A 72089-nucleotide genomic window follows, 5' to 3' on the forward strand; every position below is an offset into this window, starting at 1 on the left:
GACCCGGAAGTTGCACATGTGCAGGAGCACCACACGCGTGCAGAATTTCTGGCCGGCCCTGACCTAGCAAGTGTGGTGTCTGGCGGTGACACCACACATTTTGTCGGAGTTAAGTGAATTTGAATGTGGGCTAATAGCTGGTACTCTTATTGCGGGCGCTTCCGCAACTAAGGTAACCGAAATGTTTTCAAGAGGCACCATATCGAAAATTATACCGCATACACGGTAAGCGGAAAAAAATCATCCACCTTGTCACAACGCTTGCGAATCTGTCTTGAGCGATCGTGAAAAAGAAGAGGACGACAGCTGCAATAGTTAATGCAAAAAATTACTATCACACTCGCGAGCCCCGTCAGCACCAAAACAAAACGAAGGGAGCCCCACAAGCTGGGAACTGCACGTCGTGCTAGAATTCCAAAACTACACTCCAGTGATGAAAATGCCTGTAACAGGCAAACGTAGTGACGAAGCCACCAGTAATATGGAGCAATGGAAGAAAGTCGTTAGGACGAATGAGTCTTCAGAATGAGATTTTCACTCTGCAGCGCAGTGTGCGCTGATATGAAACTTCCTGACAGATTAAAACTGTGTGACGGACCGAGACTCGAACTCGGGACCTTTGCCTTTCGCGGGCAAGTGCTCTACCAACTGAGCTACCCAAGCACGACTCTCGCCCCGTCCTCACAGCTTTACTTCTGTCAGTACCTCGTCTCCTACCTTCAGAACTTAACAGAAGCTCTCCTGCGAACCTTGCAGAACTAGCACTCCTGAAAGAAAGGATCTCGGTCCGGCACACAGTTTTAATCTGCCAGGAAGTTTCATATCAGCGCACACTCCACCGCAGAGTGAAAATCTCATTCTGGAAACATCCCCCAGGCTGTGGCTAAGCCAGGTCTCCGCAATACCCTTTGTTTCAGGAGTGCTAGTTCTGCAAGTTTCGCAGGAGAGCTTCTGTTAAGTTTGGAAGGTAGGAGACGAGGTACTGACAGAAGTAAAGCTGTGAGGACGGGGCGTGAGTCGTGTTTGGGTTGCTCAGCACAGTCTGCTTTCGGCTGCGGTGGGGCGAGGACGTCCGCTGCGCCCCGCCATGTGCGACCGTGAGCGCTTGCTTGTGTTTACCTTCTCGCGGCGCGAGTTGTATTAGTTCCAAGTTCGGTGCGACTATGGCACACACATGGCACCACGATACGATCAAAATTACCTTCCAACCAGATCACGCGCGTCCTCGAGCCTATGAAATAGAACAGTTCATACGCGACGATCTACGTTTAGATCCGGCGACTGTCGTCGGAATACATTTTTCTATAACGGCGAGCGTGGTTTATGTTAAAATGACCAGTGCAGAGGTCTGCAAGACAGTGGTGTCCAAATACTCGAACTCTCTCAGATTCAAACATTCTGACGGGCATATCGGTGCAGTGACGGTGGATCATGCAGGCATGGGCCTAAGGACTGTAAGGGTTTTTGAGCTCCCCTTCGAGGTCCCAGAGGAAGTTATCAAGGCCGCCTTCCGACCGTACGGCAATGTTATCAACCACGTTGCAGAAAAGTGGCAAACTTTTTCGACGTATAAGGTCTACAATGGTGTGCGCCAAATTAAACTTGAGCTCATGAAACATGTGCCCTCCTATTTGAACATCGGTGGCTGTCGAGCAATCATCATGTACGACGGTCAGCCGCGTACCTGTTCCGGATGTGGGCAGGAAGGCCATGTTCGATCGAGCTGCTTACAACGTCGAATTACGCAGATACCAGTGGGAGACTCCGTTTCCCCGACGGGGACGACAATCCTGCCCCTCACGTACGCTCAGACGACGATGCGCACCATAGTTGAGGACGAAACGGGCGATCAGACACACCCATCGACGCCAGAAGCACCAAGGGAGGAAGAGGAAGGACACCCGATGCCAACCCATATGTCGCCCCCTCCACAGCAACAACAGCAGCAGCAGTCCCACGGACTCCAGACGCAACGTAACATCCAGAACGCGATGGACGTGGACGCGAACATTGTCCCGACCGCGGCTTTCCTAGCGGAAGGTGATACGACGCTGGATTGCCTCCCACATTCGGATACGGATGTCCACGTTCGAAAGCAACGTTCGCCTCGACGACGGAAGCGACGTCGGCGGACCCCTTCAGACGATTGCCTCCTACAGACGGCCGGTCAAGAAGGTGACATCTCCTCAGACGGCATGGATGCTGCGCCTGCTGAGAATCTAAGTGGTGTAGACGGTTCACTTGCCCATACCACGAGTGCCAAGTTACTTCTTGCACCACGGATTCAGCAGGTCGCGTCGATGGATGGCGCTCCGTCTACCTCTAACAAAGACGACGTACGTGCGGGAGATTTAGGTGCTGATCAGCTACACAGCATCGTGTTGCCGCCACTGTGGTCGGACGATGTTGAGGAACTTCCTAAAGAGGGCACGGGTGACAGCGGAGGGGGTGGCATTGGAGATGCCACTCCTATCGTAAAAGACGCATAGTTTGTAACGGATTTGGTAGGTCCGGCATCTCTTGCGGTTAGCTTTGATTTCCATGGGGTCTACCCTAGGTGAAGAGGCTAGGCAGCACACCTTTCGCCTAGCCACAATCAATATCAACGCGATAAGGGCACCACACAAACTGACAATGCTACAACGCATGCTTGATGCGGCGGACGTCGACGTGGCCCTCTTACAGGAAGTATGTGTCGCTAGTTTCCCTGACTTCTACGGATATACCGCCCACATCTCCCACGCCTCTTCTACCGATAGTGGTGTGGTTGTTCTGCTACGGGACGGTTTGGAGGCTACGGACGTACTGTACTTACCGAGTGCAAGAGCCATGGCAGTAACTGTCAACGGTGTACGACTCATCAATGTCTATGCCCCTTCAGGATCAGGGAGACGGAGAGATCGGGCCCGCTTCTTTTCGGAAGATATCACGCGTCTATTTATGGGCCGCATAGACGATATGGTGATCGGAGGAGATTTTAACTGTACATTATCTCCGTCTGATCAGCAGCCACATCACGTCCCGTGTGCGGAATTGGAAATGCTAGTGCGTGACCTCCACCTGATTGACACGTGGCGACATATCCATGGCCCAGCTCCTGGATACACCCACTATACAAGTCATTCATCAAGTCGGTTAGACAGGATTTACGTCACAAGCACCCTTTCGACGGCGACGAGAGGAGCAGAGCTCTGGCCCACTGCATTCACCGACCACACAGCCTATATTTGCACCATTGCCCTCCCAGCTGCACGTGTGTGGCGCAGTAGGCCCCACTGGAAACTGAACGTCGCCCATCTGGACGAGCCGGCATGTAAACGTGCTATCGAAGAGTCGTGGAACGCGTCCTTACAGCGTCGTGGTCGTTACCGATCGACCCTCAGTTGGTGGATTGAATGTGCGAAGCCTGCTCTTAGGCGCACCTTCATGGCTTACGGTCGAGAAGCGGCGGCATGGAGGAGGAGCACGGAAAACTTTTATTACACAGTCCTACGGGAATGTCTTGCTATGGAGCCCTCACCTGACCGGCAGATCATAGTCAATCGCGTGAAAGCGCAACTCATCTCCTTAGCACGCCATCATTTACAAGGCGCTGTTATACGGTCGCGTGCTCCAGACATGATACAATCAGAAAGGCCATCTATGCACCACGTGCTCCTAGAACGCAGGAGGCGCCGTAGGGCACTGGTAACCGACATGATAACGGACGACGGACGACACGTGGCAGAACAAACAGATATAGCAGAAGCCTTCTATGGGCATTACGCTCAACTTTATTCATCAGTGCTCTCTGATATGGCGACGGTAGAGTCCGTGTCAGCACATGTCCACGGTACAGTTCCACCAGACATGGTACCGACTTTACTGGGAGAAGTGACAGAAGAGGAAGTGCTCGACGCCATTGGAAAAGGTGCTCCCCATAAATCACCAGGAATCGATGGATTACCATTAGAGTTCTATCGAGCATTTAAACAACGTTTGGTACCGTGTTGGGTTGAAATTTGTCAGGAATTGATGTCCCCGGGTATACCGTTGCCTGCACCGTTCTTGGAAGGACTGATTATCCCCATCCATAAGCCGAAGGGACGGAATCATGTCCGCGATTACCGCCCCTTAACGTTATTGAACAGTGACTTCAAGATCTTTTCGAGGCTGCTATCAGGACGTCTTCGGGTCACACTATTGCACGTCCTGTCCAGCGATCAGATGTCCTTGGGGGGACCCAACAACATCAGAACTGCGTTATGTCGTTACAGAGATCTCATCTCCCTTGCACGGGTGAGACGTTTGCCGGCAGCCCTGGCGTCTATTGACTTTAGCCAGGCTTTTGACCGTGTGGGCCACACTTTTCTCACTGCCGTTCTACGGCGTATGGAATATCCCGACCCCTTTATCAGAGTGTTGACACGCCTTCTGCATGGGGCTACTTCTCGAGTTCTTGTTAATGGAAGACTGACGGCACCCATGCCGATCCGCCGATCAGTACGACAGGGATGTCCATTATCAACGTTGTTATTTGCATTGACCTTAGAACCTTTGTTGTGTGGTCTCCGAGACAGGCTCACTGGGATACAGTTCGGCGGCTCCATCTATCGCTGCACCGCATATGCGGATGATTTGATGATCGTCATACGAGGAGCTGACGATATGGCCGCGACGTTGGACTGGATTGCAACCTACGGTACAGCTTCTGGTAGCCAAATCAACGTTGACAAATCTGTCGCCTTGAGCATCGGGATTGGGCTACCGCAGGAACACATTGCCCCCTTACGCTTCAGTGATACTGTCCGCTGCTTGGGCTTAGATTTCATGAACGACATGCGACGCGCGACGACGCTCAATTATCGACGCCTTCTTCACCAAATTAGGGCCGGAATTGCAAATCAGCGCTTGCGATCCCTCAACATCGTTTAGCGGGCGTATTATGCCAATGTATACCTTGCGTCCCGCATACCGCATGTCGCCCAAACGCTACCCATTCCGAAACCCTTGGCTCGTAGCATTATGGCAGCGCTGGGATACTTCGTCACCGCTGGTATGTTACTGAAGATCAGATACGTATCTCTTACTCTCCCCAAGGAAAAAGGTGGTCTCGGCCTAGTCAACGTCCATGATAGGGCCATTGCCCTCTATGTTAGCTCACATTTATGTCTGCTGCGCCGTTGTCCTACGAGCCTCACGAGTCTGCTTCTGACGGCGCTACGACCTGCTTCACTAAGAGCGCCGGTGCCACTACAGGACATCCCAGCACCCCTCTTTTATATCGGACGTTTCTATTTAGAACAAAGTTATTGCAGTGTAGCGCTCACGACACCACAAATGGCCACGACTCGACGTATTTATCACGACATGATGCAACGCCGCCCCCTAAATGTGGTCGAACTAAAATATCCTGACGTACGGTGGCGCGTGGTGTGGAAGACTGTACACGATGCCATGCTTGATTCCGACGTTGTTTCCCAATGGTACGTAGTCGTTAATGGGAAGCTGGTGACGCAAGAACGTCTCTACAATATCCACATGGCAGAATCTTCTAATTGTGTGGGTTGTAACACAGTAGATTCTGACGAGCACCGCCTCAGCTGCGGAGAGGCGGAACCGGTTTGGCACCTAGTGCGGCAGATGCTGGCTTATGTCTTGCGAGTTAGGCCAGAGCATATATCTGCACGCACGTTATTGTTTCCGGATGAGACATTTTACCCCAAGACTCGAACCAACTCCGTCACCTGGATACGTGGACATGCGGTCCATTACCTCTGTTGTGACGGACACAAGAATTTCCTTGACTTCTGGCTCTATTTGCAAGAAAGACATCATGCTATTTCCGGGCATATCAGATATCGACAATGCTTCGCAAACTACCTATGGAGCGCCTTTCACAACCCCCCGTGCAGCTGGAATGTTCCAGGCAATGGCAGATGAGGTCAGAACAAACTGCAAACGAGCATATATTGAACAATCTTTATCAGTGGGCGCAGTCAGTGGGAAGCCTAACTACGACGTGGTAGCTTTCTTTTCATGTTATTTACGTTTAATATCTTCGATGGTGTCTTCATTCTATTTTAGTTTTCCAGGCTTGATTAACTATGACTGTTCCCACATTGATACCTATATAAATAATAAAAAAAAAGATTAAAAAAAAGTGGGCAGGAGACCTGCCTTTAGAATCCAAATAAATACACAAGAACAAACTAAGAACAAAATGAACAACAAATCAAATATAATAACGTATTATGCCCTTTCCTTTCTCCTTTATTATTTTTTTATATTGAAAGTTCAGAGGCATATTTAATTTTTGTTTCGTTGGCAAAATCTAAAGTGGTGGCGAACGGCCGTCCTAGTTAACTGTAGGATGAAAGTGGCGGTGGCACTATCTTTGTTTTTGTTTTTAGGCTAGATAGGTGGAAAAAAAAGAGAGAGAAAAAGAAGAAAAAAAGGAAAAAAAGGGGGTCGCGTCTAAAAAAAAAGGAAAAAGTTGGTAGAGCACTTTCCCGCGAAAGGCAAAGGTCCCGAGTTCGAGTCTCGGTCCGGCACACAGTTTTAATCTGCCAGGAAGTTTCGAATGAGTCTTGTCACAGTGTTTCCAGCTTCTGGCCAAGTGTACGTCTTTCGTAGCCCCGCCCGAAGACTGTGATGCAGACTGTTTGCTGGCAAGAGAGGGACATGGCGGTGGATCGGTGACGATTTGGGTAGCCATGTAGTGGTAATCCATGCGTCCCATGGTTACTTTGAAATGTCTCTTTTCTGCCAAGGATTATGTGAAAATTTTTACCTATCGGATTCATCCCATGGTACAATGTTTGTGACCCAATGGCGATGCTGTGTACCAGGACAACAGGGTCGCTATTCACACAGCTCGCATCGTCCAGGACTGGTTCTGTGAGCACAAGAATGAATTGTCCACTCCTCTGGCCACCACAGTTACCAGATCTCAATATTATTTTCAGTATTATAGAGCATTGAGGTCTCTCTTCGAGGGAAGGGTACACTATCGCTATCGACCTGCATCATCGTTACTTGCAAGTGCAACTATTTTAGACGAAAAATGGTGTAAGGTTCCCGTTAAAACCAAACATGGCCTGTATTTATCCTTTTCGAGAAGACTAGAAGCTTGTTTTGAATTACAGCGGTTTTCCTACACCGTATTAGTATGGTAATTTTGTTGTGCTTTTGGTGTTCCGGTATTTTTGTCCATTCCCTGTAGCGCGTCTCTGTTGTCGGTTCCGTTACCGTTCAGTTAATTACTGCCCTTATGGGTCGCTTAAAGGTGTGAGGCGTATTGCGTCCCCTCCACGAAGCGACAATGATATTCCATCAGAGGGGAGCGACATGTAGGCGGAATCGATTAGTCGCCTCGATAGGGGGCAGAGCGTAGTCACAATGCAGCGTGGCAGCAGAGCCCCCCAGAAGGCGACTCTCAGGTGAGCAAACGCTTCGGTGGCGTTAAACGAACAACCACTACGACCGAAAATTCATCTTTCCTACCTTGCTTTAGACTTGGATTTCTATTCTGATACAACTAGAACTGTTAGTAGTTTGTTTACGATGGAGCTGGCATCCGTTGTGGTACTTATCCCCTTGCAAGTTCCTGGATGCAGACGCGTATCGTGCATCGCTGTCTCATGGCTTCTACCATATGTAATATTATTTCGCATCAGTTTCATCTACACTCCGAGAATAGCGCAGCGGGAATCTATCGTGTGAGGGAAGAACAATTTGTATTTTAACCCAGTGAAATGCAAAACATGTTGCATACAACATTTAATATACAAATATACATACATTGCATTTATATTATGCAGAAGTATGTACTGAATCTTGTGTTACATGGGTTTACTTATTTCAAGGTGTGACATACAATGAAGCGCCAAAGAAACCGGTATAGACATGCGTATTCAAATACGGAGATATTTGAAGAGGCAGAACAAGGCGCTGCGGTCGGTAACGCCTGTATAAGAAAACGAGTGTCTGGCGTAGTTGTTAGATCGGTTACTGCTACTACAATAGCAGGTTATCAAGATTTAAGTGAGTTTGAACGGCGTGTTGTATTCGGCACACGAGCGATAGGACACAGCATCTCCGAGGTAGCGATGAACTGGGGATTTTTCCGCACGACCGTTTCACGAGTGTACGGTGAATATCAGGAATACGGTAAAACATCAAATCTCCGACAGCGCTGCGGCCGGAAAAAAGACCTTAGAAGAATGAGACAAACGATGACTGAAGAGACTCGTTCAAAAGACAAAAGTACAACGCTTCCTCAAATTGCTACAGATTTCAATGCTGAGTCGTCAACTAGTGTCAGCGTGCGAACCGTTCAACGAAACATCATCGATATGGGCTTTCGGAGACGAAGGGCCACTCGTGTACCCTTCATCACTGTACGACACACTGTTTTACGCCTTGCCTGGGCCAGTCAACACCGATATTGGACTGTTGAAGACTGGAAACATGTTGCCTGGTCGGGTATGGAGATTACCTCATCAATCCATGGACCCTGCATGGCAGCAGGGAACTGTTGAAGCTGGTGGAGGCTCTGTAATGGTGTGGGGCATGTATTGTTGGAGTGATATGGGACCCTTGATACGTCTAGACAGGTGACGAGTACGTAAGCATCGTGTCTGTCACCTGCATCGATTCATGTCCATTGTGCATTCCGACGAACTTGGGCAATTCCAGCAGAACAATGCGATACCCCCACACGTCCAGAATTGCTACAAAGTGGCTCCAGGAACATTCTTCTGAGCTTAACCACTTCCGCTGGCCACCAAACTCTATAGAGTACGTAAGCATCGTCCCTGTTAAAACAGTTGGTCTTGAAACATTCAATAATTTTGCTGTCTTGGTTACTGATGCTCCAGCTAATCGGGCCCCCACAATCTGCCCCCTTTGGAATTCTGTTAGGTCTTTCATTGCACGTCTACCTCGGCCTCTGAATGCAAATACGAAGTGTGCATTACTCGTAAACAACCTGCACTGATGCCTAGTCCATAGTGAACACGCACAGTCCAGCGTGACACGTGCCTTACCTGCGTTGTTGACCTTCAAACAGAACCATCCAATCACTACCACTGTTTACATTGTTCTGCCTGTCCCCTGTATATCACATAAGAGGCCTGCCAACATTTTACGAAATTATAAAATTTAAATACTGCTATTATGGTCGCTACAGGAAAAAGTTTTAGTCACTTAATTTCCATAACTCAAGTTTATTTACACGTTTAGAGTAATTTCATCTTCAGCATATCTGTAGAAAGGGTACAAAACTCAAGAGGATCCACAGATTATTTAAAAAACAAAATTGGCAAAAGTTAAAAACCTATGCTAAATGAAACACAGCGTCGTGTGTGAGTCACCAGTTCCATATTACGACTGACAAGGGGAGTCCACGGCGTTGGGATAACGTCTACCTGTTCCTGAGAAAAAGGGTTCTCAACGGTCGGACGGACTGACAGACGGACAGACAGACACCAAAGCGATCCTATAAGGGTTGCGTTTCTAGCGACTGATGTACGGAACGCTAAAAATGAGCAATTGGGTGGCCGCAACTACAGTGCGAAACTTAACCTTACCCATTAGTAGTGTGTAGTGCAAAATTTTAAGAAATAACAAAAGTGTTAATATCCTGCTGGTGTAATTATAGCGGTACATAAAGCCAATACAGTAACACACCAAAACAGGCAATGCATACTTGAGTAGAATTTCATAGGCTCTACGCATCATGAGCACACGTTGAGAATATCTATGAGGAATATGGTTAAAAAATTAGCAACGAGAAATAAAACAGGAGGGAGTGGGAAGGGGCGGGGGAAGAAAAGATAAGGGACTAGAGAACTCAAAGCATGAGGCTCAACATGTATTGACTAATAAAGAGGTCGGAACCACAGGGCAAAACGTGCCCACACTATAAGAGCGGATGTTGGATGACAACTTGGACACGAAATTAAAATTGCATTACACGTTATATTAAAGAAGGGGGAAAGTTAAAAAAGGAAACAAAGAATTCATATTAGAAGGTGGGTCAAAATAGATGACAGTATAGCAAGCAAGAAATATAGCGGAACTTAGAGAACTTACGTAACCAACAGGCCATCATCTATATTGAAAAACCATCGGCGAGACGACACTACTTGTTCGTTGACTACTTTTGAAGAGATATTAGAGCAATGAATATAAATTTCAAGCTACTCAAAGATGTCAGTTCCCATTCTTTAGACTCAATGTGTAAAATTTCTTTGTTATCATTAATCGCTATGGCCTTAAAACTGTTGAGAATTTTTTCTCCCACTACAGGAATAAAACTTTCTGCGTAGACACTAGCTTTTCGAATTTGAACGATGTTAATTTCCTTTCTAATAACGTCGTACATCAGTTTTACTGTCGCAAGCCTATTGAACATAAGTAAGAAATAACCCCACTTATGAGTGATGGGATGATTTGATTTCATATCAGTTATTATATCAGTGGTTGTTGGGTAGCAATAAATATCCGTTAACAAATTAGAGCCCTCATCGTTATTGTCAGATCAAAAAAATTACTACATTGGTCTTCCAACTCAATCGTAAACTGGATTTTAGCATACATGTTATTGAAGGCAAGTGCAAACATTATAACGTCATCTTCGTTACCCAGAGAGAGCACAAAGATGTCATCTCCACACCTACGACAAAGTGCAATATTTGTGGTCAATTCGGCGTGAGAACGAAAGAATTTATTTTCGAGATCATTAATAAAAACATCCGCTAGGACACCTGAAAGGGAGCTTCTCACAGCCAGTCCGTCTTTTTGGTAATAAATCTTGCCATAGAGAATAAAATAGTTTAATGATAGAAAAAGACGTATAAATTCCAAAAGTTTGTAAGCTTCACCAATATTAATTTCATTATTCTTATTAGAAAGGAAACTGACATTATCGTTGAAGTTGGAAAGGCTAATGGTTACGCAGTAATTTTCAACAGGCAGAATCCACTTTCTACATCGCCAATAAAAATAAAAATAAAAAACAAATTTGCTTCCTTTTCCTACTTTGACGTGGTCTGTAATAAAACAAGTTTTGCCTTCAAGAAAACCAAAGTAAAAATTGCCTTTCATACCCAAAAAACTGGAGTTATTTTTACGCCTTTGCCTTGTTGGTAGGACAGCCAAGTTAAAAAAGCCTGGAGTATTCAAAACTGACTGAGGCTGGCGTGTTAGCGTTTATGCAGGGCAGACTGGAAGGGATTTTGCCTCATCTACATCTACATCTACATCTACATCTACATCTACATCTACATGACTACTCTGCAATTCACATTTAAGTGCTTGGCAGAAGGTTCATCGAACCACAATCATACTTTCTCTCTACTATTCCACTCCCGAACAGCGCGCGGGAAAAACGAACACCTAAACCTTTCTATTCGAGCTCTGATTTTATTTTGATGATCATTCCTACCTATGTAGGTTGGGCTCAACAAAATATTTTCGCATTCGGAAGAGAAAGTTGTTGACTGAAATTTCGTAAAAGGGTCTCGCCGCGACGAAAAACGTCTTTGCTGTAATGACTTCCATCCCAACTCGTGTATCATATCTGCCACACTCTCTCCCCTATTACGTGATAATACAAAACGAGCTGCACTTTTTTGCACCCTTCTGATGTCCTCCGTCAATCCCACCTGGTAAGGATGCCACACCGTTCAGCAATATTCTAACAGAGGACGAACGAGTGTAGTGTAAGCTGTCTCTTTAGTGGACTTGTTGCATCTTCTAAGTGTCCTGCCAATGAAACGCAACCTTTGGCTCGCCTTCCCCACAATATTATCTATGTGGTCCCTCCAACTGAAGTTGTTTATCATTTTAACACCCAGGTACTTAGTTGAATTGACAGCCTTGAGAATTGTACTATTTATCGAGTAATCGAATTCCAACGGATTTCTTTTGGAACTCATGTGGATCATCTCACACTTTTAGTTATTTAGCGTCAAATGCCACCTGCCACACCATACAGCAATCTTTTCTAAATCGCTTTGCAACTCATACTGGTCTTCGGATGACCTTACTAGACGGTAAATTACAGCATCATCTGCAAACAACCTAAGAGAACTTATCAGATTGTCACCCAGGTCATTTATACAGATCAGGAACAGCAGAGGTCCCAGGACGCTTCCCTGGGGAACACCTGATATCACTTCAGTATCATGGGAAGATACTTATATAAACAACAGTGTTCTCGGTTCACTTATAAAAATGAAGGCCATATCTTTCAAGGAGAACATGAAATTTTGATATATTGAGCCTAAAGGACGGGAACTGGACATTCTTGAGGAAATTTAAATTTATATTCATCGCCCTAATAGTCCCTCAAAAGAGGTCAATAGACAAGTAGTGTCATCTCGCCAATGGTTTCTCATTGTAGTTGATATTCTCCGGGTTCCACTATGGTTTTCGCTTCTATAGTGTTTTCCGTTTAGACCCACTTTCCTATATCAAATCTTTGTTTCTTTTTTTAGCTCCCCTTCTCCTGCCCTTTTTTTAAATATAACGTGTGGTATACTTTTATTTTCATGTAGAGATTTTCATAGAAGACCCACTCTTACACCGTGCCCATGTGTTGGCCTATGGTTCTGATGTGTTTATTGTTCCGTCCATATTGCGCCTTCTGCTTCGTGTCCTCTAATAATTTTCACTCTTTGCCTTTTCTTCCCCCGCCCAGCCTCCTTCCCCTTTTTTATTTTCCATTGCTTATATGTTATCCATGTTACTCACCGATATACTACGCGTGTGTTTATGATGTGTACAGCCTATGTAATACTAGTCTAGAATGAATTTCTTGTATGTGTAACTATACTCGCTTTTTGTAATGCTACATTTATACCAACACTGGGTCATCATTCTTTTTTCTCAGACTTTGGCACCTCATACTACTGGTGTATTCCGTTAAGTTACGCATTGTATTTGCTGTCATCCAATTGCTCATTAGTTTTATCTATACTCCTATTTGACATGCTGAGCGTTTGTTTATGAAGGTCACAGCCCATGTACGTTATTATAGTCTACAGTTCCTATTTTTATGTGGTGCTGTATTGGTTCTTTGTAATGTTATATTTCTACCAACATTGTGACAATATTCCCAAATTTTGACGCTACATAATTGGTAATGTACAAGGTAAATTTCGTCACTGAAGTTACGGTCTCTCAATTTTCGTGTTTTTATTTTGGTGTATGCTAAGAAAATTTTATTTGCTTTGTTTATGTACTACAGTATTTTGCTTATTGTTATGCATTTTGTAATAAAATAACGGTGGCAATGTTTAAGTCGATTCCCTCCATTTCCCAATCAGAATTTTCGTCACACTTACTTTGTTTCAGTAGATTAATCTAAACTGGTTGCTCCATCTACAGAACTATTACATATGGTTATTTCTCTTTGTCCATGTAATACTATTCATAATTACTACGCCATCGCACCTTTATCTATTTTATTCCTGATCCTTTACCCTGGATTTGGTTTTTTATGTATTGTTACCCTCTTGATTCAGAATTTAGTAATGATGTATTTATGGTTTTTGTTGTATAATTTTGTACGTAACATTCATTATCGTTAAACATTTTTGCATGTTTATCTGGTTTGCCATATGGGTTTAGCGCCACGTTGCGCTAGTATTCGCTCCATCTGGTGTCTTTGTTACTCTGAACGTGAAGCCAAAAATCTGTCAGTTGTAATATGAAATTGGTGACTCATACACGACGCCATTGGGTGTATGGAGCACTTCACCTTCTTCGGTATGTTTATTTTAACGTACGTTATTAACTTTTGTGCAGTCATGGACTGTGAGGCTGGTTCCGGCGAAGGTTCGCGTCCTCCCTCGGGCATGGGTGTGTGTATGTTTGTCCGTAGGATACTTTAGGTTAAGTAGTGTGTAAGCTTAGGGACTGATGACCTTAGCAGTTAAGTCCCATAAGATTTCACACACATTTGAACATTTGATTTTTGAATTAACTTTTGTGAGTTTTGTTTACTATTAGCTACTTTGTCGAAATCTGACATTTTGATACTGTGGCTATGTGCAAAATGTAGGTTGAGTCTGTCAAAGAAAAGCACAACAGCCAGCCACTATTAATAACGCTGTTTATTTGAATAAATAACGCCGTACACGGTTTCGAACCGATTATCCCCTCTTGTGGTGAATTATTCTTAGGATGGTTGTGTCCGACGATAAAAAACGATGCCTGTGAACAGCCGTCTGAAGACGAACTTCTCGGTTCGAAACCGGTTACTGTGCTGTTTATTTAAATAAGTGACATTATTGATAGTGACTTGTTACTGTCTTTTTCTTCGAAAGAATCAACCTACATTATTGCTATACGTTTTAAATAAGCTGTGCTTCCTCATGGTTTTTGTTTTCTTTTTGCTGTTATCCTGCAGATAAGCTTATGCGAAACTTGTAAATAAAATTGAGTTGCTGAACATCAAGTGACAAAAATTTTTTCTAAGGCGATCATAATAGCCGTATTTAAAATTTTTGTTACATAGGTTTACATGAGTATAAAAGATAAAGACAACGATTACAGTAAATAATGTCAATCACAGTGAAGTCGAAAGATTTCGTTCCTTTGCTAGCTCCTTTTTGCTACAGACTTTCGGCATTTCTGTATCATATGGTTCACAATATTTCATAACTATGTTTTGTGAAACTGAGTATGGGACAGCGGCTCTGTTGATAAAGTTAGTTGCCGGCTGTCACCGAGCGGTTCTAAGCTCTTCAGTCCGGAACCGCGCTGCTGCTACGGTCGCAGGTTCGCGTCCTACCTCGGTCGTGGACGTGTGTGATGTCCATAGGTTAGTTACGTTTAAGTAGTTCTAAGTTTAGGGAACTGATGACCTCAGATGTAAAGTCCCATAGTGCTCAGAGCCATCTGAACCATTTGATAACGTTAGTTGCAGCGTTGATACTGCTGAATGAGGCGTAAATAGTGTGTGGCAATGAAAGTCTTGCGATGCTATGGTTGAGTAGCTGAGATTCTTGCACTGACTTTCAAGAGAGTTACTGCGGAAAAATGGCGAAAACTAGAAAGGACAGTGTTTGGATTCTGTCGAACCTGTTTGCAGTGCCAGATGAGGTGGTTATGAAACTAATGGTAACATGTAGAAGACATATTTACGGGAAATGGCAGAAAGACTATATCTAAGTTCATATTTGTAGATGAATACAGGATACGAAAATAATGAAGGCTGATTTGGAACAATAAAACGATGCAGGATGACGGCAGTGACTCAGGGGATGACACAGGAAATGAACCAACCCGGATCACACAACAGTTACTAAACACAGGGCTGTTGTCTTGATCACAGTCCAGAAAGAGACGAAATGTGTGGGGCCTCAACCCTTGGATAACGATACGTCATATTTATTGGTCTTCTTTCTGTTTCTAAACAACGTTTATAATAACAACATAAAATTTTAATCATTGCTGCAGTAGAAGGATTTATGAAAAAGAAGCATTTACGATCTATAGAGCGGAATATTGGTAGAACACAGATGTAAGTGGGAGATCAGTTCGTTATGTATCTCGGTGCACAGTGAACCATAAGGGGATGAATTGGAGAACAGAAAAAAATCTATTATTCTCACACCAAGAACGAAAGTAGTAGTACGAGAAGAACACCATAAACGCAAATTTCTAAAGATTGGCAGAGAGCACTATAGTTCCCATACAAAAGAGAAGACTTCATATGAGAGGGTTAGGATAAGCAGGGAAAGAAAGCTATAAAATGATAAAATCGAACACAAAATGAATTAGGTAGGTGATAAAAAGTGTGGAAGAAGCTGAAAGAAATCCGAACTGTTCTTTAAATCGTTTTAGACAGATGAATTTAAAGGGTAATAGAGACAAAAGTATTACAAATGTGTTTAGTAGAAGAAAAATTAGGCACATTGAAGAAATATTTGCAGAAGATGAAGAAACCGAGAATCATGTTATTTATCTACAACGATTTACATAATCACAAAGGCAAATAAAAGTATAAATAAACGCTCAAACAACTTTTACTAAAGTCATAATCCTTAAATGGTAAGCAATTTTAATAAGGATATTCTGTAAACAGTATGCAAAGCATCTGGTAACCTATAATAAGGGCCGGTTAAAAGCCCAAGCCGTCGCTTGGAGCGCAAAGCTGAGAGTGGTACCAGAGACGCCGCAGCACGTTTCTATACGTGACTTATCATAATTAGGAGCGGCCGCTTGGGGCGTCAAGCCGAGAGGGGTGCCCAAGTGCAAGATTTGTGTACAGCGTGTATCACAATTAGTAGCGAAAACTGACACGGGTGAAAGCGTATGAGGGAAAAGACGAGAGGAGGAGAGGCGTGGGAGGAGTGGGGGGGGGGGGGGGGGGGAGCAGGGAGGATCGGGGTACCGAGAGAGATAAATCGCTTGTGCAGAAAAACGCTCTCGAACCGGCCCTGCTTATAATTCACTTGCTATAAACGTGAACTAGAGTTAAAAGCTCCTCACGGAAGATTTAAAAAGATGCGGTTACTTGACTAAAATACATCAGTGGGAAAATGCTCCAGTCGGCAGAGTACAGAAAAGGTGAATATTGTTCTCTTTAAAATACCGTGGAGGAAAGTGGGGAATCTCTTGCCTTAATGCTCATTTCGCCTGCCTCACCAAAAAATTTGGCACGCAAACATATTCGCGCTCTTTTAACGCAAGACAGTCTTAATTCTTTCACTCAGTCTCTCTTTGTAATTAAGCCTTGGTATTCAGCATCTGTCTCTCATTGCCACTAGATATTTTCACGGTCTCCTGTTTCTCCCGCTGACTCACAGCGTATCCCACTGCCACTGCCTTCCTCTCGTTTACATTGTCTCTTTTTGTCTTTCTTTCCCACTGCCACTGTCTCCGCCATGCCTCGGCAGCTCAAAATTCTGGGAGGAGTCAACCTCTACTATACGTGTATGTTTAAGTTCACTGGTCTGGGAGGGTTCAGACCTGCCAAGCCTATGTATGGCCCCCACTAATCTTCATTTTTCAGTTACACAGTCTCCTCTCTTTTGCTCCCATTGCTTCTACTTCCATACACTTCTCTCTTTCTTCTACTGCCACTTTCTCTCACTAACCATCAATACATTCTCTTTATTGGTCTCACACTGTTATTGTCTTTGTCCATCTCCCTCTTTCACTGCCACTTTTTCTCTCCAATTATCACCCCCCCCCTTTCTCTCTCTCTCTCTCTCTCTCTCTCTCTCTCTCTCTCTCTCTCTCTCTCTCTCTCTCTCCCCTCTCTCACACTGTCACATTCTCCTCTCTCTTCCATCGTCACTGCCTCTCTACTACGCTCCTTCAGCACAAAAGGATGGAAATACGTTCGCATGATAAAATTTTTGGTGAGGAAGGCGGAATGAGGTTTGTGGCAGCTGGTGTCCCATTTTTCTCTAGAGTCTTTTAAAGAGGAACACATTCTCCTTTTTTGTGCTTCGCCGACAGGAGCATTTTTCCACTGGTTCCCTTCTTTCCACTACTACAGCAGGATGTGATGATTATATAAATCGAATTCTATAAGACAGTAAAGTTTTGACAGTTTGTTTATCGACACATTTATACACTTTTACACATAAAAATAAACTAAAAATAAGTAAGCATTGTACAGGATGTTTGTAAAAGAACTCCTAGAATCTGTACAAAGTGACGTGCACTATTCTAGTTTGTGGTATTTGATTAATCAACTCTCCAAGTCAGGCCCCTTACAATTGGCAGGTCGGCTTGACCTACTGTTTTTTTTTCCTCTGTTCCCTCAGTTCAGTCCATGCGTGCGTACAGTGCAGTGCAGTACAGAGCAACTCAGCAATAATGTTTACTCCCCAACAGATAGCGCAATGTGTTATTTGGCTTTTGAAAACTGAGTCAGTTATAACAGTGCAACGTAATTTTAGACATCACTATAGTGGGGAACCACCTACAGCAAAAACTATCCGTCACTGGCTTAAGTCTTTCAAGGAACCGGTAGTGTTTTAAAAGCAAAATCACCAGGTAGACTGAGAACTTCTAAAGATTTTGTTGAACAGATCCGTGTTTCGTGTGTTCGGAGCCCGAAGAAGTCATAGGCCAGATGTGGTCTACAATTAGGACTGCTTTCGCTCTCCAGGAAGGGGGATAGGCAGGGCTGGCCCAATACCTTGGTCACCACGAAGCCCAGATTTAACCTCAATGGACTTTTTGTTTTGGGGCCACCTAAAAAATGTTGTGTACAGTGAAAAGATCAGAGACATCAACCATTTACGGTAAAGAATCGTTGCGGCGGTTGGGACAGTTACACCTGGCGAGAGGTGGAATATCGTCTCGACGTGTGTAGGGAAACAAATGAATCACACGTTGACGTCTACTAACATTAAACAAAACTTGAAAGAATTCTCTTTCATGATATGTACTCAGTGATGTATTTTTTCACTAATATCCCCATTGAATTTATACTTAAATCTAGGGAGTTCTTCTTCAGGTTAACGCTAAATCGTTTCCTTTACATTTTTCCTCGAACATTTGCTCTTCGATCGCAGTTCATCGAGAATTACCAGATTACGAATTCTGCGTAAAAAGAATAAAAATGTTACTAGAAAAATTTTACAGGCTTTGAAGTCTTTTCAGTTTTACATAATTTTTGACAGTTATTTTAAGTTATTTTTAGGCATGTTAAGATCTTATGTGGCAAGTATTTTGTCACTGCAACACCACTTTGGGCATGCTTGTTAGGATTTACGTGTCCGTTATACAGAGACCGTGCTTCATACAATTTTATTGGTAAAAAAGTGCTGATTGAAAACGTGGTTTGATGACCTTAGAACCATTGCGACCGCACTAGTATCCTTGCCATGTGTTCGCTATGTCGGTTAAACTGTATCTACGCTTCAAAACGCATATTACGTTCATATTTTTCGTGCATAAGTACAGTAAATTTCAACCTCAGGATCTCGGTAACAAATAATGTGAGGTGGCCAGTAAATACAAGCTTAACACATTATTAAGTTATTTACACTACGTACATTCAATTATTGAGTTATGTATAATTTTGTATGGAGTGGGTTGTTCTGTGATGCTGCGTTATACAAAAACGATAGTAATGTTCTTGATTGTAACAAGTAACTTTGATTGATGATACAGATATCGAAACAAGTTTCAGGGACTGCCGAATGCATCATGCTAAAGACATACGGTAAAAATTTCGATGTTTTGCCGTGAATAGAATTTAGAGAGGTGGCCAGCCCCACAACTGATATTTTTGGTACCCAAAAATCATGGTTTTTCGGGTGTATCTTGACAACGGACACAGATTTTTGAAAATGGGGAAAATGGAGTAGCCTTATGTATGTCTAAAGGATGTAAAACTAAAATTTGTGCCGTTTTCTAAGGGTTAGTTATTTAGATAATTGCATACGACTTTGCAGAAACGACCAAAAACCGTTTTTGCTGTTTTCTGCATTAGTACGTTACGTTTGAACCTCTGGGTGTCTGTAACGGAAAATGATATAGAAAAAAGTTTCGAAGTTTCCCGAGAACATCATCCTAAGAACAAGTGATAAAAAGTTCAATGTTACGTGAATGGAATTTATAGAAGCGGCCATCTCTGCAACTGGTACTTTAGGTACGGTACCCAAAAGAAATGGTTTTTACGGGCTTTCTCATCAACCGCCCATGAACAAACGGTAGTCTCATAAACCGCCTGAGGCCCACCATAGACCACACCTAATGAAAAGATCCAATCAATTTACTCAGTTTGCCTGTGCTGGAGGAGGTATATAACTGTACGATACGTCTATTGTTTCGAAAGGTATAGAAATGGTCGCTAGGCCAAGAGCTCTCTAAAATACTTGGCTCTCTATCTCTGTGATGAACAGAACCCCGGATATGAACTCCTCAAAAATCGCATTTTCGAACGCGGCTTTTTGGAACATACAGGTAACGTGCAGTGTCGTTCACGAGCCGCTTGTACCAAGTACGCCTTAGACTACCTTCAGTCAATATGTAGAGATAAACAGAAAGCTGATAAAATTGCCGTTTTGCAAATTGATGAAGGAGAGAGGGAATATAGAGGGAATCTGAATTAGAGAATTTATACAAATGCGTAATAAGCTCATAATAATTATTCCATTTGCAAAGTGCGTAAATGTTGCTAATAGGTGGCTATTTCTGCGATATTAATGTGGGGGTACTAGATGCATCGGTAGTGAGGTGGCCAGTAAATACAAGCTTAACACATTATTAAGTTATTTACACTACGTACATTCAATTATTGAGTTATGTATGATTTTGTATGGTGTAGGTTCTTCTGTGGTGCTGCGTTATACAAAAACAATAATAATGTTCTTGATTGTAACAAGTAACTTTGATTGATGATACAGTTATAAAAGTCTGTGAATATTAATAATACTTAATGGCGTCATGCTATTTCGAAGTAATGTTCCTCGCTGCAGTCTTCTGTACTAACTTTCGCAAGTCTATAGACGCACTTGGTGTGTGGACGAGCCGGCCGCGGTGGCCGTGCGGTTCTAGGCGCTACAGTCCGGAACCGCGGGACTGCTACGGTCGCAGGTTCGAATCCTGCCTCGGGCATCGGTGTGTGTGATGTCCTTAAGTTAGTTAGGTTCAAGTAGTTCTAAGTTCTAGGGGACTGCTGACCACAGATGTTAAGTCCCATAGTAGCGGTCGCGCGGTTCCAGACTGTAGCGCCTAGTACCGCTCGGCATCCCCGGCCGGCCTTCGTGTTTTTAAATTATGCTCAAAAATCACGTTGTAATCAATGATGACACAGTTATTTTGGTATTGTGAATAGACAGTGCTAAAAGGTGAAATCTGACGTTGGAGGACGCTTCTTTTCGTTTAAGTTGTCCATCTCCAAGGGCTACAAAAAGATAAAGGCATACCTGTGGGCAGTGTCAGCAGACAAGCAACTTACTCTTTTAATTATAACCAACGAAAGAATAGCTAAGTTTTTAATTTATTACTCTTGCCTTAATTTACTTCAACTTTTATTCTTTAATAGAAATTGTCAACAAATATTAAGCTTTAATGCAAAATTTTTGGCATTCCTGTTCTTTGAGTACATCATGTTAAAACCCGTTTCGTAGTCAAATATATTTATTTACTTTTTAGAGGAATTTGAACACAGTTGATTTTTTGATGACCAAACTAAAAATTCTCTTTCAAAAAGTTGTAATGAACACACTACATAGCAGACAAAATAGAACATTTAGCAGGAACAATTACTTGACAATAGTTAAAATTTCAGTAATGAATTATTGTCCAATATGTTCATAGATACTCGTTCTGTGATGTGTTGATCTGTAAGTCGACTCGTTTCGTCAGAAACAATACCACTCAAATACGATACCAACCCTTAATAAGCCACAGAACTGGCATAAACCGTCCACTCTGATCCCAGGAAACTAAGGGGTCATTGTTTCTAATTAATAAAGGATAAAAAGATAATGGGTGCAGTATTGTCTCAGCAATGCTTTACCGGTTCTTGTGTTTGTCGCTCCTTTATATTTGTCGCTTTGTTATTAAAATAGCACTTATCGCTTTTCGCATTTTCTGTAATAGCCCCACATTTGAAAGCAATTGAAATTTTACGCATAATCGTTACTGGTTCAAAAAAATTATTGAAAAAACTAAAAATTTTATTACCATTGCTATGACACTGTATCTGTTTTTAAGCGGTTAAGAGTAAAAAAAATTAAAAAATCTTTTATAACCGAGACCAAACAAATATCGAAAACACTGGCTCTTCGGGACTAAAATACCGGTATCTGTTTTAACCGTTCGGTTTTTCCCATCCCTAGTAAGCCCGCTCACAGGTCATGTACTGCTTGTGGGAATACTTTTACAGTAGACTAAGCCATGCAGTAGCAGCACAGTCCCCTCTTAACCACGCGTGACCTTTTCAAGCGCGGAAAGCGGAAGGCTGTCAGCGAGGTTTCCCTGAGCGGACAGGCCGCAGAGAGCGGCTGCGGTGGGGTAGCGGAGAACCAATATCCGAGAACGCAAGCCGTCTCAAATACTTTGACGTTTATTACTGCCGTTTAGTTTACTCGAGTCTTCCTTCGTAAAATGCACTATGCAGTCAAGTAGAGCCGGGTAGGCGCTGTAGGTAACTTTCTGTGGAAAGGCAATTGCCGTTTGTATTTTGACGAAAAAAAAAAGGCCCTCAGATTTCGTTCCGCGTCAAAGGGTTAAAATTAGTGACTAAAGCATCATCACGCTGTACCGGGTCGATAATTTTCAACGAAACAAGTGAAACATCACGATCCGGGATAGAAACTTTGATAGGACTAGAGGAGAAAGTTTTTTATTTAAAGGTGCATTCTTTTGGAAAATATCTACTTTTATGACCTTCATTAACAACTATAATGAATGTTCGAAAAGGAAGGAAACTGATGATTAATACAAATTATTTCTATTCGAAAACTAAGATTCACAAAAATCTCTTAAAACTGTATTAAAAAAAGAGTTGCAAATATGTCTCTTTCCCAAACAAAGGTCGATAAAATCTTTCAAAATATTTGATTAAAACTGGATAAAACATTCTAAACGGCACACTAGTCTAGAAAGAGCAATATCTATAGTTAAGTATTTTAAATGAAAATCCAATCAATAATTATTTACAGCTGCAAGAAATAAGCCCTCGGTCAATATTTTTAGACTTAATTAACCTGGTTTCGACACTACTAGGAGTGCCTTCATCAGGATTGAAAACAATTAAAGTGGCCTATAACATAGTCACAGAGTTATAGGGTAAGACATTTTTATATAAGGAGTGTAAGTACTGATTAGCAGTAAAAGACATAAGCAGTATACACATGTCACATACAAAATAATTAACACGTCAAAACGGCTTTAGTCACAAAATATTTAAGATAGAATAAATGAAGACGACCCGCTATGGGCTGCTCATACCTGTACGGCCACAGGATGCAATGGATTGAGGTGCCCGCGTTAACAAATGCGGCCAGGTGAACATGGAATTGCAACGAGCGTACCATCTAGTAGCCGTAGGCACAATTAGGCTACTTCACATTCAACTGTAGGCAGATAAAATGTTCAGTACATAATGAAAATCAAAATGTCTGATAGCGGCAGACAACGTAACATTCTGACTGCATCAGAGCTTAGAAGCACAATATAAAACACAAAACGATATTGTGAAAATACAGAGAGGGCTGAACGACAGCTTGTAGAAAGCAATATTACATGGAATATGGCCAACAAAACCATTTAATAATTAAAATTATGAGAATGAATTAGAGGGAAAAGAACATTTCGGCAAACTCTGTAAGGAGACTCCCAGTCAAATGTGAAGCAACGGCTTTATACCGTTGAAGAAATTTTTATTACGTAGCTGCAGCTGTTTATTGAAAATGAGGCTATCATTTCTAGAAAGATGTTTAAAAATCTCTAATTCTTCTAGAATATCTAATCTACGCCCTTTCTTTTCGGTGTGCAAAATGTTGCTACCGCAAATAGCTTTAGGTGCGTGGCCTGTAATTAGAAGATGGTCGGTCAAGGACGAATTTTGGGGCTGGTGCCATTTTTTCTTAACAGTTGTTCTTTATATCTGGTTGTAAAGGCACTTCCTGTTTGTCCTATGTAGTAAAAAGAGCAGGTATCGCAGACAATTTTGTAAAAGCCAAACTTTTCTAAAGAGGAACGACTCGATTGTAAATTATGAATGAAATTTTTTTTCAAATTGTTATTGGTAGAAAAAGCAACGTTGCAGTCTTATTTACTACGAAGAAGGCGTTGGATCTGATAGGAGATCGGCCCCACGAAAGGAATAGAGAATTTTTTTTGGCTTGACTCAATAATTGAGGTGGCGAGCATAGTAACTCTTTTAGTAGTTTTCTTTTTAAGGAGGTCATCTACTATGTTAGGTTTATACTCGTTGTTAACTGCTATCGTTTTGAATAAATTGATTTCGTCGTTGAACTTTTCTTTCGAAAGTGGAATGGAAGTAGCTCGGTGAATAGAAGAGTGAAATAAGGCTTTTTTATGGGACTGTGGATGAGTGGAAGAGGCAGGTACTACCTGGTCAGTATATGTAACTTTACGAAAAATATTGAAGGAGATTTTATTTTCTTCTATGATAAGCGTCAAGTGAAGAAAGTTTAATTGGCGGGTCTCGTTTTCAAGTTCGATGGTGAAAGATATTTTCTCATAAAGATCATTGAAAAGATAAAAGATACGATCAGTGTCATCGGCGGGTCCTTTGTAGATGATTAAAATATCATCAACGTATCTGAAATAGGAAAGAATGCTTAGTGATGTAGCTGAAAAACAGTTAAAAGCTTTTCTTCTAGAGAGTTCATAAAGATATCGACAAGGATACCAGCTAAGGGATTTTCCATAGCGAGACCGTCGGATTGCTCGTACAAATGTTCATTAAATTCAAAATAGTTGGACTTGACTACGACTGTGATGAGATTCATCAAGTCAGTGATTTGCTCATCTGAAAGATCTTTTTTTGAAATGACGTAAATTTTTATCTGCGATTGTAAGCGTTTCCTGTACAGGGACATTAGTATAAATATTTTTGATATCGAAAGAAACCAACTTGGTGTCTGAACTGCATTCTAAATCTTTTATTTTTTAGATTAAGGCATGACTGTTAGGGACGGAATAATTGTTCTCGAAGACGAATGATTTTTTCAGAGTTTCAAGTAGAAATTGGGCCAAATCATGGTACACACTGTTCATACTATTAGATATCGGGCGTATCGGATGGTTAGGTTTGTGGATTTTAAATTGAGACGGACGTTTTGGAGGCTGAGGGTTCATGTTAATGAGAATTTTGTTCTGAAAAGGTTTGATTAGGAAATTAGCGCTTAAAATCCACAAACCTAACCATCCGGTAAGCTCCTTCTAGTGTTTTCCATGCGTCAAAAAAATTTTTGGCCAGAATTATACACATGGTATAGGATTCCTACTCTTGGTTACTGAATAATAAATATTTAGGTTCCAATTGACGTTCAATGTCTAAACTTTATAGAAACGTCGTGAGCTCATCGTAAGTTTTCGAACTGACAGCTTCCCATTTCACTGTATGAATCATAAATTAATATATAAACAATACTGTTTGCACACAGTTTTTATTGTGAGTTTGTGGCTATTGTTGCTTGAGTACTGTGTATACTGTATTCTACGCAGTGTGCCTTTTACTGAACACTGTCGATTAAGATTCTCCCACACAATCAGAAACTATCTGCTTAAACTTCACTCTGTAAAAAATTATTTGTCGAGAACCTTGCCCAACTCCCTGCAATATGAACTACCAAGGCCTTATGAGTTTGTATGCAGTCTAACAGACAAACAGTCGTGAAACGTAGGCACGATTCCAGAACAACATACAGAGCATCGATGTCACATCAAATACCTCGATTTCGACAAATATGCCGTTGCCGAACACAGTCTAAACGATCCTGTATAATGCAACAGAAATCGTAACCCATGCACCTACTTACTGCGTTTCTGTCATCAAAGAAGCCGTTGTGATGAGAATGTACAGCAGCAGCTTTAACCGTTAGAGCGGCTATATCCTTAGTGCTTCATGGAAATGGGTGCGTGATGCTGGAAGGCTACGGAGAAACAAGCTGGATTATCTACTACCTAACGAAATTAGCATCGCTACCCATGTTCCAGTAGCACAAACATCTGGTACCTTATGGAAGTTCTGTGAGTTCGTGACGTCTCCATGACGTAATTCGACGAAGTAAATAGAGTACCACACGGCCAACAGATCTCCTAACGTGACGAAAGAGGAAATCGTCGTAAGGTTGATATTAAATAAAAATATGACGCGGCCAGCAATCCGTGTAGCATTTATAGAAGGATGTCACTGAAAAAAAGCTACGTTCTCGTGCTTAAACAGACACCCACCGGAAGTATTAACGTGAACCTCAAACAAAATTGTAATCACTTTCACTTGAATTACAAATAGTGTTTGTCATATTGAGTGACTACTCTCAAAATATTATCTGATAGAATATCAGTCAAATAAAATCCACACAGAACATGATTTATATCCACCTAATATTCACATGGACGAAGTTGCTGAATCTAGACCTTTTAATATGTCTACTGTACCTTTTTTCCAGTTCCCGTTTCGAATAATGCGCGCAACCAAAAATTTGGAATTTACAAATTCATTAATTTCATTTCTCTTCGATACACTGTACTGTTCAATGCGGGAAATTGTTGCCTACCTAGAAAGTAATGTGAGCTTTCAAATGCCAAAGGTAGCTCACAAGTGTCAAACGAATCGTTCTTCCTCCTGTACTTAAACACAGTTACCATTCCTACTACGCTATCTTTGGAACCGTGTGGCTAAAATTGTACTAATGAATATGAAATACTAGCTCTCAGGATATTTACTTTATAGCTCTTACTTTTTATGACTGCTGTCTCTGTCAGTCCGGTGAGGAGCTGAAACCTATTCACACGGTTTGCCTGTTGTTCAACAATGCCGACAGATCATACACTCCTGGAAATTGAAATAAGAACACCGTGAATTCATTGTCCCAGGAAGGGGAAACTTTATTGACACATTCCTGGGGTCAGATACATCACATGATCACACTGACAGAACCACAGGCACATAGACACAGGCAACAGAGCATGCACAATGTCGGCACTAGTACAGTGTATATCCACCTTTCGCAGCAATGCAGGCTGCTATTCTCCCATGGAGACGATCGTAGAGATGCTAGATGTAGTCCTGTGGAACGGCTTGCCATGCCATTTCCACCTGGCGCCTCAGTTGGACCAGCGTTCGTGCTGGACGTGCAGACCGCGTGAGACGACGCTTCATCCAGTCCCAAACGTGCTCAATGGGGGACAGATCCGGAGATCTTGCTGGCCAGGGTAGTTGACTTACACCTTCTAGAGCACGTTGGGTGGCACGGGATACATGCGGACGTGCATTGTCCTGTTGGAACAGCAAGTTCCCTTGCCGGTCTAGGAATGGTAGAACGATGGGTTCGATGACGGTTTGGATGTACCGTGCACCATTCAGTGTCCCTTCGAAAATCACCAGAGGTGTACGGCCAGTGTAGGAGATCGCTCCCCACACCATGATGCCGGGTGTTGGCCCTGTGTGCCTCGGTCGTATGCAGTCCTGATTGTGGCGCTCACCTGCACGGCGCCAAACACGCATACGACCATCATTGGCACCAAGGCAGAAGCGACTCTCATCGCTGAAGACGACACGTCTCCATTCGTCCCTCCATTCACGCCTGTCGCGACACCACTGGAGGCGGGCTGCACGATGTTGGGGCGTGAGCGGAAGACGGCCTAACGGTGTGCGGGACCGTAGGCCAGCTTCATGGAGACGGTTGCGAATGGTCCTCGCCGATACCCCAGGAGCAACAGTGTCCCTAATTTTGGATCCTACGGTCTTGGCGTGCATCCATGCGTGGCTGCGGTCCGGTCCCAGGTCGACGGGCACGTGCACCTTCCGCCGACCACTGGCGACAACATGAATGTACTGTGGAGACCTCACGCCCCACGTGTTGAGCAATTCGGCGGTACGTCCACCCGGCCTCCCGAATGCCCACTATACGCCCTCGCTCGAAGTCCGTCAACTGCACATACGGTTCACATCCACGCTGTCGCGGCATGCTACCAGTGTTAAAGACTGCGATGGAGCTCCGTATGCCACGGCAAACTGGCTGACACTGACGGCGGCGGTGCACAAATGCTGCGCAGCTAGCGCCATTCGACGGCCAACACCGCGGTTCCTGGTGTGTCCGCTGTGCCGTGCGTGTGATCATTGCTTGTACAGCCCTCTTGCAGTGTCCGGAGCAAGTATGATGGGTCTGACACACCGGTGTCAATGTGTTCTTTTTTCCGTTTCCAGGAGTGTATTTTACGATTGGTTCGCACTGAATTTGAGAATTCGTTTCTTTATACTATCTGATTTACATAAATGTCAAGAAAGAATGTCCATTTGATCACAGATAATTTTCAACAGGAAACATGTTGTCTAAAAATCAAACTGCATGGAGATAAAGATTTTAGTCGGAGTTCAATTACAGAGCAATTGAAGACGGTTGTTTTATTGTCCCTATATTTGGTGGTTATAAAAAGAGTTCTTATTGCAATACGTGTACATAGGGAAAGTATATTTCAGTATCATTCAAAATTCTTTGGCGAAGGGAGTCACCCAGTAACAGACGTTCGTCGATTCCTTTATGTCATAGGCAAAAGGAAATTCCGCCTGCCGCTCGTACAAGGGTCACAATGAACCATAATCAAGTGAGGAACTTGCAGCCTTGATCTCTCAGATCGATGCGGCAATGGAGAAACACAACGGTTAAACGCATGTAGTCTGATGCCACAGTGTGATGACCAATTCATTTATCACACCTAGTGAACGCTTCTATCATTGTCTGAACAATACCTCTGTCCGACTAGGAGAAATGGAGTGATTTTGGTCATCACTAAATTCGAGAACAAAACCGTTAGTTTATTCCATGAAATCATTTCCAGTTGATATAATAAGGGAAATGCGCTGAAGACTTACGGAGCTGTGATTCCTGACACATACACACAAATGAAGTTTAAAATACGAAGGAGAAAACACGAAAAATTTTGTTACTAAATTACGTATGAGACTTAACAGGAGTGCCTCATAATGCACATAAAGGATTACTCAGGACAAATTTATTATCGTGCAGGTAGAATGGGAAGCTTGAACAGACATAGGTAAGCGAAGAGAGCGGAAGGTGGGCGGGGTGACCCGCTACAGCAATCTTGGATAAAGTTAAGTAAATTCAATTTGTGGGCTTAAAGTTAGGAGCGCAAGTATCGGTTACACTCGGAGAATCGAGTTCCTTCAGGTAAAAGGAATCGTTAATCGAAAGGCACCACTCTGTTGGCACTTGGTGTCCAGTACTTCACGAATGCGGTACTTGAATTTCCTCAACATAGAGTTCCCAAAGACACGGAATTATATTCGTCATTTGAATGAAAAGGATCATGTACAACAAGTATCCATAATCACAAAAAGAAACACGTAGGCTCCCATTCATGAAAGAAGACGAGTCCGCTCTACTATCGGAATTTCATTATCGCTAAAACTTCCTCCCGATTAAACCTTCATTAAGTTAACCATATTTTGTGACTTGTTAGAAAATAAATGGAAATGTTTTGATAGACATCATGTACACACCAGTAACTGTAAAACTTTTTATTTCCACTATTGCAATTTCGGCCTTAGGCCATTATCAAGTGCAGATGGTTTGGCTTTAAGCCATGTCTACTTCATACAAGCTGACACATTTATATGCCGTTGTCATTCGCTGTTATATACATTCGTAACCCTACTAAGTATTGCAAGAAATTTCATATAACTATGAATCCCAGTTACGAAAAGTTAATGACTGATAGCTTGTGGCGACCGCAAGGGAAAACACAACATGAGAGCAATTCCCGAACGCGAAAGTCAAAATCATAGACGAAAATTACTTATCTTCATATGTAAAATATCAATGACGGAAGCACGACTCATCACATCTTTATCATGAAGGTGCTGATACTTTCAAGTCAAACAAAGGCCTGACTTGCATATCTCAGCCTGAATTAGTTGCAGAGGAACATCGAGTCTCACCAAGGCCTCGACGCAGTGTCGTTCCAACAGATTTAGAAAGCCTCTCCGGACGTAGCATCCGGTATGACTTCTTTATTGTGGGGGAGGACGAAGGCCAATCCCTAATAACAACAGAGCAGCGGCAAGAGCTAAGCCAACCAGCAGGTTACGAAAAAGCGTGGAAAGTCATTGCCATAGCCTCACTCAAAGTTTTTGAAGAAGAAGGAAAAAGGATTGGAACTTTCGACAGTAACATATACTGGATTTGCCAATAGCAAGGCTGACGTTTCTGAAAAGGCAGGAATACTCGTCTTTACCAGTGGCGAAAATACTTGTTTAATTACGGAGGTACGCATAAAAAAATGGTTCTAAGCACTATGGGACTTAACGTCTGTGGTCATCAGTCCCGTAGAAGTTATAACTACTTAAACCTAACTAACCTAAGGACATCGCACACATCCATGCCGAGGCAGGATTCGAACCTGCGACCGTAGCAGTCGCGTGACGCATAAAACATCATGCGAAATTGTGCTAAATGCATTCTCTGAAAATTATTTCGAGCAGTTAGTTCATGAGCCCACACGAATAGTAAATGGTTGTGAAACACACACTTGACCTCTTAGCAACAAATAATCCTGGGTTAATAAGGAGCATCAAAACGGATACAGGGATTAGTGAACACAGGGTTATTTTAGCGAGATTTAATACTGTAACCCCCAGATCCTCCAAAAATAAACGAAAAATATACCTATTCAAAATAGCAGATGAAAATTCACTTGACGCCGACCTGAGAGACAATCTCCACTCCTTCCAATTTAATGATATAAGTGTAGACCAGATGTGGCTTGAATTCAGAGAAATAATATTGGCAGCAGTTGAGCGATTTAAACCAAATAAATTAACAAACGACGGAGCTGATCCTCCTTGGTACACAAAACGTGGCAGAACACTGTTGCAGAAACAAAGAAACAAACGTGCCAAATTTAAACAGAATCAAAATCCCCAAGAATTGCGATCTTTTACAGAAGCTCGAAACTTAGCACGGACTTCAATGCGAGATGCTTATAATAGTTTCCACAGCGAAGCATTGTCTCGAAACTTGGCAGAAAATCCAAAGAGATTCTGGTCGTATTTGAAGTTCGTCAGCAACGAGAAACAATCAATGCCTTCTCTGAGTGATTGCAATGGAGATACTATAGAAGACAGTACTGCCAAAGCAGAGTTACTAAACACAGCCTTCCTAAATACCTTCACAAAAGAAGACGAAGTAAATATTCCCGAATTCGAATCAAGAACAGCTGCCAACAAGATTAACGTTGAAGTAAATATCCTCGGAATTGTTAAGCAACTTAAATCACTTAATAAAAGAAATTCTTCTGACCCAGACTGTATACCAATTAGGTTCCTTTCAGAGTAAGCAGATGCATTAGCTCCATACTTGACAATCATATACAGCCGTTCGTTCGACGAAAGACCCGTACCCAAAGAATGGAAAGTTGCACAGGTGACATCAATATTCAAGGAAAGAAGTAGGAGTAATCCACTTAATTACAGGCCCATATCATTAACGTCGATATGCAGCAGGATTCTGGAACATATATTGTGTTCAAAAATTATGAATTTCCTCGAAGAATACGGCCTATTGACAAAAAGTCAACATGGGTTTAGAAAACATCGTGCTTGTGAAACACAACTAGCTCTTTATTCGAATGAAGTGTCGAGTGCTATTGACAAGGGATTTCAGATCGATTCCATATTTCTGGATTTACAGAAGGCTTTTGACACTGTACCACACAACCGGCTTATATTGAAATTGCGTGCTTATGGAATATCGTCCCAGTGATGTGACTGGATTTGTGACTTCCTGTCAGAGAGGTCACACTTCGTAGTAACTGACGGAAAGTCATCGAATAAAACAGAAGTGCTTTCTGGCGTTCCCCAAGTCTGTGTTATAGGCCCTTCGCTTTTTATTATCTATATAAAAGATTTGGGAGACAATCTGAGCAGCCGGATTAAGTTGTTTGCAGATGACGCCGTCGTTTATCGACTAATAAAGTCATCAGAAGATCAAAACAAATTTCAAAACGACTTAGGAAAGATATCTGAATGGTGCGAAAATTGTCAATTGACCCTAAATAACGAAAAGTGTGAGGTCATCCACATGAGTGCTAAAAGGAATCCGTTAAACTTCGGTTACACGATAAGTCAGTCAAATTCAACTAAATACCTAGGAATTACAATTACGGACAACTTAAATTGGAAGAAACATATAGGAAATGTTGTGCGGAAGGCTAACCAAAGACTACGTTTTATTGGCAGGACACTTAGAAAATCTAAATGACCTACTAAGGAGACCGACTACACTACGCTTGTCCGTCCTGTTTTAGGCTACATCTGCGCGGTGTGAGATCCTTACCAGATAGGGCTGACGGAGTACATCGAAACATTTTAGAGAAGGGCAGCAAGTATAGTATTATCACGAAATGTGGGAGAGAGTGTCACTGAAATGATACAGGATGTGGGCTGGACATTATTTAAAAAAAGGCGTTTTTGCTGCGACGGATTCTTCTCACACAATTCCAATCAGCAACTTTCTCCACCGAATGCGAAAATATTTTGTTGACACCGATCTACGTAGGGAGAAACGATTACCACGATAAAATAAGGGAAATCAGAGCTCATACGGAACGATATAGGTGTTCTTTCTTTCTGCGCGCTATGCGAGATTGGAATAATAGAGAATTGTGCAGGTGGTTCGATGAGCCCTCTGCCAGGCACTTAAATGTGATTTGCAAAGTATCCATGTAGATGAACTCAAGTCTCTAAGCCAGGTTCGAAAGAAAAGCTAACAAACGTTCCCACGCCTTATAATACCCCAGGGGATTACTAAAATAACAATTCCACCTTAAGAAGCTGTCCTTTTGACAGGATTTAAGGTTGACCGTAATCGTGTGTTGACGGAACGTAAACGAACTATAAACCGGCGATTGAAAGTTAACGTACTCACGACGTAACATTTATTCTACTGGGAATAGTACCAGCGCCGTTATAGTTGCAAAGTAAAAGAGGTGGCCCTGCAACTGAACACTGGCGCCAGTCTAATTAGGGAAAAATATTTTCAAGTACATATACTGCAAACTAATTGCTGTATTAAATTCACTTCAATTAGAAATTTGTTCGGAAAATCTCAACGAAAACAACAGCGCACTCTGGCATTTGTCAGCAAAAGTGACTGTTCATGAGCAGAGCTACTATCTGGTTTTGTTTAGTGGCAACAAACTACTTCACACTAACATAAACTGTCTGCTTTAGAGTGTGAAGGATAGCGCTAATTACGACGCAGGTACAGATAATTTGAGACATGAGGTGGCTCTAAAACTACACTACAGAAAGTGAGTAATTTTGAAATAGTTACTAAGATGTTATTTTAACTAATACACTAACGAATTTCATTTATTGTATGCAGACTTTTGCATAAGGCAGAAAATGAGTTATACGTGTTATACGTGGGGGCCATGAATCTTTTACAGTACAACTAAGCTGATGTAACTTATGATTTTAACAGCACAAATAGTTTAATAATGATTAATTATATATTCAATGAACTTTCACTGTGATTTGCTGCTTAAATGGTGGTGGTGGGACCCTAAAAGTGTTCTGTCTGATTATACAATTCCTGATTAACCTTTTCAATCACACGCGATAAATATAACGTACACAAAAGAAAATATACACACAAAATCACTGTTTACAAATGTGATACACTAATTTGACTACTATAGGCTTTCAAATTATTATGTCCAATAGTTTGTTTCTGTAATCACTGTGCCGGCTGCTGTGACCGAGAGGTTCTAGGTGCTGCTACAGTCGCAGGTTCGAATCCTGCCTCGGGCATGGATGTGTGTGATGTCCTTAGGTTAATTAGGTTTAAGTAATTGTAAGTCTAGGGGACTGATGATCTCAGATGTTAAGTCCCATAGTGCTCAGAGCCATTTGAACCATTTTGTAATCACTGTTGCAAATCCAATTCATGTTACTCCACCACAAAGCTTGCAATTCTTTTTGATTATTGTGATTGATCATTTAAGCACTTCAAATTTTTCATAAAAGGAAAACTCTGAACATTCTTGTAACGGACGTAATATCCTATCAAGGTGAATGAATCCTACAGGCGGATGGCTGATTTGGTAGAGGACAGCTACCATCGCACTCAGGCTGCAAGTTAAGCTCACTATTTGTAGCATCGTACACAGGGTCGATTGTGGTCCTCTGGTTTGGTGCAGAATGGAAGACCTAAACCGAAGTCTCAGACGTTACAGCGACGCTATCGGATGCGAATTCCTCGACCTACGCTATCGGGTGGAAAGTTCTACGGTTACGTGCATGACACGGAGGAAGCGACTACTAAGGCGGTGAAGTATGTATGTGTGGCGTGCACGCGTTTTCTAGTTTAGAGAAACACCCTCTAGGGATGAGAGATAAATTGTCTACCGAGTCGAAGATACATCAGCCACATTATGCTCAGAGAATGTTCGAACCAGCGGATCAAAACTAGAAAATGTCAATATGATGTTAGTATACTGAAGGAGAATCGATCGTAACTTGACAGAATTAGTATCGATTATTGAAAGTTATAGCATGCATGCAGTGTTAGAAACAGGCCGTTGGTTGGAACTGGAAGTGAACAACAACGAAAAAGTCAATTAAAAAATGGTTCAAATGCCTCTGAGCACTATGGGACCTAACATCGGAGGTCACCAGTTCACTAGAACTTAGAACTACTTAAACCTAACTAACCTAAGGACATCACACACATCCATGCCCAAGGCAGGATTCGAACCTGAGACTTAGCAGTCGCGCGGTTCCGCACTGAAGCGCCTAGAACCGCTCGGCCACCGCGGCCTGCACGTCAATTCAGATTGGAATATTTATCTTAAGGATAGGTTGGTCTCCAGCGGTAACGGCGTACGTATTGCAGTAAATAAATCGATAAATCTATCGAGGATATCATCGAATCTGAATGTGAATTAATTTTTGTGAAATTATGCGTCAAATGTGGGTCAAAAATGTTACTCAGATGCTTTTATATACCACCTGAATCAGCAACTGTAGTGACAGTGCTTCAGAGAGAACTTGCAAAATTTCGTCAATACATTTTTTCATCATGTTGTTTTAATAGGAAGTGATTTCAAATTTCTAGGTATGGATTGGGAGAGTTATTCTTTTTTTGTGTGTTAAGATCTTATGGGACCAAACTGCTGAGGTCATCGGTCCAAAGCTTACTCACTATTTAATCTAACTTAAACTAACTTATGCTACGCGGTGAGAGTTATTCTATGAAAATTGGTGTCACAGACAGGGATTCTTGCGACATTACTTTGAATGTCTTGTCAGAAAGTTACTTAGAACACTCAGTTACAGAACTAACTCATGATAGTTACGTCTTAGGCCTTCTAGCAATAAACAGACCTGAACTTCACAAATCTGTTACCATAAAGGAGGGTATCAATATTCACAAGGCTGAGGTAACATTTATAACTACGGCAATTACAAGGAATGTTAAGAAAGGAAGGAAAATATTTTTGCTTAGCAAGAGTGACACGATACAAGTTACAGAGTATATGAATACTCAACGTCAGATATTCAGTGCTGCGGGCGAAGATGTGTGGCAAAACGGAAAAAATTCAAAAGCACGGTTCAATATACCTTATACAGATATGTTCCAATCAAGGTCTTAACGGATGTGAAAGACCAACCGTGGTTTAATAACGGTATTAGAAAACTGTTACGTTAACGTAGAGAGCTTCATCGCAGTTTCAAGAGAAGTCAAAACCTAGTTGACCGACAAAAGCGGAAAGAAGAGAAAATGAACACAACGAGAGCAATGAAAGAAGCGTTCAGTGACTTCGAAAATATAATTTTGTCAACTAATCATCAAAAACCCTGTACCTACATCCACATGACTACTTTGCAGTTCACACTTAACTGCCTCGCAGAGGGTTCTTCGAACCACCTTCAGACAGTTTCTCTACCGTTCCACTCTTACAGTGTGTGCGAAAAATAAACTCATCTTTCTGTAAGAGCTCTGATTTTTCTTATTTTATAACTATGATGATTTCTTGGTACGTAGGCTGGCGAAACTAAAATATTATCACGTTCAGAGGAGAAAATTGGTGGCTGAAATTTCGTGAAAACACCTCGCCGCAACGAACAAAACTTTTGTTTTAATGATTACAACCCAACTGTGTCCATTACACTCTCTCCTCTCTTTCGCAAAAATACAAAACGAGCTTTCCTTCTTTCAACTTTCTCAATGCCCTCCGTCAGTCCTATCTGGTGAGTATCCCATACAGCACAACAATACTCGAGCTGAGGACGGACAAGCGCAGTGTAAGCTATATCTTTGGTAGGCGTGTTGCACCTTCTACGTGCCTTGTAAGTATCTTGCAGCTTTTGGTTTGTTTTCACCACAACAATCTGTATGTGATAGTTCCAGTTTAAATTGTTCATAAGTTTAACTTCGAAATATTTAGTTGACAGACAACCTTTAAACTAGTAATATTTAGCGTGTGAACGAAATTTAACGGATTTATTTTCCTACTTAGAGCCGGCCGCTGTGGCCGAGTGGTCAAAGGCACCTCAGTCCGGAACCTGCTACGGTCGCAGGTTCGAATCCTGCCTCGGGCATGGATGTGTGTGATATCCTTAGGTTAGTTAGGTTTAAGTAGTTCTAAGTCCAGGGGACTGATGACCTCAGATAAGTCCCATAGTGCTTAGAGGCATTTGAACCTTTTTTTATATGGGTCTGTAATTAATCGAATTACTCCTAGTTGTTTTCGTGAATATTGGTGCGGCCTGTGTAACTTTCCTGTCTTTTAGTACGGATCTCTCTTTGTGCCATCGGTTCTACACGATTGATAAATATGGCAGCATACTCCTAAAGTAATCTAATTGATATGTGGACCGGAAGACTTGCCTACTTTGAGTGATTTAAGCTGCCTCGCTTCACCGTGGATATGTACTTCTAAGTTACTTACGTTGGCCGCTGTTCTAGGTTCTAGTTCTGGAATATTTACTTCGTCTTCTTTGATGAAGGAATAACGGAAAATTGTGTTTAGTAACTCCGTATTAGAGCCGCTGTTATCGCCAATATTACCATTGGTATCGCAGAGTGAATGTGTTGATCGTAACTAAAACGACACCAAAACGGAAAATGAGAGAGAGAAGACCCAAATACTGAATTCGGTCTTCCAAAACTGTCTCACCGCAGAAAATCGTAATACGGTCCCTCTTTTCAATCGTCATACAAACTTTGAAATGCAGGTACTAAGATAACTGATAGCGGAACAGAGAAAAAATCACAATCCCTTTGTAGTGGAAAGCCATCAGGACTAGATGAGGTACCTAAAAGACTGTACAGAGATTATGCCAAAGAGCTTGCTTCTCTTCTAGGAGCAGTTTATCCTGGAACAACGAAAGGTACCTAGTAGAGTTATAAAACTACCCTAGGCTACCGTACTTACCATAAGCAAGCCTACACTGCGGTAATTTTCCTAGTAGATTTAGTCAGTTAAGGTCGTACGCGTATTATTTATACGTTGGGTGTGTAGCATATGTACTGGACGTTACCTCACAACGATTGCTTTCTTTACGTATGCGATCAATGTCTTACTAGATTCCCCCAAAGCCCGGAAGTGGTGAACCGTATAGAAATTAACTGAGGATACGTACAGGAACGCGTAAAATACAGAACATTTTTATTCTACACAGCTATTCTCCTGTATGTCACTTAAGAATAAACAGTATTTACAGAAAAACTGAAATTGGCAATGTTTCATTTAGGTTTTATTCGAAAATTGTTGATTTGTAACGTGAAACAGAGGGATGCCGTAGTAAAAATAAGGAAAATAATACAGATTTATCATTCTGCTCTAGAAAATTCAGTTTTATCGACAATAAGATAAAGTGAGAAAGAAAGGAAACAAAAATATGTCAAGCATCGTTTCAGTACTTCGTCGAACTTACATAAAATGTGTTTCTGCTATTCATAAACAACTTTCGCATTTTTCAAAAATAACAGGAAACTCTTACCTTCGATTATGATAAAGAACGTTCTGTTGAGTACAAAATGACAACAATAATTACATATTCTTTTTTATCTTTGTGCATGTAAACTGTATTTGCATCAAAAGTAATTCTTTGATTACAAGAAAGGGCAGGAAATGTGCAATCAACTCATTTCTGTTGCTTATAAAATGCAATTTATAAGGATATAAAATTCACCTTTAATTAACACTGAATTATGTGCGGTTCTAATTATGTGCAAAACAAAAACCAACCAAACAAGGAAAGAGAAGTCGTCGGCTCCTAGTTTCTCTCTTAACATTCATTTATGCTTCTTTCCCTACCAGTTGTACCAATACTAACTGTAATTCTATCATTTATTATGTCATTTATGTAGTGTTCCAAAACTACCGAAACATAATTTTGGTAGAGCGCAACTATAGTCCCTCGAAACTGAAAAATTGCGCAGGTCATTCCTGTTTTCAAGTAGGGAGGTAGGGCAGATGCATATAATTCTAGGTCTATGTCGTTGATGTCAGTCTGTGTCAGAATTATGGAACATGTTTTGTGTTCATGATGTTTTTGGAGAACGACAGTCCCCTCTATAAAAATCAACATGGGTTCTGCAAACTGAGATCTTGGGTGTTCATGTTGATGCGTTGTTCCTCGACTTGAGGAAAGCATCTGACACCATTCTGCGCTGCCATTTAGTGAAAGAAATGCGAGCTTACCGAGTATTGGACGAGATATAAGGCTGGATTCAAGATTTCCTTGCAGACAGAACTCAATTCATTGCTCTTAACGGAATAAAATAGACAGATGTAATGGTAATTTCAGGAGTACTCCAAGGAAGCGTAACAGGCCGTTACTGTTAACCATGTATATAAATGATGTAGAATGCGTCGGAGGCACTGTTCGAAGGTGATTCGATTGCGTATAGGAAGGTAGCAACAAATGTCACATATTACGTATACATAAGAAAAGAAATCCACTACTGTACGAAAACAAAACTGATTCCAAACATTAACCACCATATAATATGCGGAAGTATAGATCACTAGCGACCTTGAGAGGAATGGCCATATAAAACAAATCTTAGGAAAAGTAGATGCGAGACAGTTTCATCAGAAGAATCTTGAGGAAATGTAATTCATCCACTGAAGAAGTGGCTTACAAGGCGCTTGTTCGAGTGGTTCTTGATATTGCTCATCAATGTGGGATCCTTACCGGGTAGGACTCACAGAATAAATAGAGAAGGTCCAATGAAAAGCCGCTCATTTCATCGCAGAATCATTTAGTCGGCGCGAGGGCGTTACAGAGACGCTCAACTACAGTGGAAGACGCTACAATGAAAGTGTTGTGCGTCACATAGAGGTATACCATCGAAATTTCGAGAGAGTGCTTTCGTGAAGAGTCGGCCATTATATTACGGTAAAGCACGGTTCTGGAAACAAAGCTAGTTTTAACAGTTTGTTATATGAAATCTTCAGCAAGCACTGATCCGTGGATACATTCACAACATTAGCTCTTACTTTGTCTAAAGATGAGAGCCGCGGCGATATTCTGTGGGGGTAGAACGGGGCCGTACAGTGCTACTGTGGCTCCTGGAGAAGTATTCTCTATAAAATACCTTCTTGACATTGCAAATACAGATTTAAAAGCATCCAGTAAATACTATGACACATTGGATAATGAAAAATCCAAATCAGAGGCATAATTATTCCACTTTTCCAGAGATCTTCGCCTCATTGATCACTTGGGATACTGAATAGTCAACAGCTAGGCACTGACTGTCTGTGTCACAAAGACTTCTCGTACCAAACCGTGCCCTTCCAACTTTTACATTACCGTGAAAGCCCTTTGGTTGCCGTGTGACTTCTCTCGCTACAAAGACTTCTTGTGGTAAACCGCGCCCTTCCACCTTTTACATACCCGCCTAATCCTTTCAGTTGCGGAATGACTGTCCTATAGTTTTTCTATCGTACACAATCTTGTTTCCCTTACTTTAACTTACAGCACAGTACATAAAATGACATTTTCAGAAAAGACATTCACAAAATATTTTCAAGTTACTTCAAATAAAAGGATAAGAAAAATGGTTTACATGCATTTTAACTCAAAGAAGTTACATAATACATTTATTAAAGTGTCAATAGTTATCATAAGTGTTACAGCCTCCACACAGAGAAAGAATGAAAACAAACTGCCTTGACTTCTAACTACACTTACGCAGACAACTAAGTCAGGACTTGGTACCGGGAAGGATGAGGCTACAGATCTGAATAAAGGACCGAAAAGAAGCCCCATACAATTATACAACTAAGTCAGGACTTGGTACCGGCAAGGATGAGGCTACAGATCTGAATAAAGGACCGAAAAGAAGTCCCATACAATTATTTCTTCAAGCATTGGTATGTGATTTAAAAATAATACAGATAGCTATGGAGGTCATTCAGGACCTTCGTACTGCATCTGCAACAGCAATTTGAACAGCAGTTGGCACCACAGTGACACAACGAACTGTAACAAATCTGCTACTCCTAGGATAGCTACGATACAGACGCCCTAATGCGTGCATTCCACTGGCCCCAAACTATCACCATTTAACACTTCGGTGGTACCAAGCGAGAGCTCATTGTAGGGCAGGGAGGGATCTGTTGTGTATTTTGACAAAAACTTGTTGTTCCTCCGTACCAGTGATGACCTTGTGTTTGATGGAAAGAGGATAGTTAAGGGCCTGCAACCAACCTGTCTGCGTGCTAGACACACTGGATCATACCTGGCGTTATATGCTGGGTTGCGATTTCATGTGACAGCAGGAGCACCCTCGCGGTTATCCAAGGAACCCTGACTGCGAACTTGTACTTCAGTCTGATGATTCGTCCTGTTGTGCTGCCATTCATGAAAAGCATTCCAGGGGCTGTTTTCCAACAGGATACCACTCGCCCACATAACGCTGTTGTAACACTACATGCTCTACAGTTTGTCAACATATTGCGTTGGCCTGATCGATCACCAGATCTGTTTCCAATCGAGCACATTGGGACATCATTGGACCTCCAGCGTCACCCACAAACAGCATTAACCGTCCCTATATTGACCAACAGGCGTGGGACTCCACCCCACAAACTAAGATTCGGCTCGTGTACAAAACCATGCAAGCACGACTACGTGTTTTAATGCAGCATTCTGTTGGTGACACCGGTTATTAATGTATCAGCATTTCACATTTACAATGGCTTATCTTGCGCTTACAGTAATCTGTGATCCTGCAATCCTCCAATGTTAATCACTTAAATATGTAACGTGAACTCCGTTCGAACAGGCCTCGGAAGGCTCAATGATACTGAACGACCGCCGCGTCCTCTTTTGCCGATGAGTGTCACTGGATGCAAATATCGAGGGGTATGTGACCAGCACAGCGCTCTCCTGGTCGTTGTGTATTCATGACCGTAACCGCTGCTTCTCGATCAAGTAGCTCCTCAATTGGTCTCACAAGGGCTGAGTCCACCCTGCTTGTAAACAGCGCTCGCCAGACCGGACGGTCACCCATCTATGTGCTAGCTAAGCCCGACAGCGCTTAACTTTGGTGATCTGACAGGAACCGGTGTTACCATTGCGGCAAGGTCGTTGGCAAATATGTTACCTAGACAGATGTATACTAGAAATTTCAGTACTATAAATTATTATTTGCTGATCCGAGTATTTTCCGTTGGTGTATGTATATTAAGTAATATGAACATTTAACACTATTCCACCGCCCCAAAAACCAATGCACTTCGAATGTTTTCTATCTCGGAAAACATTCAGAGTTGGGCATACGTCTGTATTAAGTTTTTTGATTCAAATTAGCATTCCTGTTATGTTTCTGAATATTGACCATTCCTCCTCGGACGCCCTATGTATATATATGCGTGTGTAGATGTATATTTGTATGCATATGTCTGTCTGATTCTTTGTATGTATACATATAAAGCTTTTTGGAGATACTGTACATTTATTTTAATATTTAATCTGTAATCAGAATGTGTGAAATTAATGTTGACGTGCACACACAGTCGACACGTTGCCGAGCCTCTGAAAAAATGTAACAATCTCGGACTTTCTATAAGTGGTATTTAACTATTAAAATAAATTTACAGCAGTCTTCGAAATAATTACAGTAATGTGTGATGAACTGCATAACTCGCTATTATCCGAAAATTCAGATTGCCATGACCAGATGGATACACAAATAACGCCCTTGTTAGTCACACAGATATAACAGCATGCTTCTGTGTGCCCAGTTCTCGTTTGATACAACATATACGTTTCTTTCATGGCGGAGATGGAATAAATAAGGTTACAACCATTCTATATGCATTGAACGAACTTTGTATGTATTCTGTCCGAAGTGTGGACTGCGGCATCGAATTTTCTCCAGACATCACTCTTCCTTTAATGGAGCCCGTTTTCAGTTGTATCCACCGCAGCAGTTAATTTTCATCTTACAACCTCCACAGTCTCACGAAACAAAGCTTCGTTAGAGGACACCTACTCCCTACAATGGCTCATACCACCCTGCCAGTGCTACTTTATAATAGCATCATCAGCATCCTTTAATGGAGCCCGTTTTCAGTTGTATCCACCGCAGCAGTTAATTTTCATCTTACAACCTCCACAGTCTCACGAAACAAAGCTTCGTTAGAGGACACCTACTCCCTACAATGGCTCATACCACCCTGCCAGTGCTACTTTATAATAGCATCATCAGCCACTCATCTTCCAGACTAAATCAAGACAAGTCTCACTCAAGCACGATTCACCAAGAGAGAACGACTAGACGTGTAGGAAGTGACCGCAGCGTAACCGTTCTCAGACTCGTCACACTCGTGGAATTACGACGGGAAGTGTAATATCCTGCGGTCGGCAGGAAAGAGCTAACAGTCAATTTGAAAACACTTTATTATAATTAAAGAAAAAGCCTTCTTGGCATAAACTAAGTTATTAACGCAAGAACAACAACAAAAACTCCGCAACTCTTGTGGTGGTAAACCAAATAAAGAAACAAGACAATGGAAGAAAATACTGACCAAAATCTATTCTACAAAATACAAAGTGCTGCTACAAGGCTACGGCGAGTGAATACAAGGCTAGGGCCGGCGTAAGTACCTGCCGGAGCTGTTCTTAGCGGTTAATAAATGCTGCCGGTCTCGCGGTCTAGGGGTGCTTATAAAGCCAGGTCGGAGGAGTTCTACACGAGTCATATGAGTTCCGATTGGAGGAACACTGTTACATGTTGTATGGCGAAGTGGTTCCATGTTTATTTCGAAAGTGTGTTATTATTTCTGTCCACTGGCGATGTTTCTCTCCGCACTTCTGAAAGAGAGTCGGCAACCCATCTTGCGTGTAGGATGTGCGGGGCCCCTAAGAATAAGGGGCCGCTACAATATTCTCCCTATGAGAAAAAAATGAACAGCACCACAAACGTCCATAGGAGTAAGGGCGTCTTGGTCGACGTCCATGGGTTGAGATGCCGGCGGGCGGCGGAACGATTGACCCACCGGAGAGACGCCATCGCCCGGCAGCAGTGCTCGGTGATGACCGCAGGCGCACAGCGCGCACCATCGATGAGAGAAGGTCAGCGCCCAGACCTCCTGCCCGACACGAAAGGAGTGCATCAGCATGAGGGCGCAAAGTTGAGAAGCCTTGGGAACCAGGACAGATACGGGGGAGCGGAATGATCTATTGTGAAGTATCTCTGATTGACTTTTAGTGGCATCGGGGACGGCGAGGTATGTAACCAAGGCAAGAAGCACTGCTTGCTCAAACGGGAGATGGCTCAGCAGCATATAGAGCTGGGTCTTAAATGTCCACACAAAACGTTCTGCCCGGCCATTTGATGCAGAGTGAAATGGGGTCGTATGGACAAGGGAAATTCGATTGTCAGTACAGAATTTTTTAAACTCGGTCGAAGTAAACAGTGGACTGTTTTCCATAACAATCGTTTTGGGGATTCCCTCAATAACAAAGAGGCGCCGGAGAATTTTGATAGCCTCAGCAGAAGTGGTGTTCATCATGTGGGTATCATTGGGTACTTGCATTGTTTAATTCATATATTTCGGGCGTATTATAGTATTTGACAGTGGTAGCATCGTGCTTTAGTGTTTACTTGGTAGATTTTTATTTAAATTGCGTGTGAGTTTCGTATAGGAGGTGCAATTTCGAGTTTTAGTTACTGTAATCGTAAATTCAGCAGATTGTAGCGCAGTCGTTAGGCATTTGTACAGGTTAGTTGATACATTCTTTGCGTGTTTCGCTTGCGTTATCTAGGCACGGACTCGTGTTTCAGTAACTGTTATCCAACATCGATTAGAATGGACAGGGACTGCGATTGCTGTGTTCGGATGAGGGCTGACTTGGCACCCCTTCGCTCACAGCTGCAATCGGCGCTGACTTCGGTCGCGCAGCTTGAGGCTGTTGCCAATGGGCACCACTGTGGGGAGCCGGACTTGGATATCATGGGGATGTCAACCTCGTCCCGTCTGTCCCCAGATCGGTCTGCCGCTGTGGTTGCCCCGGTTGCTGCCTGCAGTGGGGCTGAGCCCTCGCCTGTGGTTGATTGGGAGGTCGTTCCAAGGCGTGGCAGGCAGCGAAAGGCGTCCCCGGAGGCTGATCAGAAAGCCTTCCCGGTGCGTCTGACAAACCAGTTTCAGGCACTGTCTCTGGCTGAGCCAGATGCAGCTGCCTGCCCTGTTTCAGAGGATCATTCTCAGCCTTCAAGGTCCGGGCAATCGCAGAGGGTGGGCTTACTGGTAGTTGGGAGCTCCAATGTTAGGCGCGTAATGGGGCCCCTTAGGGATACGGCGGCTAAGGAGGGGAAGAAATTCAGTGTGCACTCCGTGTGCATTCCGGGAGGAGTCATTCCTGATGTGGAAAGGGTCCTTCCGGATGCCATGAAGAGCACAGGGTGCAGCCAGCTGCAGGTGGTGGCACATGTTGGCACTAATGACGTGTGTCGCTTTGGATCTGAGGAAATTCTCTCTGGATTCCAGCGGCTATCTGATTTGGTGAAGGCTGCCGGTCTTGCTTACGAGATGAAGGCAGAGCTCACCATCTGCCGCATCGTTGACAGAACCGACTGCGGACCTTTGGTGCAGAGCCGGGTGGAGGGTCTGAATCAGAGGCTCAGGCGGTTTTGCGACCGTGTTGGCTGCAGATTCCTTGACTTGCGCCATAGGGTGGTGGGGTTTAGGGTTCCGCTGAATAGGTCAGGAGTTCACTACACTCAGCTGGCGGCTACACGGGTAGCGGAGGCTGTGTGGCGTGGACTGGGCGGTTTTTTAGGTTAGAAGGCCTCGGGAAAGTACGGGGTGGGCTGCAATGTCAAAGGGTGCATGGCAGTTACAGGACGTGCTTGGATCAAGGAACAGTCGAAATTATAGTTGTAAGTTGTTGTAGTTGCGCTGGAAAAGTCCCTGAGCTTCAAGCACTAATAGAAAGCACAGAAGCTGATATCGTTATAGGTACAGAAAGCTGGCTAAAGCCTGAAATGAGTTCTGCAGAAATTTTTACGAAGTCTCAGACGGTGTTCAGGAAAGATAGATTAGGCATAATTGGTGGTGGAGTGTTTGTGTCTGTCAGTAGTGGTTTATCTTGTAGTGAAGTCGAAGTAGATACTCCGTGCGAATTGGTATGGGTGGAGGTTATACTTAACAGCCGAATTAAGTTAATAATTGGCTCCTTCTACCGACCCCCAGACTCCGATGATACAGTTGCGGAACAGTTCAGAGAAAGTTTGAGTCTCGTAACAAATAAATACCCCACTCATACGGTTATAGTTGGTGGGGACTTCAACCTACCCTCGGTATGTTGGCAAAAATACTTGTTCAAAACCGGTGGTAGGCAGAAAACGTCTTCCGAGATTGTCCTAAATGCTTTCTCCGAAAATTATTTCGAGCAGTTAGTCCACGAACCCACGCGAATTGTAAATGGTTGCGAAATCACACTTGACCTCTTAGCCACAAACAATCCAGAGCTGATAGAGAGCATCATGACTGATACAGGGATTAGTGATCACAAGGTCGTTGTAGCTAGGCTCAATACCATTTCTTCCAAATCCATCAGAAACAAACGCAAAATAATTTTATTTAAAAAAGCGGATAAAGTGTCACTAGAAGCCTTCCTAAAAGACAATTTCCATTCCTTCCGAACTGACTATGCGAATGTAGACGAGATGTGGCTCAAATTCAAAGATATAGTAGCAACAGCAATTGAGATATTCATACCTCATAAATTGGTAAGAGACGGAACGGATCCCCCGTGGTACACAAAAAAGGTCCGAACGCTGTTGCAGAGGCAACGGAAAAAGAATGCGAAGTTCAGAAGAACGCGAAATCCCGAAGATGAGCTAAAACTTACAGACGCGCGAAATTTGGCACGTACTTCGATGCGAGATGCCTTTAATAGGTTCCACAACGAAACATTGTCTCGAAATTTGGTAGAAAATCCGGAGAAATTCTGGTCGTATGTAAAGTAAACAAGCGGCAAGACGCAGTCAATACCTTCGCTGCGCAGTGCCGATGGTACTGTCATCGACGACTGTGCCGCTAAAGCGGAGTTATTGAACGCAGTTTTCCGAAATTCCTTCACCAGGGAAGACGAGTGGAATATTCCAGAATTTGAAACACGAACATCTGCTAGCATGAGTTTCTTAGAAGTAGATACCCTAGGGGTTGCGAAGCAACTCAAATCGCTTGATACGGGCAAGTCTTCAGGTCCAGATTGTATACCGATTAGGTTCCTTTCAGATTACGCTGAGACTATAGCTCCCTACTTAGCACTCATATACAACCGCTCGCTCACCGATAGATCTGTACCTACAGATTGGAAAATTGCGCAGGTCGCACCAGTGTTCAAGAAGGGTAGTAGGAGTAATCCATTTAACTACAGACCTATATCATTGACGTCGGTCTGCAGTAGGGTTTTTGAGCATATATTGTATTCAAACATTATGAATCACCTCGAAGGGAACGATCTATTGACACGTAATCAGCATGGCTTCAGAAAACATCGCTCTTGTGCAACGCAGCTAGCTCTTTATTCGCACGAAGTAATGGCCGCTATCGACAGGGGATCTCAGGTTGATTTCGTATTTCTGGATTTCCAGAAGGCTTTTGACACCGTTCCTCACAAGCGACTTCTAATCAAGCTGCGGAGCTATGGGGTATCGTCTCAGTTGTGCGACTGGATTCGTGATTTCCTGTCAGGAAGGTCGCAGTTCGTAGTAATAGACGGCAAATCATCGAGTAAAACTGAAGTGATATCAGGTGTTCCCCAGGGAAGCGTCCTGGGACCTCTGCTGTTCCTGATCTATATAAATGACCTGGGTGGCAATCTGAGCAGTTCTCTTAGATTGTTCGCAGATGATGCTGTAATTTACCGTCTAGTAAGGTCATCCGAAGACCAGTATCAGTTGCAAAGCGATTTAGAAAAGATTGCTGTATGGTGTGTCAGGTGGCAGTTGACGCTAAATAACGAAAAGTGTGAGATGATCCACATGAGTTCCAAAAGAAATCCGTTGGAATTCGATTACTCGATAAATAGTACAGTTCTCAAGGCTGTCAATTCAACTAAGTACCTGGGTGTTAAAATTACGAACAACTTCAGTTGGAAGGACCACACAGATAATATTGTGGGGAAGGCGAGCCAAAGGTTGCGTTTCATTGACAGGACACTTAGAAGATGCAACAAGTCCACTAAAGAGACAGCTTACACTACACTCGTTCGTCCTCTGTTAGAATATTGCTGCGCGGTGTGGGATCCTTACCAGGTGCGATTGACGGAGGACATCAAAAGGGTGCAAAAAAGGGCAGCTCGTTTTGTATTATCACGTTATAGGGGAGAGAGTGTGGCAGATATGATACACGAGTTGGGATGGAAGTCATTACAGCATAGACGTTTTTCGTCGCGGCGAGACCTTTTTACGAAATTTCAGTCACCAACTTTCTCTTCCGAATGCGAAAATATTTTGTTGAGCCCAACGTACATAGGTAGAAATGATCATCAAAATAAAATAAGAGAAATCAGAGCTCGAACAGAAAGGTTTAGGTGTTCGTTTTTCCCGCTCGCTGTTCGGGAGTGGAATAGTGGAGAGATAGTATGAATGTGGTTCGATGAACCCTCTGCCAAGCACTTAAATGTGAATTGCAGAGTAGTCATGTAGATGTAGATGTAGATGTAGATGAAATGCCGATAATAGTTGGTTTGACCGAGGACGGACTGCAGTTTCTTCGTTTTGGTGGGAGGACGTAGGCTATGAATCACCTCGACATATTCCTTAGAGGCGTGTAGGCAGCGGGCATCAATCGTGAACCATAGATAGCTGAACTCTCACACAAAAAAGTCATAATTTTCTTTCCAGCAACGCAGGTTAGCCTCGACAAAATACTTAAACGACCAATCCAGCTTGTCTGCGAGGTCAATCGTGGACGAGCCACCGACGATCACACCGTCCAGATAATTGGCCGCCCCAGTCACCTGGCTTGTGAGGCGTTCCAAATAACGTTGGAAAATGGCGAGGGAGCTGGCGATGACAAACGGGAGGCAGTTGTACTGGAAAAGGACACATGGGAGATTGATGAATAGGATTGCTGCGAAACCTTGTCCAACGGCAGCTGCAAATAAGCATTGCGCAAACCAGTTTTGGCGAAAACGGTCGAACCCGCAAGACGTGTGAGTATATAATCCACCGATGTGACGGGATAGGATAGGCATCGATTACGGATTGAAAATTTACCGTTACCTTAAAATCTCCACAGATGCGTAACGCGCCGTTCGGCTTCTCGACTGCCATGAAAGGCGTCGCCCAGCGACTGTGCGCGACGGGAGAAAGGATGCCTTCGTCATGCAAGCGGCGAAGTCTCGGAGAGCAAAGGGGACCGGGCGGGCCTTAAAAAACGAGGAACAGGAGAGGGAAGGAGCTGAACATGTGTGTTGAAACGGGGCTGAGCAACGGGGCGAGGAGGGTATCCGATGAGGGAATCGATACCGCCTGTACCGGGCCCTGCACTGATAAACCCAGACGACCAAAATGTCCACACCCCAGAAGGTTATTAGCGCAGGGGGACCCGACCATCAAAACTGAGTGGTGAAGGAACGGCCGTTGTAAAAGCTTTGTATGAAAAAAAAAGCGGTCGACTGATATAGAGTGATTATTGAAACTCCACGATGCGCGAGTGTATGGGGATAAAGCCGGCGAACCCAAGCGTTGGTATGTGGCACCATCCACAACAGAAACGGATGATGCCTTGGAAGACCACCGGATTGTGCGTGACCTCCAAGGCAAGGAGAAAACCGGCACCTAACTTGGGAATGATGGGGAGTATTTGGCCGTCAATGGAATGCGAGGAGTCCAGGTCCTGAGTTGACGATTCGTGACCTGTCCAAAATACTAGTCATTTCCTTCTTACCTCCCTTTCGAAGACTGCTAATTACACTCCAGAATGGTTTTCCAGCAGCTTGACCCATAGTCTCCAACCTGTTTCCAAAGTCTTCCCAAGATTTCTTCTTGGATGCTACAATTATCTGTTTGGCTTTGTTTCTTTCTTCAACATAACTTTCTCTGTCTACCTGAGTTCTAGTATGTAGCCATTTTTGATACGCCTTCTTTTTCCTTTTACAGGCTGCCTTGACTGTGTCATTCCACCCAGCTGTTTGCTTCATCTTACTTTTACACACTACTGTTCCAAGACATTCTGTAGCAACTTCTAGTACTGTGTCCCTGTACCTTGTCCATTCCTTTTCCAATGACTGTAATTGACTACATTCAACTAACTGGTACCTTTCTGAGATCGCTGTTATTTACTTGTGCCTGATTTCCTTATCCTGAAGTTTCTCCACTCTTATGATCAGTGTCATCAAAGAATCCCCTGAATACACGTGTGTCCCTCACAGCCTTCCTGAATTCCTGATCTGTTATTATATAGTCAATGACAGATCTGGTTCCCCTGCCTTCCCAAGTATACCGGTGAATGTTCTTATGTTTAAAAAAGGAGTTTGTGATTACTAAGCCCATACTGGCACAGAAATCCAAGAGTTATTTCCCGTTCCTGTTGGCCTCCATATCCTCTCCAAATTTACCCATAACCTTTTCATACCCTTCTGTTCGATTTCCAAATCACCCATGAGCAGAACACTGTCCTTGTCCTTTACTCTAACAACTACATCACTGAGTGCCTCATAAAAACTATCCATCTTATCTTGATCTGTCCCTTCACAATGCGAATATACAGACACAATCCTAATTTGCTTGCTAGACACTGTCAAATCTATCCACATCAGTCGTTCGTTTACATGCCTTATTGCAACTACGCTGGGTTCCATTTCTTTCCTGATGTAATGCCCTACACCCCATTGTGCTATTCCTGCTTTGATTCCAGACAGGTAGACCTTGTATTCTCCCACGTCCTCTTCTTTCTCACTCCTTACCCGAATGTCACTAACAGCTAAAACGTCCAGTCCCATCTTACTTGCAGCCTCTGCCAGCTCTACCTTCTTCCCAGAGTAGCCCACATTGATATTAATAGCTCCCCAACTCATTACCATTTGTCTGCCATGTCGTATCTTAGGAGTCCCTGGTTTGTGAATTAGAGGTGGGACTCCGTCACCTCCAAAGGTCCGAGGCATTTTGCTCTGATTGTTGCCAGCATCATAATTAAAGTACCAGGGAAGCAAGTTGCTAGCCTTACTGCCCCGAGTCCCATTGGGTTTTACCCCTAACGGCTGAGGGACTAACCGGTGGATTTGGTAGTCTTTGCCGTATGAGCACAAAGGTGACCACGACTCAGAATATGTCCGAGATGCCCAGCTTTATTCAATTGAACACATTTTATTATAATTAAAGAAAAAACGCATTCTTCTCATACACTAAGTTTTTAACGCAATAGCCGGCCGCGGTGGTCTCGCGGTTCTAGGCGCGCAGTCCGGAACCGTGCGACTGCTACGGTCGCAGGTTCGAATCCTGCCTCGGGCATGGATGTGTGTGATGTCCTTAGGTTAGTTAGGTTTAAGTAGTTCTAAGTTCTAGAGGACTGATGACCACAGCAGTTGAGTCCCATAGTGCTCAGAGCCATTTTTGAAGTTCACGAAATAACATCTTCGTCACAACTATGAGGAACACATTAATGATTAATTTCTTGTAAGTGGTCGACCACATATTCAACGATCACCGGGTGAAGGTAAGTTGGGGACCTTGGTAGTAGTCGATGTTATGTTATCTAGATTAGTAATTAGCGATTCACCCTCTTCATGGTTAGTAGATGCACACTCGTCTCGTGACGGAGGGAACAGAAACTCACAAAATGTTTCCCCATATTGTTGTCCACAAACTGCAGAAAAACTAGTAAGAATAAATCGAATTCCAGTTGTGGCCCCAGGTATGAAAGCCGTCTCTGCCACATATCTGCATGCAAAAATTTGGGGCACTTAGCAAGTGTTTGCCTTGGTCGACGGCCAATAACACCAGCCACCATCATGTTGCTCGCAATCCATCTGGTGTCTGAAGCAGCTGTAAAATGTCGCATTAACAATGGAGTTCAATGGCGTGGTGATGGACTTTCTGTTGGACACAGGCCCGGCTTTGTTTCTGATTAATTTGAATACATTCCGGCGAATTCGTTTATCACCGTTGCAGAATGCCAGTACAGAGTGCCGACATAAAATAGTACAATAAATATATGTATCTCTTCTCTATTCAGTTCTCTTCCTTCCTTCTTTCTAAATATTTAATTTCGTTTTGTTTATTAATATCTCACTTGATTTTCTATTAGTTATACGTTTTCCTAATGGTGCCCAAAAAAAGATATCAAATGGATGTAAACAAATAGAGCCCGCCTCCACGTGGTGGGACATGGGCAACGGTGTGAGTGGGGACGGGAGCCGGCGTGGTGTGACTTTCAGTCACACCCGACCCCGGACCCAGTCACAGCGGCTAAGTGGCAACATACGACCCACCACAAGAAATTAGACGGTGGGTCATAAAAAATAAGCAGCTAGTGAAAAAAAAAGTACAACAAGCATTCGATCATATTACAGGGAAAAAAACCTCAGCGGAAGTTAAGTACAAAAAAGTAACAAATAAAGTAACCTTGTAACTAGTAAATTCTTCGACATTTAGTTACACTTTTGGGTGAGGTGCGTTTGAACTTCTCTGTTTATACGTTGAATACCAAGAAAATCTAGTTCAACTGCGATTTTGTTCCAAGTAATCTATATAACCTTTGCACAGCAAAGCAAATGTATAAACCTTTATTAGGTCGAGCAATGGAATCTGAAGCGCATATATCGTTAAAGCAGTTCACAGTACCTACCTTTACAGGGCACGTCCAGTGCTCTTCGTCATGTGTGATCAAATACAGGCAGAACTTGGCAGTTTAGAAAGCATAGAAATAATACACAGACGGACAAAAATCACAACGTCAAATGGAAGTTGTGCGACATAAAATAAAGTTGGTAGCGTCCTTCTACCTCTGAAAGATGATGTCTATTCAAATTCCGTTCCAGTCGCATAGGAACGACGCCAGTAGCTTCAGTATGAGGCTGAAAATTAGGTTTGCTTTAAATACACTCTGTAACGATCTTGAGAGTTAGTTGCCTCTGAGATTGGACTTAGTGCGTTGAAGTTAGTCAAGAATGTCTTTAAGGCAGCAAAGACGCTATTATCAAAACCTCACTGAATTTGAACGCGGTCCTGTAACAGGGCTACGAGAAGCTGGATGTTCTTTCTGCAATACTGCAGAAGGCCTTGGCAGGAATGTAGCCACTTTACGCGATTCCTGGCAGCGGTGCTCACCAGAACTTACGGTTGCAAGAAGACTGAGTTCTGGACGGTCACGTGGCATTGCTAAGATGGATGACCATCGTTTTGGGAGTATGGTTCTGATGCATCGTAATGCATCCGTAGCAATAATCTGAGCAGCAGTTGGCACCACAATGGCACAGTGAACTGTTACAAATCTCTTACTTCAAGGACACCTTCGACCCTGACGGACTGTAGCGTGCATTCCACTGACGCCAAACCAATGCATTTTGCAATTTCATTGGTGTCAAGCGTGAGCTCAATGGAGGGCAGGTTGGAAGTCTTGTGTTTTCTGATGACGGCCATGTGTTGGTTACAAAGAGGCCAGCTGAGGGTCTGCAACCAACTTGTCGGCGTGCTAGAGACACTGGACCTACACCTGGAGTTTTCGTTTGTGGTGAGATTTTTCATGCCAGCAGGAGCACTTTCTTGTTACCTCACGCACCCTGACTGCAAATCTGTGCGTCAATCGGGTGATTCGTCCTGCTGTGCTGTCATTCAAGAACAGCATTCAAGGAGTTGTTTCCCGATAGGATAACACTCTCCCATATAGTGCCGTTGTAGCCCAATATGCTGTACAGACTGTCGACATGTTGCCTTGGCCTGCTCGATCACCAGATCTGTCTCTAGTCGAGCACGTATGGGACATTATCGGACGACTACTCCAGCGTCATCCACAACCAGCATTGACAGTCCCTATATTGACCGACAGGCATAGGACTCCATCCCAGAACCTGACATTCGGCAGCTGCACAACACGATGCCTGCACGACTGCATGCTTGCATTCAACATCCTGGCGGCTATAACGGTTATTAATGTACCAGCATTTCACAATTGCAATTGCTTTTCTCGCGCTAGCATTAATCTGTGACCTTGCAGTGTTATAACTTAAATATGTTACCTAGAGAAATGTATTTCAGAAATTTACATTATTATTTTTGGTGTTGTGATTTTTTTCCGTCAGAGTATTTCGAGTGTCCGGTAGCTGATGGGCATCACCGGTAGTAGTTACATATATGTGACGATTTTAAATCTCTAGTCAATGAGAAATCAAACTTTATTTGTCTATGCAGTTCATAGTCAAGGTGAAATGTAAACTAAATTGACTGCTGGTTCTAAAATAGATCTCACTGGCACCTGTTTGCATTTTCTCGTCGGTAGTAAAATAATGAAAACTTCAGTAACTAATATACCATTCGGCATGTACCAATATGAGAGATTATGATGTGGTATTATAGAATGGCTCGCAATATTTCAGTGGTACCTTGAGTAGCTCAATCGTTGTTTTCTATATTGTGCAAATTATTTACACTATGTGATCAAAAGTAACGGGACATCTGGCTGAAAATGATTTACAAGTTCGTGGCGCCCTCCATCGGTAATGCTGGAATTCAATACGATGTTGGCCCACCCTTAGCGTTGATGACACCTTCCACTCTCGCAGGCATACGTTCAGTCTGGTGCTGGCAGGTTTCTTGGGAATGGCAGCCCATTCTTCACGGAATGCTGCACCAAGGAGAGGTATCGATATCGTTTGGTGAGGCCTGGCACGAAGTCGGCGCTCCAAACCATCCAAAAGGTTTTCTATAGGATTCAGGTCAGGACTCTGTGCAGGCCATTCCATTACCAGGATGATATTGACGTGTAATCAGTCTGCCACCGGCCGTGCATTATGAACATATGCTCGATCGTGTTGAAAGATGCAATCTCCATCCCCGAACTGCTCTTCAACATTGGGAAGCAGGAAGGTGCTTGAAATATCAGTCTAGGCCTGTGCTGTGATAGTGCCACGCGAAACAACAGGGGTGGAAGCCCTCTCCATGAAGAACACGATCACACCATAATACCACCGTCTCCGAATTTTACTGTTGGCAGTACACACGCTGTCAGATGACGTTTACCGGGTATTTGCCATATCCAGAGGCTACCATCGAATCACCACATGGTGTACCGTGATTCATCACTCCACACAACGTTTTTTCTACTGTTGAATCGTCCAATGTTTACGGTCCTTACACAAGCGAGGCGTCGCTTGGCATTTACCGGCGTGATGTGTGGCTTATGAGCAGCTGCTCGACCATGAAATCGAACTTTTTTCACCTCCAGCGTATCTGTCGTAGTACTTGCAGTGGATCCTGATGCAGTTTGGAATTTCTGTATGATGGTCTGGATTGATGTCTACCTATTACACATTACGACCCTCTCTAACTGTCGGCGGTGTCTGTCAGTCAACAGACAAAGTCTGCCTGTACGCTTTTATGCTGTACGTTTCCACTTCACTATCACATCGGAAACAGTGGACCTAGGGGTGTTTACGAGTGTGGAAATCTCACGTACAGACATATGACACAAGTGACACCCAGTCACCTGACCACGTTCGAAGTCCATGAGTTCCGCGGAGGGCCCCATCCTGCCCTCTCAACGTGTCTAATGACTACTGAGGTCGCTGATATAGAGTACTGGCAGTTGGTACAGCACAATGCATCTAATATGAAAAACGTATGTTTTTTGGGATGTCCGGATACCATTGATCAGATAGTGTAGATGAAGAAACTTTCTGGCAGATTAAAGCTGAGTGCCGGACCGAGACTCGAAATAGGGATTTTTGCCTTTCGCGGGCAAATGCTTTTCCGAATGTCTACCAAAACACGACTCACGGTCCGTCCTCACAGCTTTACTTCCGCCAGTACCACATCCCCTACCTTATAAACTTTACTGTTTATATTTTCTCATAATCATAAAGATGCCGAATTTCATGCTGCGATAGATTGTCCCAAGCATTTTGCGCCTTTTGTTGCAGTTTGGCAAAGGTTGCAGCAACCCTGGAGAGTGAGTTAGTTCTGACTTCATCATCTCCATGGGTGTTGAACTGGCGTGAGACCTGGTGATCTTGATGGTTAGTGCAGTAAGTATGCACTATGAAGAGCACGTTGGTTCGCAGCACTCATATGTGGACGTGCACTGTTCTGCTGAAACTTTACGTCACTTCCATTTCGAAGAAATGACAGTAGCACGGGGATAAGAGCCTGTCACTGGCTGTTTTACCCCGCAGAAACACCAAATGTAACAACGAATTGTAACTGATGATCCCACAGACCATGAAGCCTGGGACGGGACCTGTGTATCGTGGGCGATTGCGCTCTGGAAGAGAGAGTTCATCAGGTCTACGCTCTACACATGTCCGTGCATCACTCGCATGCAGTCAGAACATGCTCGCATCACAGAAGGCAATGTAGCGCCATTACATAACGGTCCCTTATGACACAGCAGGTGTAACATGTTCCCACATTTCATCATTAGCTGATGTTCGGTCGGCCGCCGCTGCTCTCACAATGCTTTCATCTTAACGTCTGTCTGTACAAAGCGGACGTCCAGAACCTGATCTACAGGTGTGGGTGTGTTCCACAGGCCAGTGTTGAGAGCAGCGACACACCGCCGACACAATGAAACCAATATGAGCAGCAGTCCATCAATACGCCGATCCGGCTTCCTGCAGGCCCACAATGGGACCCCATTCAAATAGCTGCAGCTGTTCAACTCGTAGGTGGGGCTGGTTGTACCCTAGGATGAGTTCTGCACACACTATTCACCTCTAAACTCAGCACAGTTACTGCAAGCAGAGTCCAAAAAGAGGATGCACAGGCAGGCCTCCTGAGCACCATATGATCGCTGATGACCGTAACACGTTAGTCACACTAAAACCCCTCAGTACGCAGATATTATACCATGGTGCCACTGGACGCAGTCCTTGAGGGTACTGCATTGTCTTCCGACGGTCTGTTAACGATTTCTCCCTTGTGGATTTCAAAAGAACGCCGCAAGCAATACTTTCTGGGTGCGTTCTTTAGTTTTAAATGTCTTACAACATCAGTATCAGGATACAAGCCTTCCTACACGAAATATGCAATATGTTATTTTCCCAACTACAAGCCAATACCTCATTCATACCACACAATACAACACCACACCACATGATCATGATTGGACAACTGAACCAAACAGATAAAGAAGTATGACTGGTTTCAGACAAAATCGAGATACGAAATTGATATATTCATACAGACAGGCGATTCACCACCTGGGAATTTTCAGATACATTAGTAACTAACCAAATAGTTTACGGAATTACTTTCGCGACTGTGGGGATAAAGACTAATTTTATTACATACCGAAATGCGTTGTCCTACTTACGTCACCAGAACGGGCAGGAACACCTCACTAAAGTGAAAGTCAAAATGAAGTCTTGCAAAAGGCCTTCCACCATTATAAGAATACTGAGCACGTCATTTTCACAAGTTATTGGCCGCTGTTAACAACAATCTATTTTTTGTTTAAACTTGCTATAGTGATTTGCAAGTTTCGGGCATAGCGCATCATCAGAGGATCTGATAAAAGAACTTAATACAGAGTGTTATGTCACATGATATCGATTTAACACTAGTGCAGTTTAACACGAGTGTGAGGATAGAAACCATATGACCCAATCCTCTGTATTAGGTTCTTTTATCTGATGTTGTTGTGATGGACTGTGCCCGAAACGCGCAAATAAATTATGTTTCAATAACAAGTGGACTATTGTTATTAGTGAGCAAACTGCGATGAAAGAAACGTGTTCAATATTATTTGATGCACTCTGGTCATCTGTTCGTTAACTAGTTATTTGTTCACAGTATTAATCCCTAGTCTGCATTAGTTTCTTATTTCTAATGATAAGTGCAATAAAACTGATTTCGAATGCAACGCGATTGTCAGTTCTTAAATGTTTTCTGCACAATAACGTTATATTACTTATTAAACAATATATGAAATATTTATGAAACATTTTAAATAACAGTGTAATCGACTAAAAAGCTTTGAGGCCAAGGTCCATAAAGAAATAAAATATAGAAAAAATCATTTGTCCCCCCTGCCTCTCAAAATTGTCAGAGTGATGTCCCTAAAGAAGTATTTGCCAGTCGGTGGCATGCAGTCTGACTTGGAACTCGTCTACAACCAATACATTTTGCACCTGCTACGTAAGTAACGGCATTAAACTTCACTTTATATTCAGAGGCATTTTGTTGAATTGAAACCGAAGCAAAGACTCGCTACAATGCTGTAGTGTCGAATGAAAACTGTGAACGGAACTGTATTGTTTGAACAAGTCTGTGATCATCCATGTCATGAAATGCTTCCAGGAAGAAGTCGTCGTGAGCAATGGTGAACAGATCACTTATTGACAAGACGATGATAGAGCACACAGTAAATAGATGATCAGGTTACGAAATCTATTCAGATCAGTGTTTGTACCAACTGTCGTCGTCCACGATCCCTTGGAAAGAATCACTGAGAACCGCAGTCACGCAACCCACGTCTCTGCGGCGCCGGCAGATTTATAGCTAGGCAGCTGTGCGCTGATTTACCCCGCGATTCTTCTCTGGGGTCACGGGCATGCCACAGGCGCCACAGGTGGTGGGACCCTCACACGTACCGCCGACCTAATCGATAGCCGGCACCAATACCTCTGCTGGCATTCTACTTGAACTAGCACTCAGCGCCACGGATTTCCAAGGCAGTGTCGGATACTACGGTGAGGACGTCCTCGCTGTTTCTAGCCATCTCCACATCCTTATCAGCATTATCCGCATCGCTGTCGGATAGTGTAAGCCAATGCTGTGATCACAATGCTTCGTGGAGTATCACTTGTTACGCTGATGACTCTTTTCTGACTGGTGATAACACAAATGCTTCACTGTCGTAGCTGCATACCGTGCAGAAGGCATAGCGTCGTCCACGTCAACATTTACAGGATCTTACCATGATGATATGCAGCAACTCAAATTCTCAAACGACTCAGTCGAAAATTATGAGGCCATAGGTGTTGTGGAACACCCCTGCATGTAGTATACGAGAAGCTACTAATCATTGTTTGTGTCATACAACAAACTGATTTATTAGAAGAGGACGTGCTGAAAAGTAATGCCTCAGAATTTTTAATGTGAACGCTATTAACATTCTACACAGTTATTCTTCATGTCCACATATTTTATTCTCAACATAGTCACCTTATCATCCAAGAAATTTCTTTCAACGGGAGACCAGTGAGTTGATAACGTCACCGGAAAAATTTGATTTTGTAGACAGAGCTACAACACCTCTATAGTTGCACCTTTTCATAACTATCAAAGTGACGTTCTCTGAGGTGTTCTTTAAGTTTTGGAAACAGAAGAAAATCGGGTGGGGCCTAGTTGGGACTGTGTGGAGGATGGTCAACGACATTGAGCCCAAGACGTCGCTTTGTTGCAGATTCGGCTGCGTTCATGTGTGGTCCGGCTCCATGTGTGGCCGAATTCTTGGAATTTGAAACTCGCTTACAGCACGCTGTTTGTCCCCCACCGACGTAGTTACGTTACACACTACCATGTTACATATTAAAATTTGGAGCCCTCTAGCGCTAGAGGCCTGCAAACACACTGACATGAAGAATAAAGATGTAAAATGGTAATAACGTTTGTGTTATTTGATAAACTTCAAGAGTTTTCACGTAAAAAATTCGGAGTTTTTACTTTTCAGCACGCCTTCGTACACGTAACTGCTAAAATTTGAGACTAGGCAATCCTGGCCAACATACAGACGTACATTATGTGGACTGGGGAGGCCAAATTTCACTAATGCACAACGGTCTGTCGTTATGTAATAAACTATAGGACTGCAGCCTGTGTTTAAAAGTTGAAGCGTACAGTCGATCGACCTTAATGTCATGGCGTTGAACCCGGTTGTGGAATTAGTAGACTTATTTTCGTATACGAATCGCCAAATGTAAACGACACGGAAGCTGACAATTAGTAATGACCTACTGCCCACGGAGGGGCCTCCGACGCACATCTTGGTTTCAAGACCGTTCCAGTGATTACGGGTGACTGGAAAGTAGGCCTGCTTCCACTAATAAAACGAATGTGAAGAACAGGAAAACTTGGAAGAAGGAGTGCTTCCTTGGGTAGATGAGGATCATTCAGGCAACACTCGATCTGTTACACGATTAATATGGGGCGCTCACAACAGTGTGCGGAATGATGTAAGGAAACAGCAGATACTGCTCTGTCATTCACAGAAAATGAAAGCTTGTATTACTACTGGCTTCAGACGACACGCTGTGGTAATCCAGTATTCCTGGGTATTTCCCGGGAAGAAGCCTGTTTTATAAGAGACCCAATGTTCGCGTGTCGAATTAGTAATTTATGATAATGAATAATCAATTAAGACTCGCAGTTCAACCCTAATCCGCGCTATAGTAACAGGTTGTGCTTCGGAGCAATTAGACGAATGGCTCTGAGAAGATGACCTGTATCAAAGGTCGAAAACGTTTATCTAAATGAAACGTACGAAGTTACTCATATGATGGGCTTCCTCGTTACAGTTGCTAGTGGTCAGAGTTTGCTGAGACATCGTATCTTCAACTATGAATTGCGGATGGGCCATTGAAGATTCCAACGTCATTAACACAAATCTAAAATAAATTTGTAGACGGGAATTCTAATTGGTTTAGAACAGAGAGGCATCTGATTTATACAGCGACACAGTTTATAATAAAAACAACAGACATGCATTTTAAATATTTGGGAAACAGACACGTACGGATGTGATTATAAGTGCACATTACAATCATCCACTACGTCAAAAAAAAAAAAAACATAATTATACTCTTTCATGCCTAGGGTAACACGGCTTCCATTATGCCCTGCAGAAGTGAAGCTACAACTCGTCGTATTAATAAGACAGGTCACCCTTGCAGATGAATATGACTCGGAAAAGAATTAAAAATAATATAAAGAGGATGAACAAAAAGCATGCAATAAAGTCTAGTGTGCCGCTATGAAAATACATAGGCAAAACATCAGTTACAGCAGCAAATATTCCGGAGAAATGGGCTTAAAACTGCGTTCAAGACTCAGTTAATATAGAAACACGAGTGCGTTACAGCTTGTCACATAAGAATAATAAGTAGGTAAGGGAAATCTGGGATCTATAAAACATCAAGCGGTGACTGCGTGAAAAGTTATATCATCCAGACAGGTAGATACTTTGCCGTGAGATTTAAAGAACACGCCAACGCCAGCGATAAGATAGCAATAGGCTTGGACACGTAAAAGAAGGGGCATAAAAGTGGTAACACATAAAGGAGAAAAAATATTAAACAGTTGGAAGTTTTAAAATAACTTAACAATCTTATTTAGGAGCGAAAGGTAGCGGTCAAAATTATCAGTGAGCAGAATGAGTTTGAGCAAATGCATATTTTAATAGTTAAGAATATCTATTCAGTTGAGGGAGTTGCTGCGTCCTGCATACATGCCCACCCCGCCCCGTCACTTGGTAGCATCTGTCGAGCAAATATAATATAACTCGCACGTAGGAGTGGTCTGTCCCCAGTAGATGAATGGTCAGCGCAATAGATTGTCGATCCTAAGGGCCCGGGTTCGATTTCCGGTTGGGTCGGAGATTTTTCTCTGCTCTGGGTGTTGTGTTGTCCTAATTATTATCATTTCATCCCCATCGACGCGCAAGTCAACGAAGTGGCGTCAAATCGAAAGACTTGCACCCGGCGAACGGTCTACCCGACAGGAGGCCCTAATCACAAGACTTGGAAGAGGAGTTCCATCGAGCTGCAGCAGAATGACACCCCTGTCGTCCATCTACTATTGTATTTTCTAAACATACGATTGGTTGCGTAAACTTGTAACAGCCAGAAGCGCGGCGCCATTAGACGTAGAAAGTTTGAGGTATACAATTCCTCCTGTGTTTCTTTTATTGCATGGATCTTACTGTGTTCTTAAATAACGTTTTATTGATTTATCGAGAGGTATTCTATTTTTAAATTTTACGAATATTATATTTTTGCTGTATTTATTTCAAAAATAAAGACTGTCTTATAGAGGATGACCGCATGTATCGCATCTACCGCAAGGATTCCCTGATTTTTGGTTTTACTTTAAATTTAACAACCCATAACACGTGTTCATCAGATGCCGCCTTTAGGTATAATCCACATGTATTTTAATAGCACTTTACTTACACAGTCAGAGTCAGTAAGAATATTGTTATTTGCCGTAAGGTTTTAATATGGGCTTTTTTCTTTTTGTAGAATCTGAAGATGGCGATTGTGGCCGAAACCGATTATGACTGAGTATTAAAAAAAAGTGATTGTGTCAGAAAACGAACGAAATGTATAATTAGTCAATCACCATCTCCTTAAACAAAATACCGTTTGATACAATGTCTGCCTTCCGTAGTAGACTAGCGGCAAATCAGATATTTTATCATTTTCCTATAAATCTATGTTCATTCATCCACTTTCTTAATTAGAAACATTTGTGCTTCCTCCAACAGCGTGAAAGCGTTTATTTTTATCATGGAAACATCGAGGTAAGTGCCTTACGATGTGGAGTATAGGGAATTCCGTATACGTTACTACAGCTCGTTTCGCGTGGAGCGAATATTCTGCCCATTCGAACTCTCCCTTGATGCGTTTGTCGGTTGTTTAATGCGCAGCTAGACACAACAAGTATATGTTGGGTCAGCATAGGAAGCCGATCCTCGACCTGCACATTAAGCATCTATTCCTCATAAACTGTACACTTTTACCGACGTCGGTCATTATTTGTGGGTACTGGGGTTTCTGAAGTGCTAATCCAGCTGAGGCTGAGTTCGCTGCGTGACGCAAGTCGGTCGTGGGAGGAGAGCTGGGTCACGTATAGCAGAGGCGGGGCAAGGACGGCACGTGGCGACCCAACGTGAAGTGGGGGGCGCTGCCGCTAAGACCGCCCCACACAAAAGGCGCCGGCAGTAAATTGAGAGCCGCTGCTTCTAAGGCTTCCAGCGGAACCACTTCTGCGGTTCCACAAACTCAATCAGCTAATTCAAATACCTGTATTTCACGAACGCAGAAATTCAGTGAATAAAGAAAGATCTTTTGTGGTCTTATGACGTAATAAGCCGTAAATACACATAATTCTTCTGCGTACAGTTTTACATAGTAACTCCGGTGACATCAGGGTTTCAACAAAATTTTCTTGGCCCTGTAAAAAAAATTGAAATCCGATTTAATATTTATTTATTTTTTCGTTATAGAAGTATCATAAATAGTCGGGAGACTTCTAGGAATAGGAAAAACCGACCGACCGGCCAAAATCGTTACCGGTACAGTATTTTAGTTCTGTTGGTCTGTTTGGTGTAGGTTATAACAAGAATTTTCTTTTTTCATTTTTTACTGATAACCGTGTAAAAAACTGGGGTGAATAATGTTTATTTGTAAATTTTCCATTGCTTTATGGTATTATACCCTGAAGAGCCAAAGAAACTGGTACACCTGCCTAATATCGTGTAGGACCCTAGACAACACGCAGAAGTGCCGCAACACGTTGTGGCATGGACTCGTCTAATGACTGAAATAGCGCTGGAGGGAAATGACACCACGAATTCTGCAGGGCTGTCTAGGAATCCGTAAGAGTACGAGGGGCTGGAGATCTCATCTGAACAGCACGTTGAAAGGCATCCCACATATGCTCAATAATGTTCATGTCTGGGGAGTTTGATGGCCAGCGGAAGTGTTTAAGCTCAGAAGAGTGTTCCTGGAGCCACTCTGTACGTGTGAGGCGTCGCATTGTCCTGCTGGAATTGCCCAAGTCCGTCGGAATGCATAATTGACATGAATGAATGCAGTTGATCGGACAGGATTAGACAGGATATCTAACAAAGAGGGCAATAGTTCTAGAACCAGGAATAGCAAAATGATTCCACCTATTTAACACTAATTTATTTATAATTGGATTCGGAATTACCTTATTAACTATAATTCAATGATGACGAGATGTAGTACAGGAAGAAACCAATCAAGGGTTACATACAGTATTTGTATAAATTGGATTAGGATGAGGAATAATCCTATTTATAGAATCAGAAGTATTGTTCTTTGTATCATTCTTCTGAGTCTTCTTTAGAAGAAGATTAGCACCAACAATTGAGCTAGGAATATTATGACCTCCAATAGGAATTCAACCTTTTAATCCTATACAAATTCCAATACATAATACAGCTATTCTTTTAGCCTCAGGAGTAACCGCAACATGAGCACCTCACAGTTTAATAGAATCTAACCACACTCAAGCATTACAAGGTTTATTCTTCACAGTACTATTAGGATTATATTTCACAATACTTCGAGCATATGAGTATTGAGAAGCACGTTTCACTATTGCAGACGCAGTATATGGATCAACATTCTTCGTTGCAACAGGGACTCCACGTAATTATTGGAACAACCTTCTTAACAACATGTCTACTTCGACACTCAATAATCCAATTCTCACCAAGACACCGCTTTGGATTTGAAGAAGCAGCATAATATTGACACTTTGTAGATGTAGTATGATTATTCTTATATATTTCTATTTATTGATGAGGTAGATAATTGTTTTTCTAGTATAAACAGTACATTTGACTTCCAATCAAAAAGCTAGATAGAAATCAAGAAAAACCATCTTAATCTTATCCACAAGAGTTTTTATTAGATTTATTATTAAAATAATTAATATAATCCTTGCAACAATGATATCAAAAAATTAATCAATGACCAGGAAAAAAGATCACCATTTGTGTATGGGTTTGATCCAAAAAGATCAGCATGAATACTGTTCTGCCTTAGATTCTTCTTAATCGCAGTAATTTTTCTAATCTTTGCATTAATTCTACCAATTGTAATTATTTTCGAAACATGAGACATTATAATCTGAACAGTATCTACAATACTTTTATTCTCGTCCTAGTAGGTGGACTATACCATGAATGAAATCAAGGAACCTTACAATGAGCAGAGTAAAGGGTTGTAGCTAACTATAACATTTGGGTTGCATTAAAAAAGTATTGATATAATCAATCAACCTTAAATAGAATAAGAAGCAAAATATTAAAGTCAGTTTCGTCCTGAAAGATTGGTAAATAAAATACCCATATTCTTATTAATTGATGCCAAAAGAGGCATATTACTGTTAATAATATACTTGAACTGTAAAGTTCCAATTAAGGAAATGTAAAACCAATATGAAAGCTACTAACTTTTTATATTAGCAGTTAAACTCCATTAACATTTCTAAAATTTATATAGTTTAAATAAAACATTACATTTTCACTGTAAAAATTATTTATTCCTATTTATAAATACCTAAATAAAAGTACTTCCTTAACATCTTCAGTGTCATGCTGTAATTATAAGCTATTTAAGTATAAGTAAAATAACATCACTAAAATAAACATTCTAAAAATGAAAGTCAAAAGATAAATCTTAAAGTTAGAATCATATCAAACTTGGATATAACCAATTAAATAAATAAATAGTCTATATAAAACCTGGCCACCAAATAACTCACCTCAACCATAATCAAATGATTTTGATGAATAATAACCCAACTTTAAAGGAACATATCTAACAAACTTATTTGAATGAAAAGGTATAAATCTCATAGAACCAGAAAATCTAACAAAAGAAAGCATACTTAAAGAAAATAAATTATGAGAAAAATCAAACTTAGAAATTAGATAACCTAAATAAACACCTGAAACAACAACTGTAATCGTCAAAAACTTTAAATAATAAGGCAAAGCAATCACATGAGGAATAGGGAAAAGTAACCAAGATAAAAGACTACCACCATAAACAGCAACAAATAATAAAGCAATCATACCAAATGAAATATAATAACCCTTAACATGAAAAGGAAATCTAAAATAAAAATTATTATGCCCACATACTGAATAATAAAATAAACGAAAAGAATAAGAAGCAGTTAAACCAGTAGAAAAAAAATTGAACAATTAATTCATCTTAAACATTTCATTTCAAGAATCAAGTCCTTTGAATAAAATCTGGCCAGAAAAGGTATACCACACAAAGTAAAACTAGAAACATTAAACAAACAGAAGTTAAGGGCATAATATAAACAACTGAGTTCATAAAATGAATATCCTGAGAATCCTTTAGCTTTGGATAACCTATAGCCAGATTTCTTATTATTAAACCCAGTTGTCTTAAAGTAGAAAAAGCAATAATTTCCTTTAAATCAAATTCAAAATTAGCACCCAGTTCAGCCATAAATATAGTTATACAATCAGTTAAAAGTAAAAATCAACCACAATTATAAGAATCTAATATTGGTCTAAAATGAATCAATAAATAAAATCCAGCAGTAACAAGAGTAGAAGAATGAACGAAAGCAGAAACAGGAGCAGGAGCAGCTATAGCAGCAGGAAGTCATGAAGAAAAAGGAATTTGAGCTCTTTTAGTTATAGCTGCCAAAAGAAGTAATATAGTAACAAGCTTTATTTCAAAAGAATTAGAAATAAATCATAATAATAAATATAACTTCAACCACCAAAATTGAACAGTCAAGCAATAGAAATTAAAATAGCAACTTCAATATGATTAGAAACAGCAATTAATATACCAATACCATAAAATTTTACATTTTGATAATAAATAACTAAACATTAAGAAACCAAACCTAAACCATCCCATCCTAACAAAATTCTTATCAAATTAGGACTAATAATTAAAAACCCTATAGAAAGAATAAATATTAAATCAGTAATAATAAAACGATTTGTATATTTTTCTCTTGATATATAATCCTCTTATAGTAAATCACCAAAGAAGAAATATACATAACAAACGACATAAAAATAAGAGATATTCAATCCAAAATTAGAGTTATAACAGCTATAAAGCCATTGAAATTAAAAAGTACTCATTCAACAAAACCTCCATAATCAATTATTAAATAACAAATTCATAAAATAAAAGTTATAGTTCTCGAAAGAAAAAAACTCAAAGAACACATACAAAATAAATTCACAGCCTAAGATGAAAAACTTCATATAATTGTTTCCACAAAACAATATTTTAAATATTTAAGCAATTCATATAAAGAAATACTCACCCTTCAAACAAAGAATATTTAAAGGATAAAAAGATTAAAGCAAAAAATCTAAAAGAAGATCAAGACATAATTCTATTTAATTATCTAAGTTCACCTACCAAATTCAATGATGGAGGAGCAGCCATATTTGATGATCATAAAGGGAATCACCATAAAGCCATTCTAGGCATTAAATTAATTATACCCATGTTTATTAATAATATTTGTCTACCTAAACGTTCATAAATAATATTAGATAAACAAAACAATCCAGAAGAACATAAACCATGACCAACCATTAAAGAAATTGAATCTATACAACCCCATTAAATAAAGTTGTCAATCCACCAATAACCATTCTTATATGAGCGACAGAAGCATATGAAACTAAAGACTTCAAATCAACCTGATGAAAACAAATAAATCTAACAATAACTCCAGATAAACCTAAAGACAATCAAAAGTAATTAAACCTTAAACCCAAATAAGAAATAACCTTTTTAACGTAAAAAATTCCATAACCATCTAATTTAATAAAACACAAGCAACAATAATTCTACCTGAAATAGCAGCCTGTACATGAGCCTTAGGAAGTCTTAAATAAACCAAAAATATTGGAATCTTAACTAAAAAGACCAAAATTATAAATACATAAAATATAAAATAATAAGAACCAAAATCAACCAATAAAGGGAAATATAAAGTTTTAGAATAGTATAAAAAACTAATTAAACACCATCCTGCAAATGCTCAGGTTGATAACCTCAACCTAAAATCAAAAGCAAAGTAGGAACTGATCCAGCCTCAAAAAAATATGAAAAGAAAGAAGACTTAATCTAGCAAATGAACATTAAAGCATAATTATTAAAATTAAAACCATAAAAACAAAAGAATTAGAATGATAAGAACTTAAATAAACTGAACCTCTAGCAGTAATTATTAAAGAGCAAATTCAAAAACGCAACAAAATTAAACTAAAAAAAAATAATCAATACCATAATAATATCTAATTATATTTAAATCAGCATATGGATATACACAAATTAAAAAAAACCAAAATCGACAGAAACAATAAAAAATGAACCAACCACCAACAATCATTTAATAAAAAAAAGGGAGTCGTATTTACGCATGTTAGGAGTCCCATATCACTCCAGCTGCACACGCCACACACCATTACAGAGCCTCCATCACCTTGAGCATACCCCTGCTGACATGCAGGGTCCATGGATTTATGAGGTTGTCTCCGTACCCGTACACGTTCATCTGCTCAATACAATTTAATACGAGACTCGTCCGATTAGGCAATGTGTTTCCAATCATCAGCAGTCCAATATCGGTGTTGACGGATCCTGGCGAGGCGTAAACCTTTGTGTTGTGCAGTCATCAAGGGCTTCGAAAGCCCATAACGATGTTGTATCGTTGAATGGTTCGCACGCTGACACTAGTTCATGGACCAGCATTGAAATCTGCAGCAATTTGCAGAAGGGGCCGGCCTCTTTCACCGAGCGGTTCTAGGCGCTTCAGTCCGGAACCACACTGTTGCTACGGTCACAGGTTTGAATCCTGCTTCGGGCATAGAAGTGTGTACGGTCCTCAGGTTAGTTAGGTTCAAGTAGTTCTAAGTCTAGGGGACTGATGACCTCTGATGTTAAGTCCCATAGTGCTTAGAGCCAATTTTTTGTGGAAGGGTTGCAATTCTGTCACGTTGACTGATTCTCTTCAGTCGTCGTTGGTCTTGTTCTTGTAGAATCTTTTTCCGGCGGCAGCGATGTCGGAGATTTGATGTTTTACGACATACCTGATATTCACGGTGTACTCGTGAAATGGTCATACGGGGAAGTCCCCATTTCATCACAACCTCGGAGATGCTTTGTCCCATCGGTCGTGCGCCGACTATAATACCTCGTTCAAACTCACTGAAACTTTGTTAACTTGCCGTTGTAGAAGCATTAGCCGATCTAACAACTGCACCAGACACCCTTTGTCTTATACAGGGTGGTCCATTGATCGTGACCGGGCCAAATATCTCACGAAATAAGCGTCAAACGAAAAAACTATAAAGAACGAAACTTGTCTAGCTTGAATGGGGAAACCTGATGGCGCTATGGTTGGCCCGCTAGATGGCGCTGCCATGGGTCAAACGGATATCAACTGCGTTTTTTAAAAATAGTAACCCCCATTTTTATGACATATTCGTGTAGTATGCAAAGAAACATGAATGTGTTAGTTGGACCACTTTTTACACTTTGTCATAGATGGCGCTGTAATAGTCACAAACATAAGGTTCACAATTTTAGACGAACAGATGGTAACAGGCAGGCTTTGTAAATTAATATACAGAACGTAGGTACGTTTGAACATTTTATTTCGGTTCTTCCAATGTGATACATGTACCTTTGTGAACTTATCATTTCTGAGGACGCATGCTGTTACATCGTGATTACCTGTAAATACCACATTAATGCAATAAATGCTGAAAATGATGTCCGTCAATTTCAATGCATTTGGCAATACGTGTAACGACATTCCTCTTAACAGCGAGTAGTTCGCCTTCCTTAATGTTCGCACATGCATTGACAATGCGCTGACGCATGTTGTCAGGCGTTGTCGGTGGATCACGATAGCACATATCCTTCAAATTTTCCCACAGAATAAAATCCGGTGACGTCAGATCCGGTGAACGTGCGGACCATGGTACGGTGCTTCGACGACCAATCTATCTCTCACGATATATGCTATTCAACACCGCTTCAACCGCACGCGAGCTATGTGCTAGACATCCATCATGTTGGAAGTACATCGCCGTTCTGTCACGCAGTGAAACATCTTGCAGTAACATCGGTAGAACATTACGTAGGAAATCAGAATATATTGCACCATTTAGATTACCATCGATAAAATGGAGGCCAATTATCCTTCCTTCTATAATGCCGCACCATACATTAACCCGCCAAGGTCGCTGATGTTCCACTTGTCGCAGCCGCCGGTCGCGGTGGTCTCGCGGTTAAGGCACTCAGTCCGGAACCGCGTGACTGCTACGGTCGCAGGTTCGAATCCTGCCTCGGGCATGGATGTGTGTGATGTCCTTAGGTTGGTTAGGTTTAAGTAGTTCTAAGTTCTAGGGGACAGATGTCCGCAGATGTTAAGTCCCATGGTGCTCAGAGCCATTTGAACCATTTTTTCCCGCATTTCGTGGTCGTGCGGTAGCGTTCTCGCTTCCCACGCCCGGGTTCCCGGGTTCGATTCCCGGCGGAGTCAGGGATTTTCTCTGCCTCGTGGTGGCTGGGTGTTGTGTGATGTCCTTAGGTTAGTTTGGTTTAAGTAGTTCTAAGTTTTAGGGGACTGATGACCTAAGATGTTAAGTCCCATAGTGCTCGGAGCCATTTAAACCATTTTGTCCCAGCCATCGTGGATTTTCCGTTGCCCAATAGTGCATTTTTTGCCGGTTTACGTTACCGCTCTTGGTGAATGACGCTTCGTCGCTAAATAGAACGCGTGCAAAAAATCTGTCATCGTCCCGTAATTTCTCTTGTGCCCAGTGGCAGAACTGTACGCGACGTTCAAAGTCGTCGCCATGCAATTCCTGGTGCATAGAAATATGGTACGGGTGCAATCGATGTTGATGTAGGAATGTCAACACCAACGTTTTTGAGATTCCTGTTTCTGGCGCAAATTGTCTGCCACTGATGTGCGGATTAGCCAGCTAAAACACCTACTTGGGCATCATTATTTGTTGCAGGTCGTGGTTGACGTTTCACATGTGGCTAAACACTTCCTGTTTCCTTAAATAACGTAACTATCCGGCGAACGGTCCGGACACTTGGATGATGTCGTCCAGGATACCGAGCAGCATACATAGCACACGCCCGTTGGGCCTTTTGATCACAATAGCCATACATCAACACGATTTCCGCAATTGATAAACAGTCCATTTTACCACGGCTAGTGTATCACGAAGCAAATACCGTCAGCACAGGAGGAATGTTACGTGATACGACGTACTTATACGTTTGTGACTACTAGAGCACTATCTGTCACAAAGCGAAAAAAGTGGTCCAACTAAAACATTCATATTTCTTTACGTAATAAACAAATATGTAATAAAAATGGGGGTTCCTGTTTAGAAAAACGCAGTTGATATCCGTTTGACCTATGGCAGCGCCATCTAGCGGGCCAACCATAGCGCCATCTGGTTTCCCCCTTCAAGCTAGACAAGTTTCGTTCTTTGTAAGTTTTTCGTTTGACGCTTATTTCGTGAGATATTTGGTCTGGTTACTATCAATGGACCACCCTGTATAGGCGTTCCCGGTCGCAGCGCCCTATTCTGCCTGTTTACATATCTCTGTATTGGAATGCACATGTTTACACCAGTTTCTTCGGCGCTTCAGTGTGTTATTATAGAAACTGTGTAAAGCAATGAACACTGTTTTAGTATAAAACCAGCAACAAACGCATGCCACAGGAATCGGTACAGCACTGCAGAAACAATAATATACCAGTTGAGTTGTGGCTCGCCTTTTTAGACGCTACGCGCGTACGTGCATTATGCAATACTTGCCCCGACCTGGTCTATGCGGTCGTCCTGTCGTCCTCGGACGTCAGTTGTATGGCAGAATGGAACCATAACTAGTTCAGAAATCTTTTACGAAGTGTGGTAGCAGTGAAGAGCAATGCTCCATTTGCTATAAAAGACCGAAAACGGAAGGAGGCTTACTTCATATCAGGAGAAAACATCCACGGCGTTGGTTGGCAAAAAAGGTAAGTTTGGGTGATATACCAATAATTTTGTTGACATACTATAAACTTCGGGAAATAACTGAACCCTTAATTTTGTGGTTGCTTCAGAGTGAAAAACTGCTACTATGCAAAACTGACGATGCAAGAAACTCATCAACTTGTGACCTATTCTTACTAACGCTACGCCTGTCTCCTTACCTTCGTATTGTTGACTGGAAACAATGAGACGAATTTCTGCAGCACCTTCAACCTGTATCGATCGTGATCTGCTTAGAGATGGCAGTTATCGCTGAAACAGCCGGTTTTCGATTTTGTCGTTATTTTTTCAACGCCAGTTTAACCTGAGTGTTAAAACCGGACGAAATAACCAGTTTCAGAAGTATACTGTTTTCAGTTTTTCATTCCTATTATTTCCTGTAATACTCATAGAAATCGAACAAAGACTGAAAAATTTTGACTCTCTCATTTGCAGCATATACAGAATCAAAATGTTAAATTAAATAAATCAAAGTAAATAAAAATAAACTTATTCCGTAGTTCGCTGCTTTTCTCGAAAAGTAATAAGTTGAGTACTACAAAAAATTGCTTGTATTCTCCTATTGATTATAATTTTTTGAATCTCTACTCAAAAATCATGTTGTAATCGAAGATCCTCCCACTATTTGAGCATTCAGAATAGTCAGTGCTTAAGTGTGAAAACTTACGACAGAGAACTCTACGTTTCATGTTAATTTGTCCGATTTCCAGAGCTACAAGCAGATACATATTATGCAGACATAGACAACAGATTAGCTACTTTCAATTTTTATTGGAAACTATGAATGAATTGTTAATTTTTAAGTTTTTCCCTTATATGACGTCGCAAGTCGATCAGTTTGAGCATTTTACTTCATTGAT

This window comes from Schistocerca gregaria, chromosome X, assembly GCF_023897955.1.
Source record: "Schistocerca gregaria isolate iqSchGreg1 chromosome X, iqSchGreg1.2, whole genome shotgun sequence".
Lineage (NCBI taxonomy): Eukaryota > Metazoa > Arthropoda > Insecta > Orthoptera > Acrididae > Schistocerca > Schistocerca gregaria.